Here is a 72,089-nt window from a genome sequence, read left to right on the forward strand (position 1 = left end):
TATCCATTAGTGGCACTAGATGTGGATCGAACACTATATTTGCTAGCGAGATATTCTTCACTTAATGTTTAGAATGACATTGCTAGTACTTTCACTATATATATAATGTCAATAGATCTGATTTAGATGTGCTATGGATAGGAAATTTGATAGACATTAGATTTCTATGAATAGTCAATTGATTTCATGATTTGTTTTTACCCTTTCAATTATAATAAGGGCCAAGCATGATTGGAAATTTTTTCTTAAAGTTAGGCTAGCCTTGTATGATGAGATGGAGGAGTGGATGCTTGATATGTGGCACACAAATGACAAAACTAGTTGTCTTGGCTACCACATTTGTAGCTACCATTCTATAATAACTTGCTATTCCTAAAAACCTCTTAATTAACTTGCTAATCAAAGAATAGAAATTAAACACTCACCTTGTCCCCTTCATTGGTCATTTAATAAAAACTCTCTATCTCATAATTGAATCTAAGTTTAAATTATTATAATTGCTAATACTTGTTGTGAGGCTATTATGTTTGTCACTGGAACTAGCCACAAGGATAGAGCTAGCAACAAGGATAGGACGCTGCCAAGGTGGCAACTAGATACATGATCGTATAGGCAGTTAGACAAGTGGTGACCAGAGCAAGCGGCAGGTTAAGGACAAGACCCGAGCTAATGGCCAAGAAATAAGAGCCCCAACAATTGCTAAAAAGAATAAGATACTGATGATGTTGGCACTGAGGCTAGAAATAAGAGCCCAATGATATAAGGTGCAACAACAACAAAGAATAGGTTGCTACTGATGCTGGTGCTGAGGCTAGGCCTAAGATGAGAACTAGTTGTGAGAGAGATAGTTAGTGAGTACTCCCATCACTTGTATTCATAGAGCATTGTTGCATGCACATGATACAACACATGTTAAAATGCAAATCGTGCTCTCCTAGTGCAATGCAGAATTAACAAATAGATCAAGGGGGATCAAACCATAGAAAAAGCTCCATTGCAGACATAGGAACACTCAAGTTAATGTATTTCAAATTTCCTTATCAACAATACAATAGATGCTTCTTATATAGAGAGAGCCTTTATGAGAGTCAACAAATGTGGTATCCTTTGATCCACATCTCTCACAACAACACAAAGCAACTATAGACACGCTTGGTAGACGCGCAAAATAGCAGGTGCATCTGTAGGCGTTGCTTGAGTAGAGGAATTACGGGCGCATCTAAAAGCGCGTCTAATAACTCGTCTATTTGCGTGTCTAAATTGAGAAAATACGGGCCCGTCTAACATTGCATTTATCAGCACGTCTATTTGTGAATGTATTAACACATCTATTTGCGCATCTAAATTGAAAAAGTATTGGCCCATCTGATGTAGCATTTATCAGCGCATCTATTTGCACGTGTATTAGCGCGTTTATTTGTGCATTTACAGTGGAAATCAGATGCGTATTTAGACGCGTATATAGACGCAAACCAGAGAATACAGAAAGTGAGATTTTAGTGTACATCATTGCTTTCCAAACATTGTCCATGATTACCAAAGCACATAATTTTAATAAAAACATCAATGCTTTTTTGCAAGCCTACATATACAAGAATTAAGTGAGGTGAGAAGAATGAGACAATATGTAAAATAGATTTGCCAATATCAATGATTGGCTACGGTTTAATCTCATCCTCAATGAGATCAACCCTTGTCAAACTATCTACTTCAAAATCCAAACAAGTGTTTAGATTTACAAATACATTCAACCCACTACTACTTGTGCTACTCATGTGCTCATCGAAATCAGCATCACCAATGGTAGGCTCGTCCTCATGGGTAATGGTCTCTATATCTGTATCTCCTATCTCATGATAATCCTCCTCTCTCGTATTACGGTCATCATCACGTCCATGGCCATGATCATCCTCCATATGCTCCATATTAGTAAATGTACTATACATCACTTTGGAACGTGGCATAATAGGTATGACATGCCACCATCGGGTATTATCCACCATTGGTTGATAGACAACCTAATTCAAACACAAATACAATCATGTTATTTTTCTTGCATCAAATATTTAAAAGCGAGTATTTTTATATGTGTACATAGTACCTGTTTACATTGTTGCGGTAGTACTAGTGTGTCCTTCCTACTTTGCCAAAACTTGGTGGAGTCAATAGTTACAAAGCCACTTGCATGGCGTTTGATTATTGCATTAGAGCCTCTTTTCACCACGTCCTTAAACCACTTTACGTCCAAAACATACACAAAGAAGCGTCGAAAGTCAAGCATAATAATATCTTGGATTATGCCACAATAATCATCCATGGCTCCATTGGCTCCCTCAAAGCTAGCAATGACGTCACAATCTTGTGTGTTTCTCTTATCATCAATCCGTTGTGATCGAAAATGCTTGCCCTCACACCATATAGCATTGAACATAGTATACTACACCAAGAAAAAATCAATTAAATAAGCAATCTAAATTATTGAGAGCTCCTAACTTATGCATAACATTCTATATACCAACCTTGCTCATGCATCCCCTAGCATACTCCCATTCTTCCATTGTGATATGCATCCCGTCGTCTTTCTCTGCTTTCTCCATTTCATCAAGTAGCCAATCCACATGAATATCCTTTGGAAGTGCTCTTAGATACTGAGGGTATGGCATACGAGATCCGTGGTATGTACGAAAGAGGGCCCTTTCTTCTTGTATTCTTGCCTTTGCATCCTCGTATCTTGTCACCCGTCTTTTTATCACATCACTATTAAGCACGCAAAAGAGGTTGATACTATTATGCAACTCTGTGTCTATTACTGTGTTGCGTCCTTTTCCTTGAGGCACAATAGAGGTCATCCTTAGGTCTTCATCATCTCTCCAAAGTCGTGGGAGAGAGCTATCCACATCAACAAGAAACTTAGAAATATATACAAGCGACTCTTGTACCAACCAACCCTCGGCCATGCTACCTTCGGGTCTTGCATTTTGTCTCACGAAGCCCTTCAAGGTCTTCATGAAGCACTCGAGGAAGAACAACCATCGTGCATGTATAGTACCGCATATACCAATCTCATCCACCAAATGCACTATAAGATGTAGTTGGCTTGTGAGAATAGAACGTGGAAATGTCTCCTCCACTAAGCAAACCACCTCCATTGACATAACTCGAGCATTCTCAAGCATGGTGGGATCTATTTCCTTTGAGCTCACATACCTAGAAATAAAAAAGTACAGCATATTAGCAATATGCATTCAAACTTCCATGGAGCATTGATACGCATCATATTTTGTATCAGGTAAAGTACCTCATAAGCTCGCCCATCTTGTAAATACAATCTTTCATGTCCTTCGATGCACTACGTGAAATGCTAGTAGGTAGTATGAACTGAATCCACGAGGAGGTGGTTGATTACCTTATGTAGTCCACGAAACAAAACACAATCGTTGACACATGCATGGATGCGCTTGTAATCTAATCCTCCAAGAGAGGTCACATGTTGCCTTGCCATATCTCTTGAGGTCGGTAATTTATTCTCCCTTGGAAGCATTTTACACAATAGCCTGCACGTGAAGACCATAAATGAGGAAAAGCATTCGAGTAATTGATCCACTAGCATAATTCACCATGTTTGCAAAATAGGCTTTAAAGCTTACTTGAGTAATGCATATAAACTTGCATTGCTCCATCCATAGATGGTTTGCAAGTTTAGTAACTCAAGGGAGGCACGTAGAACAGAGAATGTGCACCCCTCAAACAGTGGAGTCGATGCTGCAGTAAAATGATCATCCTACTCCATGCTATCATCCTCCCTTGATGGACATATAAATCCCGCACCATATCATCAGACACCTCCTCCTCCACGGCTTCATGAGGTAATGGTAGAGGGCTACTATCACCATCACTCCATGCATTCGTAACGGTCCCTCCTGAAGATCCCACCTCATATCGCTGATGCTTCGCCTCCTCACGGCAAGCATAGGGTAACATATGTGGGTGTGGCACTGCATCTTGTATCAAATTAAAATGGAATCATAACTCAAATATATGAACACCCATAGGTATCTCAATCAACCTTACCTTACAAACCCTTATCCTGTTTACAGTCGCATCCCATTCTCCATACTTTGAGATGTGATTGAGTGTAATCCTGCGTGCACGATACATGTTTCCTCGACATCGATCACACATACATTTGATTTTTTACTCCAACCACATTTTGCGATGGTGGATATGGAGGGATTCATCCTCACTGGAGCTACTTGTTGAAGATGAAGACATCCTACAAACAAACAACCCAAAAAAATTTGCTCTTCTTCAAATGTTTAATTTTAAACTCTGTGGCACGTCTAAAGGCGCGTCTAAAAGCGCGTCTGTTTGTTTTGTGCTGTGCGTCTAAAAGTGCATCTAAAACTGCGTCTACTTTGTGTCTTTACATGCATAAATAGACGCGCTTTTAGACGTGCCTATAGACGTGGATTTTAAACCTGATTTTAGCGTGCTCACTTCGCTTTTCTTAACATTACTTATACTTCGCACGGCTTGCTTGCTTCCTTATTAGCAGATCCACAGTTTCGATGCTTAAGAGGAAGGCACCCACACTTACTTCCAAGCTTACACTTAAGAGGAAGGCACCCACACTTACTTCCAAGCTTAAAGGAGAGGAGGGTGAACAAGGAGGAGAAGCAACTTTGAAAAAGGAGAAGAACCTTCCATACCTCTATCCAAGGTAAGTCTTTTTGCAGTTGATCTTTTTTGGAAATTTGCTCTCTTTGAATTTGTACTTTCTCGTATCCAAAAAACGCATGATCTGGGTATCAACGCATGATCTGGGTATCAGTGTCACGTTTGTGTGTTGGGCACAATGTCCTTTTCTACTTTTTAAAAAAGTCCGTCTATCGGAGCGCGTCTATAGGCGCATCCCAGAGCGTGTCTAAAACCGCATTTACAGGCCCGTCTATACGTGCGTCTAGTCTATTTACAGCACAGATAGTCGCGTCTATAGACGCGCCATTATACACGAAAATAGACACATTAATCAGACGCGTCTATAGATGTGCTCCGACAGTAATCCTTCCCCTTTCTTCTCAGCTCATCAGTAATAGATTTTTTTTCTTTTTTTCAGTTCATCATGTGGCTAGGAAGCGCTTCCAACTCACCTGATCCTCGGGAGTCTATTTTTAGGGACTTATATAACCTTTTAGGGCACCCTCCTAGTCCTGCGGAGTTATACGGGTATATGATGGGTACCTTAAACACCCCCAGGAGTCGGCACTACAGACTCCAAACCACCCCACACCAGCTCAGATCACCGCAGCGGAGTCAGCACAGCTCAGCCGGCTACACAGCGCATGCCCATCTCCCATGCCATCTTATGCCCCTTCCCCCATGCCGTCTTATGCCCCTTGTGCCATGCCGTCCTATGCCCCTTCCCCCATGTTGTCAAGAGGTCCTTCTGTCTCGTAGAGCCGTCGACGTACTCCTGTGCAGTTGAGACTTGGTTCTCTAGCTACGACTGGTCAGCGTAGTCCCGTGCAGTCTCCAGCTACGAGTGGCCAGCGTACGAGCTCGACACAACACAGTAGCATGCATAGTAGTAGGGAGAGCAGTGGGGGATGCATGGCACAGTGCTTTGGGAGGAGTGGCGGTGGGGACGATAATGATTCAGATGATTTAGACGTGCCTCCGGGTGATGGTACGATATTCTACGACATCACTCAGACAGAAGGCATCTTGATGGATGCGCGGGGGAATGACATCATGGCCTTCATGCGCTCTGTAATTGCTAACAATTACAGAGATTGCTTTATCCACTTCAAAGACCAGCCAAAGAGGTTGGCTGATGAGACCCTCGCTGCTGTTCGCTCTAGGTATCCTAACCCCCCCAATCGCCAATTCACAGATAAATGGGCCAAGTCAAAGATTGTTATGATACTTGGCAATAAAAGATCTTCGCTTAAGAGACCGGTACTAGTAGAGCTTGCCAGGCTCGAGGGAGGTCAACCACTAAGGGACCTGTCCCACACTGCTCACAAGCGTGAGTGGAAGAAAGCAATGAAGTCAGCGAGAGAGGACCCCAGTCTGCAGCACGTCGTGGAGGCACAAAGGATCCAGATGGAGGAATATGGAAGCGCGCATTTTGGAGCAGGGGGTGTTGAATCATGGGAGGCCTAATTTGTAAGTATCGATCTCAAATTATATTGCTTATGTAGTTTATTAGGAGATTGTTTCTTTGTACTAATCCCTCCGCAAATTGTGTCGTCTTGCAGCTTGAGATCGTGGGCAGATACCCTACTCCTGTGAAGACAGTCTACCACCGTCACCATCGTAGAGGAGATACATGGAGGCACTTCTATGATGACGGGTTGATTACTGAGGAGCAGTATATCCGGGCTACTGGAGCGGCCCTCGAGGTATTTGAAAGTAATTAAATAATGCCAATATTATAAGTAAAGATTTGATTTTTTATACATTGATATATGTTGTCCCTTGTTTACAGGCCCGTGTACAAGACGACGAGGAAGACGAGGAAGGAGGTGCAGAAGGGAGCATGGAAGGGAGCGTGGAAGGGAGTGAGGATTAGTCGTAGAAGTAGTGCTAGCTACTCTTTTTTGTACTTAAAGCCACTAGCTTGGCTTCGTGCCTCTTGTATATACATTTCTCTTATTTTTTGTACTTGAAGCCACATGATGTGGCTTAGATTCCTTATTTTTTGTACTTGAAGCCACATGACGTGGCTTAGCTTCGTGCTATATGTACATACAAGCACTTTTTGAGCTTTCAATTTTATTGGATTTTGGACTTGTAATGTTTTATTTGGAATTGTAATTAAAATACGGTTGGCTGTAAGAATTGAATTACACAATGTGGAAATGGGATTCTTGTAACTATATAGCATACACAACATACACAGCATTCTGTAAATTAAAAAAAAATATATAAAGCGCGTCTATAAGAGCGTCTATATACGCGTCTGTTTGTCGACAAGCATCTATTTTTGCATCTACAAACGCGTTTATAAGAGCGTCTATTTAAGCGTTTATATGCGCGTCTATACGCACGTGTGTATCTTATATAGACGCACTGTTAAACGCGGGTCTCCAGACGCGAAAATAGACGTGCAAATAGATGCGCCCGTAAGTTTTTTATTTAGTTCAGTAAACGCGTTTGTGTGCGCATCTATGGGTGCTTTGTCTTGTTGTGTCTCCTAGTGGTAACTCTTGATCCACATCATCTTCTCATGTAGTCCACGTTCTTGGGTGGCTACTTTGATTCACACAACACTATACCTTATCTCATACCTTTGCCTCTAATTATGTGCACATGGCACCATATCTCTCAAAACCTCTCCTTGGTGCCATGATGCATTGGCTACTACAAGGTGGTTAGATGTGAGTTTACAAAAGTCCAACACCTCCCCTTAGTGCATACTTGCTACTTAAGGTGGTCAAGTGTGGTATTACAACATGATCAATACCACCTATGGGTGCTTACATAGCTACTCTCAAGTGGTTAGGTCGATACCCGAAAACCAAGGCCTACTCATTTGGTGACCTTTAAAAAACATGGGCTAAAGGTGACAAGGCTTGCTTCTTAATAGGTTTTGTCATTGTTGTCATTTTTCTCTTTGCTTCATGAAGCTTGATGCATGATGTTTTTTTATTCATGTGCCATTAATTATTTATGTGTGGATGCCATGTTAGTTGCTATAGTCATCTCAAGAACTTGTGCTTTTTGCAATGCTTATGATAGCGATTTGTGCATTCATTATTTGCTTTGTCATTTTTTGCAAAGGTCTTACGAGGGTCTTACCAATCAATTTCTTTCAATATTGGAAGTGTCTAGTTGCATACAATGGTTTTGACTAGATGAGCTCTTAGAGCTAAAAAGAAGATCATTTTTCCTTTTTTGATGATGGGCAAATTCTTCCTGGATTAAAAGCTATGGCTTGTTGAAGTTTTGATCAAGAATAGGGGTCTAATTGATGATGTTGCAGTGGGAGGTCACATGTAGAATAGAAAAGTGTGCTTAGCAGGGGGTTGCTGTATGTTGACTATGCATGCTAAGGTGTTACTAATGACATGGTAATCTGAGGTGTAAATGCTCACATGGATTTGACACATGTCTGTTGACTGGACCATTGATTGTGCAATGATGTGGCACTTTGTATAAGTCTGCCATGTGGCAATATGGTGACTCTGGGTTCATCTTTCTCCTCCACTAACTCTATTTGCCACTCTAATCTAAAAAAAGGCAAATCACTGACCAAACCATGAGTCCCAACCCTAGCTTGAAAACCTATTTGCCACATGTACCTAGGGTTGAGTTTATGATGCTGTGGAGATGTGTAGAGGTGACAACGATGATGCATCTAGAGGTGATTTTGCATTGTTTAGTTGCTACTGGCTTCTATCTTTGCACTTGCCTAGTTTCTTACATGTGTCTACCATCGGGACTTTCATCTAGGGTATTGCTTAACTCTGTGATGCTATTATGCACTTGGTCGGCTGTTGAACTTTATGTGGAGTTGTTGCCAGTCATCGCTAAGGTCTGCCTGGAAATTTCTTGATGTTGATGAAGCCTTTTGTTGTAGCTATAGGTTTTCGATTGCTTGTTGCTTTGGGTTCTCTACTTGGAGCTACTTGCCTTTACATCACCTTGCCTTAGAACTATGTTACTGTTGTCATGCCTTTGGTCAACATAGATTGGTGCCAATCATAGGAGTCATAGTGTTTAAAGCTTGAGTGGCTTAGTTGCTTGAATGCATCTCCCTTGTCGTTGTTGGTTTTGTTGTTGGCTGGCCTAGTTGCATCTGCTATGTTCTCAATTAAGTCTGATTTGCTATTGGCTCTTGCTTATGAAGTCACCTCTATAGCTGTAGGTCACAATCTATGTGTGTTGAATCATATGTAGTCTGCAGTCGTCTAGTCGAACTTCTGCTTGCACGAGTCCGGCTTGAGAGGTGGAGTCCTTTGAGTTCGTCTTGTTGCTCAGCAAAATAAGGTAATGTAGGGGCTAGAAAAGTCTCTTAGTCATAGAATGGATTAGAATAGATTCTCTCTCTCCCTCAAAATGAAATGGATGATGAGTCTGCTACAATCTCTCTCTCTCTCTCTCTCTCTCTCTTTGATTGATTTGGAAGAAAAGAAATCTCATAAGAAGAATAACGTTCATGAAATTAAACTAAGAGGAATATCTCTCTCGCATAGAGAAAAGGATTATTGAGAGCCTAGAATTGCCCTCTAATTTTTGGCATCTTTATTGTATAATTTCTTATTTAATTTCATAAATCCATTTAAAAAACTACTACTTATAGTCCTTATCTTTCAAACACAAGAGAAACTTATTGTTGTTGTAAATCTATACAAGAATTTTAACACAATCAATTAATAGTCCAACACATACTATGTAGTGAATGTATGTATACATATTCTAACTTCTTTTTCTACTAGACTTTGATACTAGTTGAGAAAAGATCTTCATGGCAAGGGATTGTTCTTACAAGGCACCCTTGTGAAGGGCTGAAAGTGCAGTCCTAAACTCTGTGTTGGTGAAAGGTGCATCAAGCAAAACATGCATATCCGGTTTCACCAACAAAGGGATGCTCTGCCAAATAACCTGTCTAGCATCCTCTCTATTGAAGAGCGGCATAAAAATCTGAAGAAACACTATAATGTGTTGAACATAAAGATGAATATATACATGAAGCCTTTATAATTATAGGGTTAGGGATTGACCCTAACCCTATAATTTTTTGTTTGTTTGCACACAAACACTATAATGTATTGAACATAAAGATGAATATATACATGAATCCCTTATAGTTAGGGTTGGGGATTGACCGTATGCCCTTATGGGATGGTGCAATAACAATACTTTGGAGATCCTATTTGGAAAATGGGAAAGTATCTCCATGGATTTTAGCATTGAACTACCTAGGACATAGAGGGGGCATGAGTCTACGTGGGTTTCCATGGATCAATTTATCGTAGCGAATGAAGAGGTTAAACTCTTGAATTAGCAAATCTATTCATGAAGCATATTTATGGGATACCAATCGGTATTATTAGTGATCAAGATAGCAAATGTAATAGTCATGACTCATTTTTGGAGAGTTGTTTTTAGAAGGTTGGAAACTACTTTGAATATGAGCACTACAGATCATCCACAGAGTGATAGTCAAACTAAAAGGACCAATCATATCATGTCAGGGTTTACTTCAAGCATGTGAGTAAAATACAAACTAATTGGGAATCCTTTGTACCCATATTTGAATTTGCATATAATAGTGCTAAGCATTCAACAATAGGTTTTAGTCCATTGAACATTCATGATGATGTATAGATTTCAACATAGTTCTCCAATTGTGGCGGTGGGACTTAAAAAAGCTAAGGCTAATTTTTTTTGGAATATATGAATAAAATTCATAAGCTATCAAGGATAGCATTAGAAAGGCCAATATAGAGCAAGAATTTATGCAAGCCACATCATAGAAAGTTGGAATATTAAAAAAAAATAAAGTATATCTTAAGGTGACAAAATCTTCATGAACTCTAAAAATGGTAAAGGCCCACAGCCATCTTTTAGGTATTGTGGACTATTCCTAATACTTAAGAGAATTAAAGAGGAATTGGAGAACATTCTTAAAGTCCTAGTTGAACTCATTGAATCTACATCTTTACCACATAAACTTAGAAAAAAGATAGACAAGAAAAAAGAGCAAGACATATGATATATCAAGAATGTTTAGTTAAGTGGAATGATATAACTAATGAGCATTCAACATGGGAAAGGGTAAGCAATCTCCAAAAGATGTTTCACAATTTTGGTTTCAAGGACATAAACATTTATTAAGGGGAAGGGAATGCTATGTCAACTATAATACTAATACACAAATATTGGGGGAAACCAAGAGGGCTTGACAATGCTTATAGAATAAAGGCTAAGACCTAGAGGTATTGGTATGCCTAGGCACTATTGAAAGGGCACATATGTAGGACATGAGAGGGATAATGTGAAAAGGTCCTTTGTAGAACATATGGCACCATGGGATGAAGGCAAGAGTAAGCCAATTGGCAAGCACTAGGCAAGTTGTAGAGAGAGATCTATTAAAGAAAATTCTTATACGAGGAAAGTTGATGAGTTCACATGCACTGAAGAACATTGCTCTCTGAAACCCATGACCTTGGTGGTATTACTCTATGTAGCTATTTCTTTCTAACGCATTATCCTTACAGGGTATGATGAGTTTATGAACTCCCTTGATTTGTGAAACATAAACAAGGTAAGAGAGTTATCATCTAGCTAACCACAAAGCCTTGGATCCTTTTTCATGATCTCTCCTTCATCCATCAGGATCTTTTCTTGAAACCTCCTTACTTGAGCTCCCTCTAGAATCCTCCCCCTTTCCCATTGCTCACAATTGGACTCTTCCCATGGTGCGACATTTTCTACAAAGGACCTTACCTCTGTAGCCCTCTCAAAGTTCTTCTAATACACTTTAATTAGTGCTAGACATAAATATACCCCTAGATCTTAGCCCTCAATTCTATAAGGACTATCAAGTCCTCTAGTTTCTCACCTCACCATAACCAAGCCATAAGCTTATGCAATTATGGCTGATGTAACATTCCCTTCCCCTTAAGAATGGTTTGCATCCTCAAAAATAAAAATGAGAAACCTCCATGTTGAACTCTGTTTTGGTCTATCCTTCCACTTAATTCCTCTCCCTTTCTTGATGATAGACAAAAGTCCACCAGCTTCTCCTCTATTCCATTTGAGGATATGCCTACAAAGCATAGTACTTAGACATTCTTGATATGTTGTATGTCTTGTTCTTTTTTATTTGTCTATCTATAATTATTTCTTTTCATGTGGTAAAGATGTAGACTCAATAAGTTCAACTAGGGTTTCATTTTCAATGGGATGTCATCATCTTATAACTTCCTTTTTACCCTATTTACATGAAAAAGTAGATGTACCATTTCTACTATTTAAAAGAATTAGAGAATCTGCAACAAGTTAGCCTTACTAAAAGGATGTAGAGTAGGAGACAGTTTGGACATTTACCCATCTTAGTGGTTTTTGAAGATTCTAGCACTCTATGATAGATTTTCTCATTTTCATCAAACTTTAACTTTCTATGATGTGGGTTTGTATAACTTATTACTCTATCTTGAGTGTTTCTAATATTGTCTTTAGCTAATTCAAGCATTTGATTCATATTTGCAAGAAATTCCTTGGTTTTTTGAATCTTATCTTTTTTTTTAGTCCGATTGCAATTGAGGCTTTAGGTTTAAATCCATAGATCATCATTAATGGACTAAAATATGTAGTTGAATTCTTAGCACTACTCTATGCAAATCCTAATGTGGACAAATACTATTTCCAATTAGTTTTCCTTTTACTTACATATGCTTGAAGCATATTCTCAATGACTTGATTGACCCTTTTAGTTTGACCATCTCTGTGGTGGATGATCCACAGTGCTCACATTAAAAGTAGTTTCCAACCGCATAGATCACACCCCCTGAAAATGGCTATTAAAATTTTTGTTTGAATCACTAACAATATCGACTAGTAGCTCATACAATCTATAAATATGCTCCATAAACAGCTTGCATAACTTGGGAGTGTAAACCTCTTTATCACTTGTAATAAAATGAACCATCTTATTAACCAATGTGGGGGTTAAAGGCCACTGTACCTTAACCCCGATTATGTATAATAATCAAACACATATACATATGGATGACATAGAAGATTAGGGTGTTTTGCACTCACCAAAAACTTGTGTGAGTCTCTCTTCTGGCTCTCCCTTTCTCTCACCTTCTTTCATTCTGCTTCCGTTGTTGAGATCTCTCAACAAGTATCAGAGCATGGGTGTGAGCCTGGAGCTCAAACTTAGCTACTACAACTCTATGGGAGGAAGAAGAAACTTTGTTGGGTGTCTTTACCTGCATCCTTATGTGCCGAGACCTTGTAGAAACCTTTGGAAAGTTCTCAATGGTTTTTGCAAGCCATCAGGTGGTTTTGGAGGCTAAAAGACAGTCTATTTTAGACCTAAGAGTATTGTGATAAAGATATATTTCTCTAGATTCTGAATCTTGCCTTGAAATTTGAAGCAAAGTTGTAGAAGACTTTGAGTACTTCAGTTTTCGTTTTTACAGCTCTGTCATCCAAGTTTTCAGTCAAAAGTTACAGCTCCTACAAAAAGTGACGAAATTTAATTTCCTGCGTGGATTTCGTGTGTTGGATCTCCATATCCAGGCCACCATTTGCAGTTCAAACACTCCCAGTGGATTTAGAGAAGTCCAAAACTTCTACCTGTGAAGCTACTTTCAATTCCGTGAAGTTCTGAAGCTGTAGTGAAGGTATGTCTACTCCAATGTCTTCATTCCGTGATTTCTTGTATGAGTGGAAACTCAACATTTGGGCCTTCATTTGCAGAGTTGTATGTACCATTGGATCCGGGACTGCTTGAAACATATGTTTACAAAGTTGCTTGCCATTCTGTGAAGAATCGAGAGAGTTGTGATTCTCTGTGTTTTTCCATCGTCTCTTTGAAGGAAATTTCTCAAAGTTTCCAAGACCTTCTCATTGATTGCCATGTGGCATTTTGGCTAAGGTTAAGTATCCTAAGGTTCATTTTTACAAGTAAATGCAAGGGTTGGCTGGCTCTTACTCCATCCTTGGATGAGATTTTGGAGTTGTGGCAAAAGAGAGATATTTACAGATTGTCTTGCTGAGTTCGATTATTTAGTGATGCCCATGTTTTAAGACATCCCAGGTTTTATTTTCACTAGCGTTCATTACCGTGGGGCTGTGATTTCTTGGATATACCTTATGTAGATCACTCTGGTTGCAGTCTAAGCCATGTGCGCTCATTTGTGGTTTGCATTGGGTTGCAGTGGATGCTTTACAGGCCATTTGGATGCATTGCGATCCTTGTTGGATGTGCTTATAGGCCCAAATCGCCTTGTGGGATGCTTTATTGATGGAACTTTAGCACACAGATGCTATTTTATGCTGAGGGATAGTTTTGACATATTGCAGTGGATGCACAGGTTGTGCTATGATCTCTTGGATGAGAAATTATTGATGCTTATGCCCATGGACGATGTTTATGCTTGAGGCATTTGACTCTTATTGGCATTATATTTGCCATTGTTTTATAATTGTGGGTTGACATTTTCTTTCGGGCCAGATTTGCTCATATGGATGCATAGTAAATGCACATGAGTCAGATGCATTTTGATGCTTTGAGCCTTGAGTTTTGGTAACACTATCCTTCATTAAGGCAGACATATTGGGTGCACCTAGTATTTGGTGTGATTTCTCTCTTGCGAGTACTAGCATTTGGGATTTTGTTTCATTTGCATCATGGCATCCTCTTCCATGTCTAAAAAGGAGATTTTCAGCATTAAAAAGTTTGATGGGACAAACTTTTCTTTGTGAAAAAAAGAACAAATAAGAGATGTGCTTATTCAAAAGAAGCAGATTAAACCCTTGGCAGGAATTGAAGCTAAGCCTGTAGATATGTTTGAGGATGATTGGAATGAGTTGGAGGCATTAGCAAAGTCTACTATTAGACTTCATCTTGCAAAGTCAATTTATTTCATAGTAGTAAATGAGCAGAATACGGAAGATTTGTGGAAGAAATTATGTGCCACTTATGAGAAGGAAACTGCCTCTAATTATGTTTACCTCATGAAGAGGTTGTTTGAGCTACAAATGAAGGAAGGCATCTCCATTGCTTCTCACTTAAATGAATTCAATATTATTTTCAGCCAGCTTCAAGCTCAAAAGATGAAATTTGATGCAGAGACTAAGGCAATATTTCTCTTATGCTCATTGCCATCCTCATGGGATACCTTCCATATAGCTATCAGTAACTCTACACTTGGTGGAGTATTGAAGTTTGATGATGTTGTAGGTAGCTTGTTGGTCGAGGAGATTAGACGAAAGTCTACGGATGGCAACAAGCAGGATGCAACCTTAAATGTGCAAAGGAGAAAATCACAATTTAGGGGGAAGTCTCAAGAACGAGGGAAGTCTCGTAGCAAATCTAGGGCACTGAACATTGAGTGTTACCATTGTGGTAGGAAGGGCCACATGAAAAAGGATTGCTACAAGCTGAAAAGAGAACAAAAGGATAAGAAAAAGAATGCAAATTGGGGTGTAAATAAGAAGGAAGAGAGTCCAAGGGAGGACAAAGGAAATATAAAGATCAAGGAGATTAATGCAGTCACTAATGATAGTGACAATGACATTCTCTTCATGTCTAGTCTACTTGCAAACTTGCTTACCATTTCAGATGATGCATATTCCCAGGATTGGATTTTGGATTCTGGTGCTTCATTCCATGTTACTCCCCATAGGGAATGGTTCTCCACTTATGACAATGGAAAGACAGGTTGTGTGCATCTTGGAAATAACTATGCATGTGACAATGGAAGCAGGTAACAAAGTTTTCTTTTGCGAATGGATCTACATTTGTTTTGAAAAATGTGAGATGTGTTCCTAAGTTGACTAAGAGTCTTATTTCAGTGGGTCAGGTAGATGATGCTAGTTTTCAGACCATTTTTTGCTTTTAGAGTTGGAAAATTCAGAAGGGCTCCATGGTTTTGGCCAAGGGTGCCAAGTGTGGGACTTTGTATCCCTTACATGTATCAAGGGTGTTTGATCATGTTGCTGCAATAACTGAGTAGCCAAGTACTTCTTTGTGGCATTGTCGGTTGGGGCACATGAGCCAGAATGAAATGAAACTCTTAATGCCATTTGGGTTATGTACCGCATTTGAGGTTTTTTTGTTTTGAATTTTATGAGCACTGTCTCTATGGGAAGCAGACTAAATCAGCCCATAAAAGAAGGGGAAAGATAGAGCTTGAAAGGCTTGATTTTGTGCATTCAGTCGTATGTGGTCCCATGCCTACACGGTCATTAGGCGGGGCTAAATACTATGCGACATTCATTGATAATGCAATTAGGAAAGTGTGGGCTTATGCTATAGCTCATAAGAGCGGTGTTCCAGGTATTTTAAAAATGGTTTGCTTTGGTTTAAAATCAGTCAGGTAGAATGCTTAAATGCCTACGAACTGATAATGGTGGTGAGTATATCTCTCATGACTTTCAGCATTTCTATGATACACGTGGGATCAAGATGGAGATCACATCCCCTCGTACTCTAGAGCAGAATCCAGTTGTGGAACAAATGAACCGCACCATTCAAAAAAGGTTGCAATGTATGCTTTCCAATGCAAGTCTTTTTAGTGGTTTTTGGGCTGAGGCAATGAAGACTGCAGTGCATGTGATCAATAGATCACCTAGCAAGAGTTTGGATGGTGGTATTCTTGAAGAGGCATAGAGTGGCAAGAAGCCCTCTTACTCTTATTTGCATATATTTGGGTGTGAGGCATATGCACATGTGCCAAAAGAGCTTCGAAAGAAGCTAGATCCTAAGTCTAGGAAATGGATCGTTCTGGGTTATGATGAAAGTGGAGAGATGGCTATCATCTCTGGGATCCAGAAGCAAAGAAAATCATACAAAGCCATGATGTGGACTTCAGTGAGAAGAAGATGCATAAGATACCCATGAGGGATGTGGAAATAAGGAGAATCATTTCCAGGATGTGAATCCACCCGCATATGTTGATACACAGCAAGCTGTCCATGCATCGAATGTGCAGGATATGGTGCCACTAGGTACTCCCACAGGTACACAATCAAGGGTAGATGATGGATCATCTATTGGTGGGTATGATTGAGAGTGCTCTCAACGGAAGCAAGAACGGAAGAGGGAGAGAGAAACAGAGAGCCACACAAGTTTTGGTGGGTGCATAACACCCTAATCTTCTTTTTCATTCATTTATATATGTGTTTGAGTATTATACATAACCCGAGTAAAGGCACAGTGACCTTTAACCCCCACAACCTCCCACTTAAAGGACAATGTGTCTTTAAGGGAGAACAACCAGTGAGCATACTATCCAATGCCCATCAATACACGACAATACTCAAACCGCTGACTAGGTAGACTCTTCGTCAACATATCTGCAGGGTTATCATCTGTATGAACCTTGACAAGCTCTATGCACTTGTCCTCAAGTACCTCCTTGATGAAATGGTACTTGACCTCAATGTGTTTGGTCTTTGCATGAAAGACCAGATTTCGTGCTAGCTGAATAGCACTCATGGAATCACTATGCAATGTCAGTACACCTGTATGAATCCCCAAATCTCCCACTAGCCGATCAAGCCATATAGCCTCCTTGCAACCCTCTGTGGCTGCAACAACATACTCAGCCTCTGTGGTAGACAAAGCAATGCACTTCTGTGCATGAGACATCCACAACACTACACCACCTGCGAAGGTGAACACATAACCAGAAGTGAATCTCGTACTATCCACATGCCATGCATAGTCTGAATCTATGTACCCAAGTACACGAATGTCTCCTCTACCAAAGCAGATGCACATCTCCTTGGTACCCTTCATGTACCTCATGATGCACTTAACTGCCTCCCAATGCCTGTGTCTTGGATTAGCCCATATACCGGCTAACAACTCCCACTGCAAATGCAATGTCTGGTCTAGTAGCTATCATAGCATACATAAGACTCCCAACTGCTGATGCATAAGGAACCTTGGCCATCATGGCCCTTTCCTCATATGATTTGGGACTATATGTATGACTCAGTTTCACATATGGAGGCAATGGAGTACTCACTGCCTTCCCCCCTTCCATATTGAAACGCTGCAATACTTTTGTAACATACTCTTTTTGTGAAAGCCAAAGGAGTTTCCTACTCCGATCACGCGTGATGCGTATACCAAGAATATGACCTGCAAATCCCAAATCCTTCATATCAAAGGCCTCATGCAACTTGGCCTTAATGCATCTAGCTCATAAGTATTCTTGCTAGCCAATAGCATATCATCCACATATAGTGCCAAGATTATCAAGCTATTATCCTTAGCCCTTTCAGTGTAGAGGTAGTGATCAATTTCACTCCTTCTAAAACCCTGGGACCGAATGAAAGCATCAAACTTCTGATACCATTCTCTAGGCGCTTGCTTAAGACCATAGAGACTCTTCTTCAGCTTCTTTGCCGTTTTCTTCAAAGCCTTCCGGCTGCACCATGTAAATTTCCTCATGCAAATCCCCATGCAAGAAAGCTGTCTTGACATCCATCTGCATAAGCTCCATATCCTCTGATGCCACTAGTCTAAGCATGCATCTAAGTGTGGTCATTTTCACAACCGGAGAGAATATCTCATCACAGTCCACACCCTTCTCTTACTTGAACCCTTTAGCGACCAAACGGGCATTGTACCTAGGCACATATCACCTGTGACCTTCATTTTGTAGACCCATTTACATGGCAATGCTTTCTTTCCATGTGGCAAAGAAACCAAGTCCTAAGTCTTATTCTTCATAAGTGAACTCATCTCTAATTGCATAGCATACTCCCACTTGCGTTGATCCTCGCGCATCATAGCCTCTCTGTAGCAAGAAGGCTTCTCGCAATCAGTAAGCATCACATAGTCTACCCCTGGAACAAACCTATCAGGCAGTCTGGACACTCTAGATGATCTTCTCAAGGGCATTTCAGCTTGCTGTCCCACCTGTATATCAGCCACATTTGGCTCATCATTTCCACAAATAGATGATCCATCATCTACCCTTGATTGTATACTGGTGGGAGTACTTGGTGGTACCATTTCTTGCACATTTGGTGCATGGACAGCTTGCTGTCTATCAACATATGCAGGTGGATTCACATCCTGGAAAGTGATTCTCCTCATTTTCACATCCCTCATGGGTGCCTTATGCATCTTCTTCTCACTGAAGACTACATCATGGCTGCGTATGATCTTCTTTGCTTCTGGATCTCAGAGACGATAGCCCATCTCTCCACTTTCACCATAACCTAGAAAGATGCATTTCTTAGACTTAGGATCTAGCTTCCTTCGAAGCTCTTTTGGCACATGTGCATATGCCTCACAGCCAAATATATGCGAATGAGAGTAAGAGGGCTTCTTGCCACTCCATGCCTCTTCAGAAATACCACCATCCAAACTCTTACTAGGTGATCTATTGATCATATGCACTGCAGTCTTCATTGCCTCAGCCCAAAAACCACAAGAAAGACTTGCATTGGAAAGCATGCATTGCAACCTTTCTTGAATGGTACGGTTCATCTTTTCTGCAACTGGATTTTGCTCTGGAGTACGAGGGGATGTGAGCTCCCTCTTATTCCCACGTGTATCACAGAAATGCTGAAAGTCATGAGAGAGATACTCTCCACCATTGTCAGTCTGTAGGCATATAAGCGTTCTACCTGACTGATTCTCAACCAAGGCCAGCCATTTCTGAAATACCTGGAACACATCACTCTTCCGAGCTATAGCATAAGCCCACACTTTCCTAGTTGCATCATCAATAAATGTCACATAGTATTCAGCCCCGCCTAATGATCGTGTAGGCATGGGACCACATACGTCTGAATGCACCAAATCAAGCTTTTCAAACTCTTTCTTTCCCCTTCTTTTATGGGCTGATTTAGTCTGCTTCCCATAGAGATAGTGCTCACAAAATTCAAAATCAGAAAAACTCAAATGTGGTACATTACCCAAACGGCATAAGAGTTTCATTCCATTCTGGCTCATGGGCCCCAACCTGCAATGCCACAAAGAAGTGCTTGGCTGCTCGGTTATTGCAACAACATGATCAAATACCCCTGATACATGTAAGGGATACAAATTCCCACACTTGACACCCCTGGCCAAAAGCATAGAGCCCTTCTGAATTTTCCAACTCTGAAAGCCAAAAGTGGTGTGAAAACTAGCATCATCTAGCTGACCCACTGAAATAAGACTCTTGGTCAACTTAGGCACATGTCTCACATGTTTCAAAATAAATGCAGACGCATTTGCAAAAGAAAACTTTATGTCACCTACTCCCACTATGTCACATGCATAGTCATTTCCAAGATGCACACAACCTATCTTTCCATTATCATAAGTGGAGAACCATTCCCTATGGGGAGTAACAAGGAATGAAGCACTAGAATCCAAAATCCAATCCTAGGAATATGCATTATCTGAAGTGGTAAGCAACTCTGCAGATAAACTAGACATGAAGAGAACGTCATTGTCACTATCATGTCTGACTGCATTGATCTCCTCGATCTTCACTTTTCCTTTGTCCTCCCTTGGACTCTCTTCCTTTTGATTTGCACCCCAATTTGCATTTTTTTTCTTATCCTTTTGCTCTCTTTTCAGCTTGTAGCAATCCTTTTTCATTTGGCCCTTCATGCCACAGTGGTAACACTCAATGTTCTGTGCCCTGGATTTGTTACGAGACTTCCCTCTTTCTTGGGACTTCCCCCTAAACTGTGATCTACCCCTTTGCACATTTAAGGTTGCATCCTGCTTATTGCCATCCATAGACTTCCGTCTAATCTCCTCGTCCAACAAGCTACCCACAACATCATCAAATTTCAGTACTCCACCAGGTGCAGAGTTACTACTTCTATGTTGCTCATCATTCGCACTCCAGTGGAGTTTACAAACAGCTCTATTTCCAAAAACGTTTTTCAGTCCATGTGTTGGACCCAGTGGTTGAGACCACGGTTTCCAAAATCGTCTATCCCATTGCGTTCCGAACACCCAAAAACCCCTATCTGTCAGTTCTTACGCGATTTGGTCGAGGATTTTCAGAGTTATAGATCTCTGTGTATTCGATTTCGTCTCTCTGTTATGCATTTTTCATTCTAAGGTTTGGAAACCTTAGATTTATGCCACATGGCAGTGGATAAGTGTTGACTCCCATTTCTCACTCATCGGTTGGGATTTTGGAGTTCCAACAGAAGAGAGATATTTGCAGATTTTCTTGTTGAGTCCGATTATGCAATGGCGCCCATGTTTTGAGGCATCTCAGGAAGCGGTCATTACTGTGGGACTATGATTTCTTGAGCATACCTTATGTAGATCACTCTGGTTGCAGTTTGAGCAGTGTGCGCTCATTCATGGTGTGCATTGGGTTGCAGTGGATGATTTATAGGCCATTTGGATGCATTGTGGTCCTTATTGGATGCGCTGATAGGCCTAAATTGCCTTGTGGGATGCTATTTTTATGGACACTTTGCACATGGATGCTATTTTATGCTGAGGGACAGCTTTGACACATTGCAGGTGATGCACGGATAGTGCTATGCTCTCTTGGATGAGATATTATTAATGCATATGCCAGTGGATGGTGTTTATGCTTGAGTCATTTGGCACTTATTGGCATTTTGGATTGCCATTGCAGTTGGCATTTTTTTTTGGGCCAGATTTGCTCATATGGATGCATAGTATATGCACATGAGTTAGATGCTTTGAGACATGACTTTTGGTGATATTTCACTCTATTGTGGCATACACATTTGGGTGCACCTAGTATTTGGTGTGATTCTCTCTTGTAGGCACTAGTATTTGGATTTTTGCTTCATTTGCATCATGGCATCCTCTTCCATGTCTGAAAAGGAGTTTTTTAGCATTAAAAAGTTTGATGGGACAAACTTTTCTTTGTGGAAAGAACAAATAAGGGATGTGCTTATTCAAAAGAAGCAGATTAAACCCTTGGCAGGGATTGAAGCTAAGCCTGCAAATATGTCTGAGGATGATTGGAATGAGTTGGATGCATTAGCAAAATCTACTATTAGACTTTATCTTGCAGAGACAGTTTATTTCATAGTAGTAAATGAGCAGACTACGGAAGATTTGTGGAAGAAACTGTGTGCCACTTATGAAAAGGAAACTGCCATTAATAAAGTTTACCTCATGAAGAGGTTGTTTGAGCTGCAGATGAAGGAAGGGGTCTCCATTGCTTCTCACTTGAATGAATTCAATATTATTTTCAGCCAGCTTCAGGCTCAGAAGATGAATTTTGATGCGGAGATAAAAGGCAATATTTCTCTTATGTTCATTGCCATCCTCATGGGATATCGTCTGTTGCCGCTTTCTTTTTTCTTAGTGAAAAGACTTGCACAAAAAAATCTTGAGGTTGTTTATTTTAAATCAACTATCACATCTATTCAATGCAAATATGAAGTAAAACAGGAAAGATATGTGATGCAGCCGACCTATTCTCCGAAAATAGATGTTAAAAATGTTATAAACATTGACTCATTGTATCAAAATATCATTTGGTATTTCAATTTCATTGTACGGTTTGTTGAATGCTTATGTAATGTTTTCATGGGATCTTGCAAAAAAACAAAAAAAATTACATATATGATTTGGAACATATACTTTTTAAAATTAGTTTTGGCGTTTGTATACATCATTTCTTAAAGATTGTTTGTTCCTTATTATGTTAGACATTGTCTTAAAGAGAGAGAAATTGATTTTTGATTTAGTACTATATATATATAATTTCCAATATTTGTTATGCTCTTGATTGATATGCATGTTTTTCCTAAAAGATAAAATTTAAATATAAATATATTATCGTGAGGGGATGTTTCATTTAAAATAAAAACCATATACTTTTTAAAAATTGTACTTGTAGCAAGTAATCAACTAATTTTCAAACAAGGCAGAGATGAGATAAATGCATACAATCGATCTAAAGATTTGAAAAGTTGTGCTCCCACCACACAATGTAGCCGTTGCAATAGCAATCACTGCTTCTATAAAAAAAATTTGTAAGGGGGGAAAATGTATTGACAATGAATTTAACTCAATGAAATTGTGCACCTCATAGATTTGTTTTTGAAGGAAAAGGACATTGTAAGTATGGTAGTTACAAAGTGATAAATCCAAAGTATTCCACTTACTTAAAAGAAGAATTCATGGAAGGTATGGTTAACACACAGTAACATTTCTCATACCAATAAATGCATACATTCACCAATTTGTGAACTTCTTACAAATTGGAAAGTTTTGTAAAATAGAGGGGGCTAGTGTTGTACCAAGGGCTAATATGGAAGGTAGGACATCTAAGTTCTCCTTGCTTCTAGATGCAACGACTTGCATTATTAGAGATGAACCATTTGAGGGAAACCTTCACTTACTATACTACTTATTGAGTCCATATGTACCTTGGGAATCTGAAACGGTCAAATTCCACAAATATACAGTTGCAAATGTTATGGGAACAATTACAATTGTGATAATCAAAGTTGCAATTGAAGAGGGATTGGGAGACTAGATCATTGTTGTAGATGAATCTCGTGATAAAGATAGAGCAACAGTAAGCTGCCTTCATAGAACTTTGTAGTGGGACCCAGTGATGACTCACGTGTTGTGGGGTAGTTGAAGATATGATGATGGAGTCTCCGCTCCTGATTCCTCCTTGTGCGAGCAAAGCATAGCATGTGCCATCTGCAAGTGTCACTCAAGCGGCCTTTGGATTGTTGCAATGTGGTTTCACGCAAGGAAGAGGGAAGAGGAAGAGGGGAGAGGGAGAGGGAGAAGGAGAGAGAAGGGAGGAGGAGAAAGGGAAGAAGGAGAAGGAAGTAAAGGAGGATAGAGTGACAACCACAAAGGCACTACAATGGAAAGCAGATAACACTCAAAGCACTCTCTTGGAAGAGAAGAAGAAGCTTGTATTCGAACTTATGCAAACAACAATGAAGACCAAAGTCAACATTTGGTCTTTTATACATGTCACCTTTTGAAGGGAGAACTAACCCTAATCTCTTTATACCACTCTACCTTCTCATTCTTTTACCATTCTCTTGGGCCCATCTAGCTCCAAGTCACAATTCTGGCTCTACGGACTTGCCATTGTCCATCAAATCACATCACTTAACTAGTGGTGGCATATTGTTAACCAATCTGTAAACACCCATTTTATTTACTTCTTTCTATCAAATAAAATTTAATTAATTGCTATTGTTGAAATTAAATTTTTTCGATGTTGCAGCTATCATTTGTGAATGAGAGAAAAGCCACTCCCTCTCAACTCGTACAAGAATTCAATGAAGAAGGAGTGGTTATGTACATCCTCAAGAATGCATCCTTCTTGAAGGCAAAAGGAAGCATTTGTGTCTTTGACTTTACAATACTTTCAAATATTCCCGACGGACCCACAAAGGATGATTTGAAGAGTTTCTTTGTGAGGCAAGTATTGTGCTTGGGTTATGGAACGAAGGTAAGGACTTCCAAACATTCAAGTGATTTAATCATGTTATTGCCAATGTGAACAAATGTTTTTTGTTGGCACAGGTGTTTGGTATTCTACGCTTTACAAATGTAAATGCCGACTTGATCAATCACGGTTGTGAGGCTTGCGGAGGTGTTCAAGTGAGTAGGAATCTGCTCCGTCCCTATTGCTATTCATGCTAGAGTCCACAAACCATTGAGCTAGTTCCTTCTCTTACAGGTATCATTGTTCAACGTGGAGGTGAACAAGTGCATTTCCATATTAGAGGGCCATATGTTGACATTGTTCTTGGCTTGACTTATCCCTTCCTACAACTTTACGAGGAAGACGTGATGATGGCTAGGAGTAAACTCAAGACTACTAAACCTAGTGGAATCTTCACTATTAATAGCTCTGGCTATGTTATTGCATTTGATGCAAATGCAAATAGAATTTGATCTACATTTTCACATGCAAGTCCTTCAAACTTTTACTTGAAATTTCATTGGAAATTGAAACTATACTTTCGTAAACAAGATGGACATTACTAAACTTCTTACCATAATAATAATTTCTTGGTTTCTCATCCACTGAATACAAATGTTCTCATATGCCTCTTGCATTTCTTTCCAAGTCTTGCAAATGAATAACTACTTAAGACTCTCTTTAGCAACATTTCAAAAGAATGGGAAACAATAAATACGCCATGGCATATGTTCACTTCCATTCATGGAAATTATACCTTTACAATTGAAAATTTTGAGAAGTGGTCTTGTAACTCAGCTTTATCTCGTGCATAAGTTGTGGACATTCTTCAATGATGTCACTTTATATTTGAATCATCTTTTGCTCTACTAAAATACCATAGGCAACAAAAAACAAGATAATCCTTGCACTTTGGTAATAAATGAAGCATCTAATGGTTGCATAATTGAGCCATTGATACATCTAGAAGCCAAATGTACTTACAACAAATGGTCTTCACAAGAGGACTTGCTTCTTAAAAACCTTATTGCACAAAACCCTATGCTCTCAACTAAAGAGATAGTTACTTTGCTCTCAACCAACTCTTTACAATGCAAACACAACAATAATACAATTATCAACATAATTCATAAGTTCCATGCAATTGTCTTACAACCACAAACTTTTCCTTTCAAAACAACTCAAACAATAGAAACATCTACAATTCAACAAGAAGTCATTGGACAAAAGAGAAAAAGAAAACATGTTTCATATGAGCAACAGTATTTCAAGAAGATATTGGATACTCCAACTTTCCCATGCAGATGCTTGAAATTTTGAACTAAAATGATTAAGGAAATTCTAATATGTTTTCAAGCAAATGAAATAGATGTGTCAAGCAATCAATCATGTATCAGGTGGTCCTATGCACTATGCTACAAAGACCTTAAGAATCAAAAATTCCACCACTCTCTTTAAAGAACATGCAAATGTTTCCAAAAACAAAATTCACAAATAATATAAATGATATTGAGGCACGCTTAGTTTCAATTAGAATGCCATTTGCTCAAATTCGACAACTATCATATGAAGGTCAATATGGATTACATGGAAGTGTTGTCAATGTTTTTTCTGACATTGATAGAGCATAAAGAGTATTGCCAAGATTTCTAACTACTTATGATACCATTGCTGTAGTACTGAAGCAAACTTTTGTTCAAACATAATTACATGAGCGGTGTCGTACGACCAACATTTACTATGCTTGCATTAAAAGAATTATTGTCAAGTCCTTTCTACAAACAAAACAATGTTCGTATAAATGATCTTTGGGAAAAACATGTACAACTCATTCAAGCTACTGAGCACATAAGTGAAAAACAAGAACAACACCTTGATGAAACAATGGAAGAACAATACCTGAACGAAACAATGGAAGAACAACTTCTCACGGATACTTTAGTCCACGGCATTTATACAAGCCAACAAGTTGTTGACTTTGAAGGACCAATTATTGAAATTGCACCTTCAGAAGGGTTTTGACCCTTAAGCATCTTCAAAGACAAATATTGTGAAGAATGATCATTTCCTAAGCTATTCTTTGGAAACCCACGACAGTATAACATTCCTAAGCATATCTCCTACCAAGACATCGCAAGGTGGGAGCTCATAAATGTAGACCGTCGATTTGCTTTTTCTATAGAAAACCTCTTCTTTAAAAAATTGAAAATTTTAGTGAAACAAGTTCTATCATCATCTTGGGTTCGCATGCAAAAAGCACAAACAAAAGGAATAGCACTACAAGCAAAGGATGCTCTCTTAGATACAAACATTGAGAAAATACTTCATTCAAACATAGGATACCGTGACTTCTTACACCTAAGAACATCCGCAGACTACAAGCACTTCCTTTAAAAAAACCTTTTCGCAATGCTTAGACAATTAGGCCCCCTAATCTTCTTTGTGACACTATCAGCAGCGAAGAAACTATGGAAACCATTAATCGAAGCCATCCAAAAAATATCGTTAGCAACTACACAATTTTTGCAAACACAACAAAAAAAAGGAAAAAATGGAAAATCATAATATTCAACAATTACAACCAAGTTAAAAACCCAAAAGATGACTATAGAGAACTATGTCTTCTATTCCTTCCATACCACCACATTGAACCAACTCTTGAAAACATTACCTCCACATGGCATGATATGTACAATGACAACAAACATATAATAGATCCAAACAAAATACAATTCAACAAACTCATTCCAAAAGTACCATCAAATTCAACAACAACAACAACTACTACTACTACTACTACATCATCCACTGATGTTGAAAGAAGCAAAAAACATTGGAACTGACGATATTGGAATGGACATGCCAAAAACTCCAACCTCTAAAAAGTATGTCAACAACAATTACTTAAAGTACAAAATTCAATCAAACAATGATTACGAAAGCGTTAGAACACTCAACAATGAACAACGTCTTATTGAGGAGGATGCAATGCTAAAAAAAAGATAATCTCCTTCTAAATCATTGGATTTATTCGTAACAGGAAACGCAGGAACACGAAAAAGCATGCATAATTTTCACGCCCTTCACGGTGGCTAGGAGCTTTCCTGGGGATACTGGGTTGTGGGCGTAAGTACAAGAGTACCAACTTATCAAAAACACAAAATGCCGGCGACATTACCAGGGAATGGCTACGCTCTGGAACAAGAGTAAACCCTAAAACCAAAATACAATATCATCAAACCTCGCTCTGCACCTCAGCTTCTCGTTACCACATTCTTTAACAGCCGCAGAATGCTCGGCTTCCGTTCCTGCTATGCCTCCAGTAACCTTAGCGTTTCACCCATCCCTTAGCGCAAATATCTGGCCTTGTATGATTCTTGCTGCTGCTAAGCTGAAATCTTCTCGCAGCTTTGGTAAGATTTTCAGCTTGTGTCGTACTGTCGTGCTCTCCCGTTGTGCCCGATTTTGGGTCTTAGAGCATTTCTATTTGCGTTCTTTTTCGTCCCAGTAACCACAGGCTCATCATAATGAACAAAGCTTCTTGAATCTGCTAAGAAGAGACCAGGATCAAAGTTATTTTGAGAAAAAAAGGGTCCTCTAAATTCTGATAGTCTGCCATTGTAACGCCTGGATTGTAAAGGAGCAGCACTTTTCTGATGCGTCTCCTCTAGGGGTGCCTTAGACATGTAGTGCCTTCTTAGAAAAAAGCTTTCACTACCAATCTCTGGTATTGTGCCATGAGGTGAAGCCCAGGTGTGACATAGCTTCCTAAGGTGCTGCTTGCAAAATGCCTGTGGCACAATGCAGGGTAGAGACGAAAGCCTTGGAATGCCTGCACTTGAACTGTATGGCGAAGGTGTGCATATCATGGATTGAGTTCTGACTGGTCCAGAACTGGTTATTGTGCTAGTTTCAGGTATTAAGCATCGTTCCCTAAATTCTGTAGGAGTTTCTAGCTGCAAATGACTTTTAGCTCCCTCAAGAATTCCTTTCCTTCGAATCAGTGAGTCTGTGTGATTATCTTCCATCTGTTGCCCAAGTCTTCCTCTTTCTGAGACCCTGTCTAAAGTACTGCGCGCTCTTTCCCAACCTGTTGGAGTCTCCACACTCGAGTGTGGGCTTGCCATGTCTAATATAATCCTTTTACCAATATCATTCATAATGTCATCTGCACTGCAGCCTAAGTGATTACTGGTTGAAACACTGTGCTGCTGGGACAAAGCAGCCACCTTTGCAGTCTCTTGAGCTTTCTTTCTCATGTCCTGGAGTTTCTTCAGTTTCTTTCTCTCTGCTGCTTCCTTTTCTATTTCTTCACGCTTTCTTGTTTCTTGAGCTTTCAGAATTGCACTTTTCACCTTCATGTCAAATGACTGTTTAAAGGCTTCCTCTGATCCAGTCAAAAAAATATTGTACATTGTTTGCAAGTTCTCATCATCCGCAGGATAAATACGGTCAAAATTTCCAAGGTTCTTGCGTTCAAATTCATCAGTCTCCAGAGTTTTGTTGTAGCCTTCCTGATAATTGTGTGGCCTGGGAGACAAGTTCTCTATCTCCTCTTTGCTGCTTTGACAGCGACCATAAAGGCGCATTTTAGAGCCTTTCTTGTCTTGTAATCTATACCTTGAAACTCCCGAAGGATCAATATTGAGTAACCTGAGTGTGTCGTTGAGTAAAGATTCTTTGACTTTGAAATCTAATGGAGTGTCAATTGCAAAAGAAGGTGAATGATTAACCTGCACATTCAGAGGAATATTTTATTTAACGGAATCCAGTATGGTGTTAGTGACGCAGTTTCTTTATGTATATATCTATAAGAATCTTATGCATTAATCTGACGTTTTTGCTAAAAGCAATAGGAAAAGCCATCAAATTCCAGAATATGGACAGGTATGTGTATCCCTTTTCAGCCATGCAATGGGTTGGTAGCTCACAAACAATGCCAGTCTCTCTGGTTTAATCTGTCTGAATCATAAGCAAGAAAGTTTGATAGGGAAAAGTATAATAGACCTCCAAAAGCCATGGCCTGCATTTGTCATCAAGAAGCACATCCATGCCGAGTAATTCGAAGCATGACCTTCCATTGTCATCCTCGTGGAGACAGTTTCTGTAGTTGTGAATAAGGAGCGGAACAATGGATATGATGGTCATAACAACCATTTTTCGTATCTGCCTTTTAAGCTTCCCTGTATCATGACCTCGGGCTGCCAATGCTTTGAACAATGAAGTCAAGGTCCATTTGCTTCCTTTGTCTGTTTCTGTTAAACTTGAATTGAACTCAAAATTTGCATTGTTTTTGTTCACTGCATAATTAGTCAAGTGCATGCAGCTAAGCTTCAGGTTTCCTTTGTCAGGTTTCATGTACTTCTCTGTACAAAACCGAGCAATTCCTTCCCTATGCATCCAACCATTGAAAGTGAGGGCCACGATTTGATGTACTGGCATTGATTTGAAGAAAACAATGGTTCACCTAGTTTATTTTCAATAAGATCCAACATCCTCACTGTAAAGGCTCACAAAATATACACAGATGATGCCTAAACATTATATGTTTTTTGTGGAACTGGGGACAATGAACTTTGATTTTTTTGACCTAGAGCACTACAAGCTCTATAAGCGTTTTTGAATTTTTAGCGTTAAAAGCTAAAGTCTCTGTATAGGTAAATAACTTTATGCAAAATTTCTGTTTAAGAATGTCAAACTTTGTCTAAAGAGAAGGCTATATAACTATATCGGTTTGCTGCACACCACATGTACACTTTTTTGGCCTTAAAAGTTTCACAATTAAATGCAAAAATTATGCAATGTAAACTGAAAGGATATCTAATCAAAGCGATAAGGGCCCAAAAGACTTGGTCTACTATGCTGCATTTTAGAGAGTTGTGGGTGGGCTGAATTTTGTGTTACCACTTTGATTGCTTAGGAGAGTCTTGAGGTTTGATTTGAGGTGGTTTTTCAAACGGCTTAGTCATCTCTAGTATGACTTGCACCACTTTCCATGTGGTGTGGGCCTTTCTGTGGCCTTTTGCCTTACAGTGTGAGTCCACCATCTGCATGGCCTTAGACCTTTGTATGGTCTAGCGAATACTGAACAACGTTCAATCAGTCACAGCTTGATGACAGGATGCTGGAAGCTAGTGCATGAGGTGGACTTTAGCTTGAGTGATCTGACTGTAGCAGTTACTGGATTACCCTTCGCCTGATCATAGATAATCAGCATGTTAAACAAGACAGAAACTTAGTACGAAGACTTTGTATAAATGGATGCTCAAGTATGTGTGGGTGTGTGGATTTGTATGTGTGAGAGCATATTTTTATACTATGGTCTACACCCACTGTTGGGCGCTGATGACGTCAGTGGGGATGTCATAGTAGCTAGTCCCTGCTATGCATGATGGAGTTTATGGTTTTCAACCTTGTGAGTGACTATCATGAGATTGAAACTGCACTATGTTGTGTTTTTAGAGGATGAGTTTGGGAATGTTCCTAGATTCATCTAGGTATATGCTTCTGCCGTATTAGCGGACATGCAAATTTCACCTTGTGAAGTTTTCGTCCAAGTTGCGGCCTGCTGGTATTGTGATAATTCTTTCTATCTTAAATGGTGCGTTGCCCTATCAACTAGATTTAGATTTAGATGCTCGTTGGGGAGAGACTAAAATGAAAATGTTTAGACTTCACAAGCAGTTGTAGCTTGAATGAAGAGATTTTGGACTACCTTTTGATTAGCCTTCTCCTTTAGTGCTAGCCTTCATCATGGCTGAGTCTGCCCTTCACCTCCGGAGTGCCGACAGAAACTTAGTACGAAGACTTTGTATAAATGGATGCTCAAGTATGTGTGGGTGTGTGGATTTGTATGTGTGAGAGCATATTTTTATACTATGGTCTACACCCACTGTTGGGCGCTGATGACGTCAGTGGGGATGTCATAGTAGCTAGTCCCTGCTATGCATGATGGAGTTTATGGTTTTCAACCTTGTGAGTGACTATCATGAGATTGAAACTGCACTATGTTGTGTTTTTAGAGGATGAGTTTGGGAATGTTCCTAGATTCATCTAGATATATGCTTCTGCCGTATTAGCGGACATGCAAATTTCACCTTGTGAAGTTTTCGTCCAAGTTGCGGCCTGCTGGTATTGTGATAATTCTTTCTATCTTAAATGGTGCGTTGCCCTATCAGCTAGATTTAGATTTAGATGCTCGTTGGGGAAAGACTAAAATGAAAATGTTTAGACTTCACAAGCAGTTGTAGCTTGAATGAAGAGATTTTGGACTACCTTTTGATTAGCCTTCTCCTTTAGTGCTAGCCTTCATCATGGCTGAGTCTGCCCTTCACCTTCGGAGTGCCGACAGAAACTTAGTACGAAGACTTTGTATAAATGGATGCTCAAGTATGTGTGGGTGTGTGGATTTGTATGTGTGAGAGCATATTTTTATACTATGGTCTACACCCACTGTTGGGCGCTGATGACGTCAGTGGGGATGTCATAGTAGCTAGTCCTCCCTGCTATGCATGATGGAGTTTATGGTTTTCAACCTTGTGAGTGACTATCATGAGATTGAAACTGCACTATGTTGTGTTTTTAGAGGATGAGTTTGGGAATGTTCCTGGATTCATCTAGGTATATGCTTCTGCCGTATTAGCGGACATGCAAATTTCACCTTGTGAAGTTTTCGTCCAAGTTGCGGCCTGCTGGTATTGTGATAATTCTTTCTATCTTAAATGGTGCGTTGCCCTATCAGCTAGATTTAGATTTAGATGCTCGTTGGGGAGAGACTAAAATGAAAATGTTTAGACTTCACAAGCAGTTGTAGCTTGAATGAAGAGATTTTGGACTACCTTTTGATTAGCCTTCTCCTTTAGTGCTAGCCTTCATCATGGCTGAGTCTGCCCTTCACCTTCGGAGTGCCGACAGAAACTTAGTACGAAGACTTTGTATAAATGGATGCTCAAGTATGTGTGGGTGTGTGGATTTGTATGTGTGAGAGCATATTTTTATACTATGGTCTACACCCACTGTTGGGCGCTGATGACGTCAGTGGGGATGTCATAGTAGCTAGTCCCTGCTATGCATGATGGAGTTTATGGTTTTCAACCTTGTGAGTGACTATCATGAGATTGAAACTGCACTATGTTGTGTTTTTAGAGGATGAGTTTGGGAATGTTCCTGGATTCATCTAGGTATATGTTAAACAAGAGAGATACACTTCACACATCCATAGGGATGTACTATATACCCATACTTTATTCTGTCACTGACACCTTCAGTTGGCCCTGGGGGGTGAGAACTGGTGTGTTTGTTGGAAAAGTAGAGTCAACTCCCCAGATTAAGTCCCCAAATGAGGATAGCATAGGGGAGTGAATCTATAGGAGCGATGAGGGAATGAAAGAGGCAGGCTGCCGCATGGGCAGCGCATAATCCTTCTCGTATCCACCCATCAAGGAAGATTTGTTTTGCTTTGGACAGGTGTAGAGCTTGCCATCCTTTGGGGTACACATGAGCCTTGGCATAGGGGTAGAGAGCAGCCAATCCATGGCCTCATTGGAGGAGCATTTGGTGATGCAGTAGACCTTGTATATAGGTAGGCAGGTGCCTGGCGCAAGGGTCTCTTTTAGGCCCCAAGTCTGGTATGGTTGGCCAGATTAGGTTGGCTAGAGAGGACCAGACCTGGTGGGGTTAACACCCACAGATCAGGTCGGCCTGATGCATAGATCCATTCAGTATATGAGAAAGCCTGGTCAACCAGACCCCTTTACAACCCCTTTTGGGGGGGGGGGGGCGGGCGGGGTGCGGCACTTGAAGATGGCATTTTGGCATTGCAGAGTGGATCCATAGGCACCAGCAGAGCGCAATTCTAGTGAACCTTAGCTTGGTGTAGAGCTCAATCAAGGATCAGAACACCTGCAACGTGAGGAGCTTAAGGATTTTGGGGTTCCTCCCTAAGCCACTGACGACCTCGATTGAGAGGCATGCAGTAGAAAGACAGATCATGAGATCGGGCAACGCTTGGAGGCCTGAGATCTAGCACTAGTGGAGCAGCACACTGCTATCCACATCGTGTAGGTTGTGAGTGCCTTTTGTATACCTATTTGTGGACATATCTATTCAGGTATTGGTCGCAATATCTCTCATCTATTCCCACATCTATGCGTGGAGATATTTATGCTTTAACATGGTAGAGCCAAGGAAGTGAAAAGGTTGTTTCAGAGAAGACCCAAAGATCGGCATAGGATTGGGATCCAAAGATTTACTCCGACATCTGGAAGACAAATGCCTGAATGACTCAAGCTCCAGACAGTGTGCTTCAAACAAGGGTAGCAAAGTGATCTATTGGCCAGCTTTAGTTTCTTCAGGATCGTATGGCTTCAAGGATGCCAACCCAACTTTGGGGGGATAAGAAAATTGGATGCAACAAATTACCTAATTTGGAAGGTGAAGACTAGGAGCTACATGGTAGCTAGGAAGGTTTGGAGGGTAGTCACAGGAGTAGAGCTGAAGCCTAGGATTAGAGGTATTCTGCTAGGAAAGTAGTGAGGGACTCTATGGGGACGGTAGCGACATCAGCTGACCCATCTAAGGTGGAAGAATGGGAGGTGTTATCTATGATTATCAGTTGGAGTGATTCCACACATATAATTGGCGAACCATCCTGAACGACTTGTACAAGACAAACACTCGCTCAACCTTGTCTCTAAAAATCAATTGTTTACAATGAAGATGGACAAAGAAGTGAGCATTTAATAAAGGCAAAGTTTATGAGGGATCAGCTAGCAGCTGTTGGTCAAAAGGCCAATGCAATCAACTAGCATCATTAGTCCTCAATATGCTTCCCCAGAGCTTCACAAAGGTTTGGAGATGGAGATGGAGAGAGCACAAAGACGTGGAGCTGATGAGAATTGAGGTTACGAGAATGAGATACAAGAGGGCCTACTCACACAGGAGAACAATGGTTTGTAAACATTGTGATGAGACGACGCTTGAGTGTATTACTTTGTGTAGTGCACTGATTAACTATTGCTTGCCTCATGACCATGACAATATAATTCACATGGGTATGCATGACCACCTTGTGGAAATGGGAACCTCAAGATTGAAAAGCAAACAAGTAGAGGACATAGTCTTCGTGCATGCTAAACTAGCTTTATATGCTTCTTGTAAGAACATTGAGGTGTCATTGACAAGAGACATATTGATGGACTTGATGCTTGTTGATGAGGGTGCTGTGCATGATGAACTGAATGAGTCAAGGTTTAATGAATGCTTGAAACCCTTCCTCTGATGTGCCACCATAGCCTTCTTCAAAGATATGTCAAGTGTGTAAGAAAGGATTCTTCCATGGGTGACGGTGGCCTAGACACAATTCTATAATTGAAGCAAAGATGTACTCATCCTTTCTAGCAAAGCATATTGTTTCGTGGCCAGCTTCACGATAAGAGTCAACCTCATGATAAAACACTAAAACCCTAAGGTGAGCCTCAAGCACTAACTATGGTTAGGGGAAGAATCGTAGAAGGAAAAAATGCCCATGACCCTCCTAGTTAACTAATACATTGGCCACTTCCTTAAATATTACAATATTTTCAACACTCCCCTTGCAGTGACAATGTCTTGGTGTACAAGGAGTGATCTCAATTACCAAATGGAAGGAAGCCTAAAGTTTGTGAAAATCTTCAAACTTTTCTTTGGATAGGGCCGTAGTGAAAAGATCTGCAACGTTTTGATGTGTAGAACAATAAATCAATCTAATCTCTCTTGCATGTCACCTCTCTTTGACATAAGGGTAATGGATTTCAATGTGTTTTGTGCACATAGGATTCCGTGCCACCGCAATAGCACTCTGATTGTTATAGAGTATAGGAGTAGATGGTTGTACACCACCATGAAGATCTGCAATCGATCTCTTGTGCCATACACATTGAACTATAGTGGCGAAGGCCGCCTTGTACTCAACTTCACAAGATGATGTTGCCACGGATTGTTTCTTACTCAATTAGAAAATGCGTGGTGGATGTCTGATGTCATAATCACCAACCCAATCTGAATCACTGGAAGCATGCAAGTCAGAGTCACAGGGACCCCCTGGCATAGAACAGACCAAGAGACCAAGTACCCTGCAAATATCTGAAAACACACTTTACATCACACCAATCTGTGTCTTTAGGCTGTGCATATCTCAAAACACACTTCACAGCACACCAATGCTGTGTCTTTGGGATACCTGCTTAACTCAGGATACAGTGTACTGAATATTTGGACGGGTATTTCAGCAAAAAAATCCATTCCTCCAACTCTTTTGTGAATTAAACTCCTTCGAAAGGATGACCTTATCTTTAATATCTTTGCCCTGATGTCAGTCTCCCGTTGACTCTGAGGATCTCACAGTTTGTACATATTTTTGGAGAGTTAGAGCTGACCTAAGTTCAGAAGGAAGCTTTTTACACTAATTAAACCTCTGACATAGAGCCTTAGTTTCGGAAATGTTACTTTTGGGAGCTGTAGCCTGTGGATGGACATTTTCTTTGTGATCTGGATCCTCAAAACAAGGGTGAACCTTCTTGGCGGATGCCATGAAACCCTCAGGTTCAGTTCTATGCATTGTTTCCTCATCTGAAACAAAATTCTCTTCAAAAGTATGCTTAAGGGATTTCTTGCCTTCATGTAATTGACTATTCTTAAGATAATCAAACCCTTTATAATCAAAGGTGACAAGAGGTTTAGCAACCTTAGATCTATTCTCTGATTATTAAGCTTGATTTTGTCAGTCAAAAACTTTGAGCATATGATCAAAACAATTCCTAATTGATTGCTTTTGACATGACTTGTTCAGATCTTGACTGATAGCTTCAATAATAATAGAATTATTACCCTCAGGCACTCCCCTTTGATTAGAACCTCCGGCCTGCTCCTTTGCCAGTGATCCCAAACCCAAGACAGTAATTCCCCCAGCCCGGGATAGTCTCCTCAAACAAATTATAGAATTTGTTTGAATTATCCCCTGTTTCTTGGACTGGTTTTCCAATTTCAGTTAGGCATTATGTCTTTTGAAATACCTCTTTTTGAAAGAGGATGAATCTCAGTGTAATCACCCAATCAAGCTCACTACTGAAGTGTGGAAATGGATTTTGAGACATTACCCTCAAAACCTTAATATTGGAATTTCCCAAAATTTTCCCTTTTGCTGATTTCTAGCTCCTAACTTGAATCAATCCAGAAACTAAACAATGAACATGATTTAATAGAGCGTGAGATGAGATCATAATAGGTAATCTGTGCAATTTTAGTAAATTTGCTAGTATCACACTGAAGTGGAAGAAGCACTTGGCAGAAAGGGGTTTTTGTATAGAAATCAGGTCAAATCTGATCTGATTGAAATGAAACTTGGTACATTCCTTGGATATGCTTAAGCCACATGCTTTCTCAAATCTGGTCAGAATTTGATATGATACGCCTTTTGATGGATAGCTTTCACATATAATTCTTGGTGTTAGGTCACATGTACCAAAAGCATATCCAGAAACAGATTTGTAGCAATTACTAGTGTTCTGGATGCAGTAGATCACCCCAAATTACTATTGTTCCGGATGCAGGAGATCATCCGAATTACTAGTATTCTAGATGCAGGACATCACCCCGAGTGCAACAACGTAAGAAAATCTCAATTTGACAACTTTGATATTTCGTCAAGATTTCAGTGCTGATAGGGGTCTCATGATTGGATCAACTTCTGTTGTACTTTGAACCTCGGTCACAGAATCCCACCAAGAGTCACACTGGGTCACACCTTGTTCACACCTGGGCCACACCTAGGTCACACCTTGTTCACATTATGGTCACATCATGGTCACTTAGACCTTGGTCACACCTGGTCGCACCGTCTTCACATCTTGGTCACTCTGGAGCGACCAATACATGACTTGGACATGACTGGAGCAGTACGTGACTTGGACATGACTGGAATAGTACATGACTTGGTATGACGGGAGCAGCACATTACTGGAAGAATACCAAGCGCCTCGACCGACCTTGGTCAATTCCCGCGTGCCCTTGTTGTACTTCTATCACAGAGGAGAAGTTAGTTCTTGCTTATTGACTTCTCTTTTGGCTGCCCTGATCTCCCACGAGCTTCGTGTGATCTTGAGTTTCAGTTTTGTTGCAAGATTTTGCACCATGAAGCATTCCTTTGCTGGCTGACTTTGTTTTGCGTCGCGTGTGCAATTTTTCTAGGCAATTTCGGATACCGGAAGTTGTGTAGCTGCGTCGGACAACTCGAAAAAGTTTTGATCAGTCGTACTTGAACTTACCCCCCTTTCAGAGTTGTTCTTGCTATTAGAATTTCATTCTGAGCAACAAATCAGAAGATACCAGCAATATCATTTACGTTTTTCTGTTTTTTACTGATTTCCGTACAGTTCGCCTCTCCATTTGACTTGCGTGCTTGCACATTGCTTCTCTAGATCACCACTTGCATCTCCAGCTCCGGATTCAACTTGGTGGATCGACTTTTGCTCCTACTCCATCTCGAGATCCTTTCTTCAGCTCATTTTCAACCTCTCCCAATTGGTTTTTGCAGACAGCATTGTGCATGTGTCTTGCAGATTGCATAACATAGGTATAAGTGCATTTGAGACAATTTTTTGGCTACACATTGAGTGCAAATCATTGCTCAGGTGTTGTGCATATTTGAAGCCAAGTGTTGGCTGTAAGATGATGCACTTTTGGATGCCTATTGAGCAAGAGTTTGCTATTGCATTGTGAGCCATTGAGGCAAAATTCCTATTGGATCAACAGTTCCATAACTATAATGATCAGGTTTCATAACTACAGGCTGAACTAGAGGACCACATCAAGGATGCAAGGAGGTGCACCAACTCAAGCGTTGACCTTCAAGCACAGTTCTTACCCTCCTTGTTCCCAGTCAAAGAAGAACCTACATTCTAAAGGGGCACCCTGTTCCTTTGTCACAATGCTAAGTGAAGGTTACCAGGTCAACATCAGCAGATTTTGTTGGTTTTTTGCTCTGATAAGGGAAAATTCTAGTCTTTGAATGTACAACACTGCTCCTTTGAGAGGACTTTTTGTCTTTCGAAGACCTGATGTGTACAAATTATATGATGATCATAATATAAACAAACCTTTTTTTCTGTCCCAAAAAAAAAAAACTATTGATGAGGATATAGAAGACAAGAAATTGGTCTCTATCACCCTCATATGATACGTTTGTTACTTCCTTGACTATTATGCTCGTGGCTACTCCATTCAGTTTTGAGGAGTTAGTTGGCTTGCTCTTATAGGAAGAAATGCGGACTTCCAATTCAGCCTGCTCGAGTGAGCAAGCACTTGCCACTCATGGAAAGGGTAAATTTCAGAAAAAGACCAGCCATGCTTATCAGCCCAAGAAGGAGGGGAATGCAAACACAAATATAGGGAATGCAGATAAAGGTGCAAAGGTGAAGAAAGGCAAATGCAAGTATTGCAAGAAGCCTGGTCATTACATTGTAGAGTGCTAGAAAAGAATTGCCAATGAGGAAAAGAGGCAAGGCACAAGTAGTAATTATGTGGCACCAGCTGATAATGTGAATGCTTCACCATCTCATGCAAACTTTGCACAAGAGGGAAAGGATTATGTGTTTATTGCATTTCAGGACAGCTTTGGTGCCAGGGGGGATTAGTTGCACATGATGCTTCTCTTGCTTCATCTGGGCATTCTTCATTTGCTGCCATATATACTTGGTATCTAGATAGTGGTGCATCGAAGCACATGACTTACTACAGGAAAGAGTGGTTTGTAAAAATCAAATCTGTTCATGGCAGACAGGTTACTTGTGCTAATGATGCAACTTAGGACATCACAGGAGTGGGAGATGTTCCCATCCTTCTGGATTTAGGAAAGAAAAGTATATCCATGATGTCTGGTATGTTCTTGACATGAGAAAAAATCTTGTTTCAGTTTCATCCATGGCCCATGATCAGAACATGCTTGTGGAATTCCAGGATGATCAATGTAGGATCAAGGATCCAAAGAAAGGGTATGAGATTGTGGCTACAGGTTCTTATGAGGCCAACATGGGTCTTTACAAGCTTGATGCTCAGTCCTATAATCAACATGCTATGTTTGTCTTTCTGCTACTCAAGGTGATTTATGGCATGCCAGGTTTGGTCATGCACATCATAGAGCTTTGGCATATTTGCATAATCATAATATGGTTGAAGGATTGCCAAAATTACAGCAGCCCACTCAAGAGTATGTGAAGCTTGTGCTCTTGGAAAGTTACATCGCCTACTATTCCAAAAGGATGGTCCAGGTTCAATAAGAGCACAAAGGGTCTTGTAGATTGTGCATAGTGATGTTTGTGGACCAATGGATGTCGCAACCCATAGAGGGTATCTGTATTTTGTCACATTCATTGATGATTATTCAAGGTTCACTTGGCTCTTTCTCATGAAAAGCAAATCTGAAGTGTTCAATTGATTTAAGAAGTTCAAAGCATTGGCTAAGAACCAAACTCAATTCTAACAATGGGGGAGAGTATACTTCACATGCTTTTGAAGGGTACTTGAAAGAGCATCGGATAAAACATCACAAAACAGTGCCATACATGCCTCAGCATAATCTGATTGCAGAGAGGAAGAACATGACTCTCAAGGAGATGACACGGTGTATGCTGAAATTTAAGAGAATGTCAAAAGCATTTTGGGATAAGCAATTATTACAGCCACATATATTCAGAATCGCTGTCCTACACAAGCATTGGTTGATAGGACGCCTTTTGAGGCATTTTATGGGTACAAGCCCAAGGTGAATCACTTCATAGTGTTTGGGTCTGTTGCATATGCTTTGGTACCGGCTGAAAATCAATCCAAGCTTGATGATAAAAGCAATAAATGCATCTTTGTGGAGTATAGCACTGAAAGTTGAGGCTTTAGGCTTTATGATCCAGCCATAAGGAAAGTAATCATAAGCAGGGATGTTTTGTTTGTAGAGCATGATAGCATGCAGCCCATCAATGAGGAGTTGCCTCCATATGATGATAAATCTCTGGACATCATTTAGTTTGAGGATGATGCTAATTTGGGTTCTCTAGTTGATGTTCCCTCTACCTCTCAAACTCCAGCAAGGTTGCCACATGTTGAGGGTTATTTTCCCTCAAATGTTTCAGATTTGCAGCCAACTAATGGGGAGGGACAGCCCAATATTTGGAGCATTATCAGTGCCATGCAAAGGATGTTTCTCAAACTGCACTTCCAGATGCTATTCCCAATGAGACAGCTGAGAATTCAGTTCCTAGATGCGCTAGGTTGATGCTTGCATATGCTAATGATCAGCCTATATTGGGGAGAACCAGGGCCAGCACTCATAATGCTAACAACCAGGTGAATTTTGCTCTCAACGCTTTGAGGATGCTCAGGGCAATCTGGCGTGGCAGAAAGCCATGGAATCTGAGATTAGATCCATTCAAAAGAATGCTACTTTGGTTGATGCGCCCATTGGCAAGAATGTGGTTGGCACAAAATGGATCTACAAAATAAAGTATCACGCTGATGGTACAGTTGAGAAGTACAAAAACTGTTTAGTTGCCAAGGGGTATGCACAAGAAGAGGGGATAGATTATGAGGAGACTTTTGCTCCAATGGCCAAGATGACTACCATTCGCACTATCATCTCTCTTGCTACGTTTTATGGTTAGTCTATGTACCAAATGGATGTCAAGACCACCTTCCTCAATGGGGATCTCAAGGAGGAGGTCTATGTGCATCAGCCCCAGGGTTTTGTTGTTCAGGGACAAGAGCACAAGGTATGCAAGATCAGGAAAGCCTTGTATGGGCTGAAGCAAGCGCCTCGTGCATGGTCTCATAAGATACATCAGTTCTTGCTGTCCCAGGGCTTTGTGAACACTCACACAGAGCCAAATTTATCATGTACTTCCTTTTAGTCTACTTCACTGTACAAAGAGCATAGGGTGTGGTATGTAGATAATGGAGTTTTGGAGATGTCAGGCCATGAGCCAGTTTTATTTCAGTTTTGGAGATGTAAAGCCATGAGCCAATTTTATTTCAGTTTTGGATATGTAAGGCCATGAGCCATTTTTATTTCAGTTTTAGGGATGTAAGACTCAAAGCCATTTTTATCTGAACAATCTGTACTTGTAGTTTTATAACACAGAACCTCAGTCATTCACCGGTATGGTGAATGATAGTGGCGGGGGAACTGTTGTACTTTGGACCTCGGTTACGGATTCCCACCAAGAGTCACACCAGGGTCACACCTTGTTCACACCTGGGTCACACCTTGTTTACATCATGGTCACTTGAGTAGTGTGCCAAGGATGGTTAGACCTTGGTCACACCTAGTTGCACGGTGTTCACATCTTGGTCACTCTGGAGCAACCAGTACATGACTTGGATATGACTGGAGCAGTACATGACTTGGACATGACTAGAGCAGTATATGACTGGAGGAGTATCAACCGACCTTGGTCAAAGCTGATCAGAGTGAAGTACTAGCGCATTGGGTTGTAGGATTAAGAGTGCATAGGTGGTACACATGTTGGTGCACATGGGAAGCAATTTAGTAGTTAAGAGGTACAGGTGGTGCACCAACCCTCGCTACCAACTAGTGTCAGGTGCACATGGAATAGATAGGAGTACACATGGAGTACTTGACTCCCTGACTCAGAAGAGGTTGGAGAGTTGCAGAAGCCATCAAGGACGAAGCAGCGGACAAACTACGGAACGGCTAAGGATACAGGAAGACAACCAATAGAAAGGAGGGAAGGGGATTTCCAGCGAGGAGGAGCAAATGAGGGGAAGGTGAAGAGGGCTAAAAGGGGGGGTGCATTCCAGCATAGGCGTGGAGGGCGTGAGTGAGATAAAGAGGCTAGAGTCAAGAGCTCGCCTAGTGTGTATCTTCTCCGGGTGTATCAGTCATTTGGTGTAGCTCTGACAAGTGCATGATTAATTCCTTCTAATGAACTATGCTTCTTCCCATCTCTACTCGCTCCTCTAAAATCTCTTCCTGTTGTGTTCTCCTCCCCTCCTCTCCCTTCACTTGGTATAACAGACCCTGTGTCATGTGGTTGGAGTTCTGTTCCATTCATGTCGAGGGTTGGCTCTTGTGATTTCGTGCTGCTTTAGTCTTCCTCCTGCTCACATCACTCTTGCACTTGTACCCCTCACACATCATTGACACCATCGATCAGCACTCGCCCCATGCACCATCTGTGACACCCATGGCACGTCCTGCTTGCTTCTCGCACCAGTGGCCCTAGGCCTCTGGTAATACTTCTGGAAGTGGTAGGACACCCCCCCCCTCTCAAACAACTTCCCAAGACAGAAATTTGTGTATAGGTGGGCCATAGACTTAAGATGACATGATCCAAATTTCAATTGAAAATGATAAGAACTTCATACAATAATCCATGATTTATTTGCTTTGATACCAAATGAAACAGAGGCAGTCTTGACTCAGCTCAGTGAAGAAAGTATAGCAGGAGGTTAAGCTAGGCAGCCCTAGAAATAGAGTAGAAATAACCAACGGAAACCAATGAGTGCAAAACAGTCAACAACATGTACCTTTTGACTGGGGAAAGAATGATGGTCTGGTTTCACAACAGTTGCTGCACATTGACAGGATAGAAAACTCCTTATTGAGTTTAGCTTGAGAAAAAGGCTCAGTTGTACGAAATAACAAATGTTGGACAACCAGGCTCTTTAGAGTTTTAAGGCTGGCTGTAGAATTACAACTATGTATATGGGATTATGCCATTACAATGGGTGACACATGGCAGCTTGCTATTAAACACATATCCCAATGTGCCGCATGGCATACACAAGAAAGCTTGAACAAAAAGACCTAAATAACTCCACGAAAAAGACACCAGATTGTAACAAATGAGTAGCTACTCATCAAGCCCTATCAAAAGGACACTAGCCATTAAAAACTAAGTGACTAGTCTTTGTGTGTGTGTGTGTGAGAGAGAGAGAGAGGGAGGGAGAGAGAGAGAAAGAGAGTAAATTACCTATAAAGAAAAAGCCTCAGGGGATCACATGAGAGGATCAGGGCATAAATCCGTAAATCAAATTTGTATCCATTAAGAAGCATTGGATTTGTCAAATATTTTTGTGCAAGCATATTTGCTCCAGCCATCCCTCCAACAGCTTGTTTTAAATCTGCCACGCTCTGTACCAGCACAACACCTCGACCCTGCCAATATGTCAAAAGCAACAATGTAATGCCATAAATCACTAAGTATGATCGAAGGAGCATGTAAGGTTGGGCACAAGGTTTCATTATATGCCTGTTTATTGGGCCTGTATTCTAAAACAACAGTTCCTAGAAAACTTATTCAAGTAAAGCCCTTATACCGCTGCCTAATTAGACTATTGAAGTGATATATATCAGGACAGAAGCACCCCTATCAGAACAATCTTCAAAAAGCATGTTGTCAAAAAACAAACAAGTAATAAATTTGGAAACTCTTCAGGTTAGCAGTTATAGATTGTTCTTCCGTTCAAATGAATCTTCACAAGAAAATAACTTTGTTTTGTTTTTAATTCCAAACGTTATATGTTATTATACATGCTGGAAAACCTTACAAAGGACGGTGTTATCTCAAAGGGGCTTATCCTTAAGGACGTATTTTCATAAAATCCAATGCTAAAGAGTCCCAATCTTAAAAGTAGTAGAAGTAAAGAAGCTTCATAACAGTTGTGCTGAGCCACAGTCTCTGAGACTTTCAGTTTTGAAAGAGGAAATCTCTCGAACTAGGTGACTGAGAGGCAAACGATCTTTTGTTTTGCAGAAAGCGCAAGGGGTACTAAGGTTCTACAATTGTATGTGATCTCAAATCCAATTCAGCAAGTCATTGCACCAATATAAAATATCTAGCAGCCTTGCAGACCTGTTCAGGACAGGCTACATGGTCTTGATAATTATCTGAATATGGGCCGCTCGGTGTTTGATACATTGGGATTTGTAAATTACATATTTTTGGGGGAATATTGTTGGGCATATTTGGGAGCAATATGTAACAATGATGCAAGTAGTTGCCACAAGATCACTCATCCCCATATGTGTACTTATTATATAGAGCAGATACACGACTAGAATTTGATTTGCAAAGGCAGTGAAGGTCTACCCGCAGCACAGCTGAAAAATCATGAATTTTCTGTGAAAGATGACCCCGTACATAGGTTTAGTAGCCCTGACGCTTATCTCAAGAACATAAAAGGACGAATAAGACTATTATGGGGCCTTAGAAGTTACAACTACACGTCTTTGGAGAAACACCTAGCCAGCTATGCATCCAACCAGGGACACAGTGGTAAAACAGAGAACAGACTGATAGTTGCTGCCTACAATGTCATATTCAGATATAGGCTGTTCGTCAAGTTGACGAATAACAAGTCCTCTATTTACATACTATGACCACATAAGACTTTCTTTTATTGTACCTCTTCGGTTCTAGCGTTAGGACACGTGCTTAAAAGGAAAGCCTGTTTCATGCGAAAATATGAAGAAAGTTCATACATTAAGTTTACCTGGCATCCATTGTCTGGTTTGAGAATATAAGTCCGTAGCCTCTCAGAATTTAGACGCATGATGAGATCTTGAATATGGTTAGGAAGGATAAAGGCACGAGGGAAGAATTTATACTCTGCAGGAAACAGCCTGGGCACGACATTCGTCGAGTTACATGAAGTTTAAAGTTTGCTGTTTCGTGCAGATATACATTCATCCATAAATTGATTAAGCAACCTAAGACAAGTCGCATTATGAATGATAACTGGAATATAATAAGACTCAAGGCAGTGAACGAGATCAAACCTCCTCATGTTTGAGAGGTGGCGGGCAAGAGACTTTTTTCGGCAGATTTGCAGCATACCAAGAAAATGATTAACTTTCTGTCCCCGCCTTAAACTCAGAAGCCTCTCTGGACCTATCGATGTGTCTGCTAACACGCAAAACTACAGGTCACATATTGCTTGAATAGTCGGCCAGATCAAAATTTTAAATCACCGAAACGTGTTTCCAATGCCCTAGTCCTGCCGTTTGGTGTAAAATGATACAACCGAATACCGTGAAGCGTCCAAGCCTATGCTTTTTCTTGTGTGCTCCATTCGGAGTAAAAGTATTTTGAACCTGTCCAGAAAAGGTGCCAAGGCTTATCGTTGACACCCTCTTGCCACCCTAGTTTCTGTATGACAATCCGAAGAACTTCGTACTTGCAGCAGGACAAATCCACCCTTATTTCGTCCGACCACTTCTTCTTTTTCCTTTTCTTTGTTCCAGACCCTTCGTCTTCTGCTTTCCCCTTGCCTTCCATGGGCGCTCCTCGTGACAACAACTGCTGGCGTCCCTCCTGGAAGGGACGTACAAAAATCGAAACAAGCGAACATGAAATGTAAGGACAGGACGCGCTCAGATCCGCGGGGTGGCTTTGTCTCTATCTGTTCGGGCGGGGCGGCGGGTGAGGGGAGAGATCCTGGGAGCCTAAAACAAGAGGGGCGGGAGAATCGAGAGAAAGCCCGTGATGGAAGCCTACCTGAGGGAGGATGGGATTGTGGGAGGAAGAAATGGAAAGGGGGGGTGAGGGAAGAAGTGGGGGGAGGGAAGAGGTGAGGGATTGCTGGGTGCGGGGCATCAATGGCGATGAGCAATGGGTACTTCGCGTTCACATGACTTGGAAATGCCTGACCGTTGGCCGTTGGCCGTTGGCCACCTTTTCCCAACCTCAAACGCTACTCCTAAACCTCATTTTTATATTTCACACACACTCCTTCGTTCCATGAGCCTTTGTGACCATTGGTTCCCATCACTATTTCCCACTCGCTTCGTGTATCACTCCGCTAACCTCCTTCGGCTCCCCCCTCGGTACGTGACGCTCTGCATGTGACGTGCTGCCCGTGCGGGGTCAGAGAGAAACATAATGCCAGTATCTTGTGACCCTGCTCTCGAGGTGCTATGAGAACAATCAAGTGCATTGAGCAATAGCAACCCTCAGGAATGAGTGCATTGTCATTAAGATCAACAGTTCATGCTAACAAGCAACAAGCTTTGCTTGGTTCGGCATATTATCATAAAAGGTATATCCAAGGGTTTGAAGACAATTTGGATTATTTTAAGAGGTACTCTAATCTTTGACCAAATGTATGACACACACTCAAAAAGGTGCCAAAGTTAAGAGGCCAGGTGAGAGAAACACTTGCAATGAGGTGGAAGCCAATCGAAAATCATAACTCTGGTCTTGCCAAGGTTGACCGTCAAATCTCTCTCCTTACAAAACATCTCGAGGGCACAGCCTCTAGACTAAATTCTAGCAACTAGGGTGGGTAGGCAACCTAAGGACAGAAACAAAGGAAGACAAAAGAATGAACGAGGGATGGCGTTTTGTAATTGTCATAAAGTCTTAACAAAAGAGTAGATTATAGCAAGCTAGAGAGAAGGAGGCTTATGCTTGGAAAACAACAGTGTGCGCCTGTCGTGAGCACCTCAAGACATAAAAATTAAATGAATCTAGATTGTGCAAAGATATGTTGGAAAAGGAAAGAGGACAAGGTTTTGGGCATTTCTTAAGAACAAGTTAGGAAATATAATTGTATAATAATACATAGTATAATAATTATAACCACACATAATGTGGGTGGGGAGGCAACATGCTTCCTTTCCCAAAGAATTATAATCCGACGGAAAGGGCCCTTCCGTGGGCATTGTATTTGAGACATTGTGTATATTAGCGTGTATTAGGGTCTTGAAGAGGTCTTGAGTGAAAAATAGTGGATGGATAAGATTTTGAGATATTACGTGATGTCAATAGGCAACCGTTCTCGTATTTGTATGAGAAGGCATATGTGCTAAAATCCAATGCATATTTGTCATTTTTTTAGTTCCCTATACCTGAGAAGTCTCAAGTTTGGAGCGAACGCAAGAGTTGTCAAGTTTGTTGCTGCAATGTTTTCCCTTATACACTCGAAGAAAACTCAAGATAGAAACTAAATGCTGTAAGAATTTAGATTGCGTAAATGTATCTTGGGAAGAGAAAGAGAACAAAGTTTCTTAATTATAATATATTTAACGTATTATATAACCACACATAATGTGGGTGGGGGAGGTGGCACGCTTCCTTTCCAAAGAATTAATAATCCAAGGGAATGCGCTCTTCCCTAGGTATCATCTTTTTTAGAGTCGCGTACATTATAGTCTTGAAAAAGTCTTCAATGGAAAATAGTGGATGCATAAGACAGTGACATGTTATGTGGATGTCAATTACCAATCCTTCTTGTACTTGTATTGCAACTGAAGAAATGAATATCATGTGTACACCAACCAGATAGATTTCTTTCACTTTTTGTAAACATTGGAATACATAGATGTGAATTCAAACATAACAATGGGTGACAAGTTTATCTGGCATGCAATCTTGCACAATACTTTTTATAAAGTAACAAATATGATTTTATGAATGTAAATTAATTTTTTGCAATCAAAATAGTCCAAAATATCAAATCTAGAAACAAAGATCCATGGCCAACCAACAGGGGAGAACTTAGGGTTGGGTGTTGTGTTGTTGCTTATGTCAAGAATTATATGGGTTGCAGTTTGATATCATTGCACTAGATATACAACTCAAATGGGGTTGGATGGGATGGTAAATTGCAATGGGCTAATGTTGATGAGAGAAACCAAAGGACAGTGGGTGACCTTTATGATAAGCCTCTTAGACACAAACATACACTGAACACAAAGAAAGTGCCAGCAACTCATATATTTCATCAATACATCTTGCAGCAACAATCATGACTTCAAGAACCCACACTTTTAATTTTTCCTTCTGCAAACAAGAACAACAATCAAAGGAGGATCTCATATACAATAAAGACTCCGATATGCCACAAAGTAGGAGCACCACCCTTCTTCCAATCCCGAGACACTCACAAACTTCCTCTTTTGGGCAAAAAAAAGAGTTTGATTATATTATGATCATAAGCTTTGTACACATAAGTTCCTTAATACAAAAGACCCTTCTCTAGAGTGGAATAACCAGCATGTAAATAAAGTAATTCCTGCTCAGAGAAAAAAAGCCAAAAATTGCTTCCCCTAGTGACATGACAGCCTCGAGATAACTCCTGGGTAGAAGGGAAAAATGTACAGTTAGCTTGCAGGTTCATCTTTGACAAGGAATAAGGAAGGTAAGAGCTATGCTTGCAGGTCCATGCTGGAGTTGGTACATCTCCCAACATCTCTTATGTGAGCCTCCAATTCAGCCTATAATTGAGAGATCTGTTCATTAAAGTTATGCATTTCCTGATCCATCAAAAATTTGGCCTAGAACACTGAAGGTAGTACTTAGTTAGTAAGAACATTTCTTCCATACCAATTCAAAAAAAACTGATCAGCATGCATGACCTCATCATTAAACTGATAAGCATTCCTGGCAATCCATATAAACCATAGTGCATGTGCTTTGATGTAGACCCATGTGGCATAAGGCAGCTTGAGTTCAACTCCCAGAAGAATTGATTTCCAGTTGATTGCTTCCCCTATCATTAGCTGAATCACCTTCTAGAATTTGCTTGCCTTGGGGCAGGAAATAAATAGATGGAAAATATCTTCTTTGAGTCCCAAACAAGATTTACATGTGCCATCTCCCTTGCCAATCCTCAAGCTTCTGCAACTAGTCCAGACTGCTTTATGTAGAATTAGCCATAGAAGAGTGGACATTTTCTCTGGTATCTTTTTCTCCCAGATTAGTGAAAACCTGATATCTCATTTCCTTTTAGTATCAGCTAGCTTCCATCTAGCATTGAGGGTGGAAACCACCTCTTCAATGCCCTTAGAATGAGTAGGTATGGGTAGAAAAGATGAGCTGCCAACCCAGCTAAACTCTCTAGTGAAGTTTAAGACCCTGCCCCCTTTCCAAGTAATGTCTCCCTCCCACAGTTGTAATCTATTCATGATCATCTCTTGATCTGCATTACTGAGTCTGAATTCCCTTCTGATCTCCAGCCATGTCTTCCATTTGAAATTGGCTTTGTCCCACAAATCTTCCCAAGTGATTAGACCTTTTTTTGAAAGTTGCCATGCTTTTAGAAAATCCTCATCACTTAGTTGCTGTTTGGTTTAAAAAACAAAAACCCAAATTGAGTCCAGAGTCATGAAACTCCCTTTAGTAGAGAGGACTATGTGGCTCTTGATCTGTTCAAAGGCCCCCCATACGATTTTCCTGAGTTGACTCCCCTTAGTCATACATGCATTGTTGGTGGCCAAGCGGAAAGTGACCTTGTCCTTCACTAGTTGACCCTTAGAAATCTTCACCTCCTCTTCCCCCTTGTTTGAGTCACCTCCTCTTCCCCCTTGTTTGAGACATTCCCAATTTTTGCTTCTGCACTCCTCTTGAGTTTGACTTTTTACAGTCCACTTGGACTTAGAGGCTTGATTAGCCTGTTGTTGGGTTTGTTCCTAAGGTTGCTTAGGCCTGTTTCTTTTCAAGGGACAGATTTTTACTATATGGGTAGACAAACCACACAGAAAATAGGAATTAGGTAGGTTCTCATAAACCAAAGGCTGTTCCATGAAAATACTCCCATTCCTATTGACAATTACCAAGGCATCTGGGAGTTCTTCAACAACATCTAGCGTGACACATACTTGAGGATGTCTTTACATCCATGACCTACCCTAAGCTTCTACAAAGGTTAGGAGCTTGATTTAATAGAGAAAAAGGGAGTTCAAGAAGTTCAACCCACACTGGAACAAAAGTAGATCTAGGCTTGTCTGGGTTGAAATCCTAGGTCCAAAATTCCAAGTAGAGAGGTTGATGTCTAATAGTCCAGAGGGCATGGTGTAAGGCTTTCCAAGCCATGTCTTCAGTCTCAAATAACAAGAAAAAGAAGCCTCTTCTCAAAAACCTCACACTAGTGACCACTAGACCTTTTCTAATCCAGTTATTCCCTAGCCACAACCCTCAAGAAAAGCAGTAGGAGGTCTAGGTCCAAGGAGATGACCAATTAAAGCATGGGATGAAAGCCAATGTATGGACTGCTCTAATCTATCCTCATCCAAAAAAGCAGCCACTTTACCTTTAGCAAATGATTTCTCCTCACCTTCATATTGATGAACCTCTTGCTAATGTGGTCATGAATCTTCTGGTGCATTGTCTTGAGCTTGGCTTCTATTGCTTGCTAGTTTTGACCCTCCATCGCGCCATCACTGGTGATACCTATAATGGAGACTGTTCTACTCTTTGGGTAGAGATATGTTCTGTGCCTAGGTGTCGAGTTGGTGTCGAGCACTCTTGGAGGGTTGGTTGCACATTCATTTCTTCCTAGCTCGGTATCCCCCCCTTCCTCAAAGAGCTTGAGTTAGTGGAGCCTGTCTTTCAACCATTGGCTGGGACATCTGCAAGCTTTTCTAATGCGCCCTGGGGATCTCCATTTGTGGCTTGTTGGTGGGAGAAGTTAAGTCTCTCATCCGTTTCTCCTTTTCCACCATTGGTTGGCAGTGCCAAAAGGACGATGCGTGAATGGGCGGTGAACAATACTCCTATGGAGTTGCATTTGAGTAGAGTCTCACTCTATTGGAAATGAAGGTCACTTCAGATTACCTCCCTTGAGCCTTCTCTCCTTCCCTTGTTCTTTTCTTCCTTTCAAAGTCTTCAAAGTGCTTCTTACTTGGTCGCTCATTGTGTGCACATGGTCCACCCGTTTCCCGAGTCACAAAGGGCATTATTTCCTCTCTCTTAGACGAACTCTATGGGCTTTGGATCATTGATAAAGTCTAAGCATGGAGGGAGTATTCTCACAAGTCGGCACCAGTAGGAGTGTGTGGTTTTCATGACTGTTTGACCCCCTGTAAGTTTTTTGCTCATAACGTTTTGCTCGGTGATCCGATTTTGACGAAAGTTATATCAATACGAAGTGCTTTTTAAAGAGCATTGTATTGTGTAATTATATCTTATGTTTGATAGAAACCCAAAAGGTTATGAGTCTCTATGTTAGACAGTCTATGTTTATGATAGTTTTTACCCCCCCCCCCAGTAAACTACCCATATCTTTCCGACAGCTTCTCAATTTCTTACAAAGCTTATATAAGAGCAAAGCCCATTTTAAGCTGCATCTCTATACATGTTTCAATCTTTGATATCATGTATCTGTTATGGAAGTTATGGACCTCTGTGTCTCATGACAGTTTGTAGAGTGTTTTGAGCTAATTGTAAAGGTATCTATGAAGGAGGTGCAATGTTTCCCCAGAACCTACCCATCTCACCTAATCAACCCCTTCAAACTCCTTGATATATATCAGTTCATGTCATGCTGAGCCACAAGATCTTCTTTCAACAACGTATCGCTCCTCTTTGGCATAGACCAGCTTGCTGAGATTATGGCCACCGCTGATCCCTTCCTTCTCCCTATGCTTGAGTACAACATCACTTGGGATGTTACCATCTTCATTGTCATCTAAAGGAGGAAAGTATGGTGTGGTCTCTTGGCATAAAAGCTTTTGTTAATGTCCCTTCCCTAGTGATAAATATCTATGTCACCTAATTTGAAAGCAGTAGGAAGTGAAGAGGTGCGTGAAGTTTATTACCCCCAACTTCATGTCACATCTTTTGGTGGAGACACCGGGTACATTTGGTATTGGATTCATCCCACCTTACTAAACTATCTTGGGTGTAATGGATTGCATGTTGTGCCTAGTATAGGCATGTTGTTTTTGATGTGATAAAGAGGATGCTTGGAAGAACTCCATTAGAAGAGACTACCGCCCATTTAAGAGAACTAAAAGATTGTGAAGGTGATGCCCAAGCTATTCGCATGGTCATCATGATCATATCCTTTATGTTTACACTCTTGAATATGTTGGTGAATTGGCAACACCATCAAGCACAATGATAGATTGGGGATTGATTCATGCACTCACGGCTTGGTGTGAAGAAGAGTTGAGTCTTTGGGTGGTTTTTAACTATAATAGTGGAGTGGTGATTCTCAATGCTTTCAACTTCTTTTGCTATGCAAATGATGAAGAGTAAAATATCTTGAAGTTGTTATGTGCACTCCAATTGTGAGAAGGGTGATTATTGAATGCTTGTATAAATAATGTTTTCACGGTACTAGTTGGTCACTTATTTTTGAAAATTTGGTTGAGGATCACATTGTGGAGGGTTTTCAACAAGTGGTTATGCGTAATAAGTTGGTCTTGGTATACTAAGGCTCTGTGGGATCTTGTTTGGATCTTGCTTGGGATGTTATTTGGACCTTGGTGTTTCCTTTTTGTGTTTCATCTGGTGAAGATTCAAAAGTTTTGAGGGACACAAGGGGAAGACCCGGAGTCTTATCTTTGGGATTTTGTTTGAGGATGCCGGCTTTCTAGATGGTCCATGAAGGATCGGGCAGAGATTTTTCCTGATTTTCTTGAGGGTGTAGCCTTGAGTTGGCATGAGGCCTTGTCGGACTCTACCAAGGAGGACTGGGACCAAGTCGTGTGGCTGCAATGAAGCATACATTTGGGGCCGTGGAGTCGCCAAATGCTTTGATGTTGCAATCGGACCGATTCTATCAAGGAGAGGGTGAGATGGTCTCTGCGTTGGCAATATAATATGAAACTTTATGGACAAAGTATGAAAGGGAAGCTTTGCGAGTTGTGGCATCTACATCATCGGCCCTCAAAGTCTCTCAAGGATGGAGCACTTAAAGATGAGAAAATTTGTGATGGCTTTGGAGCCTCATCTTTGCTCAAAAGTAATGAGTAAAGATCCAACAACATACGTGGAGGCACTTCGCATTACGACCAAGAAAGAAACTTCTCTACAGATCGAATCCTCTTTTGTGTCTTCAACTTCTAAGGTGGAGGTAATGGGCACTCCTCAAATACCAAAGTCCTCTGAGTTACATCATAATATCTCCCAATTGATGGCAGAGTTAATGCACGACAACCTAGAGCACCAATGAGTGAGGATAGGCCTCGAGATAAGAGTGGGGTCACTTGCTATGAATGTAATGAAAAAGGTTACTATCACCCTGAGTGTCCTAAATTGAGGAAGAAAGAAGAAAAATAAGTATCCTCATTAGAATCTTCTTCAGAGGATGAGGAAAGAAAGGTAGGGGCGTGGTAAAGCAAAAGAAGAAGAAGAAAGCAGGGAAGAAGTAGATGAGGAACATTAGGAAGAGGAAAACCGTAGTAAGAAAAAGAAGGCATCTAGAAGGAGAATTAGCCAATCAGACTTTCCTTTAGGACAAGGCATTGGGAGCTATGACTTGTTGTCTAACCTTAAAGAAAAGGAAGCTCATATCACCTTTAGTCAGTTACTTGCTTTGTCTCCAAAACTATGGAAAGAATGGGGAAAGTTGGCAAGCACAAGGGTGTCAAAGAAGAAAAAGAAGAAAGGTGCCAACCGTGTTGTCCAAAAGGTAGATATAGATGTTGGGGGTGATGTGCCTATGGTTTCTGTGATCATTGATGGTTAAGTGATCTCTAATGCTTACATTGACGGCGGTGCATCGATTAATGTCATGAGTGAGAAGACCATGATATATGCTGATTGAAAACACTCTAGTACTACCTCTCCTTATCGCATCAAATTGGCTGACAACACTAAGAGTAAAGACCTTGGGAGTTGTGAAGAATCTAGAAGTGGATGTATGTGGAATTTTTGTGCCAACTTCTTTTTAGGTGATCCCTACCAAGCCAAATGCACGTGCCTATCCATTGATTTTGGGAAGGCCTTGGCTATGCAAGGTGAAGGTTGTTCAAAAGTGAGATACTGGAGAATTGATTTTGTAGGGAAATGATAAGAAGGTGTGCTACAACATTAGAAGCCACAAAAAGGAAGTTGTCAAGGAGGAGTCTTCAACATCAAAGAGTTAGAGCTCTGACTTAACCGATGAAGAAGAAGAGATAGGGTGTGGCTCCGAGGAGTCCGGCTTAGAGGGTGAGGTGGAAGGAGTGGCCTTTGGTCTTTGTCTTGGTGTTGATTGGGATGAGTCATGAGGGAACAAGGTGGTGGTGCAAGAAGATCCTGTAGAGACACTTCATGTGGAGGATGTGGAGCACACTAAATGGCGCTAATGCAATGAAGAGCTTCTTGATGATTCTCTATCAAGTAGTGAGAAGCTCTAGTACTTGGATATGCTAGATGATTTCCCATATCTCTTTGCAACAAGCTATTCATAGGTTCAACTGGTCTCTCTTGTGGAGCACAAGATTGATTTGAAGCAAGAAAGCAAGCCAATTGTGCAACGCTTAAGGTGATTGGGGGTGATCCAAGCTGAGGTACTAAAGAAAGAGGTAAAACAACTACTTGAGGCTGGATTCGAGGCTGGATTCATCTTTCCTGTTGATTCATAATGGATATCTCTTGTAGTTATCACACTAAAGAAAGGAAATAAGTGGCGGGTTTGTGTGGACTTTGTCCTTTGAATGCATGCACTAAGAGGGATCATTTTCCTTTGCCATTTCAAGATGAAATACTAGGCATCAGATGTATTCTGTATGTGATGGGTATCCTAGGTACTTTCAAATTCGCATTCTGGAGGAAGATCAAAAGAAGACATCATTTATCACACCTTGGGGAGTTTTTGCTTATAGAGTGATAACTTTTGGGTTGACCAATGCACCAGCTACATTTCAAAGGTTCATGGGTCAAGTGCTTGAGCCTTACTCGGGAAAGTTCATAAGGGTGTTTTTGGATAATTTTTGCATTTATTCTCAACACATAGATCATATGGAGAAGTTAAAGATGGCCTTAGCTAGGATTGATAAAGCAAAAGGGTGTCTAAATCCTAGCAAGTGTCATTTGGCTCAAGCAAAAGTAGTCTTGTTGGGGCATATTGTGTCTGAAGAAGGTTTACAAATGGATCCTGACATACCTCAAACAACCTTGTAGTAGTGATCCTTCCCATGCATGACTCGATCCGCATGTTGGTCCCCAGGGAGGAAGATGCCAAAACCTATGCTTTGATGCTAGATGAGATCTCACCTCATAGTGAGCGGAAGCCACCCATCCCCATCACGGACTTGACTATCTAGCACCCACACACCATATCGCTCTATCATGTCCTAGCTCATGCGCCACCTGATATGTCTCCCTACCCAAGCCCACCACATTCCACTTATTTACCACATGGAATGCGTAGGTGACCTACAAGGGGCTATGGATTGAGCACTTTACACAGGGCAAGAGGTCTTGGCCCCACCAATCTTAGCATGGACATTTGACCATGCTTTATGCCATGGCTTCCCCCTTGCTTGGAGTACTATGACTATAGTACTGATACACAAAGCATGGGACCCCATGAATATCTCTAGTACATAACTATAAATCTTGGCCAATGTGCACAATCATGAGAGTGAGAGAGATTGATACTACACAAAGGTACGGGGACAATGTTAGGGGTCAACTAGGCACCTATAGCTAGCTCTAGTCCTAAATAGTACCTAGAGGGGTTAATTGTCATGGTCAACATCCTAAAATAGTTATTTAGTTATATATGCATCCAACTACTAGACTCGTTCTTGTGAGTGTTGTGAATCGGACAGAACTCAGAAATGAATCCGATTACAATGATGCTATGTCTATCAGTTTCACTGTGATCTTTTACTATAATCTGATAATGATAAATGAATGGAGAATAATTTCTACTATGTATCTGCTATTTGCAATGCATTACCAAATTGTGATCAATTCTGACTTATATCTGATTGGGTTTCGATTCTGTGTTAAGGCTCTTGATGGAAGTATTTGCTTAAGGTCTGATGTAGAAGTGCTCTAGGTAAAACCATCCTGAACACATTTGACGATCATGTAATGGGTTCGAATTCAAAAAATCCTATCAGACGGAAGGAATCAAGGAAGCTTGAGACTACGTGTTGGAAGGTGCTAGCAAAATGGAGGAAAGTGGCGGCAATTTGAGGAAGAAAGAGAGCAAGACTAAGCAGACACAGACTTGCATCCCACAAGGGAATGGGCACGCAGAAATTGTGAATCAAGTATTAGTGAAGATCTTGATGCAATTTTCAAAGGAGAATGATAATGGAAGAAAGATGGCTAGGTGCGAATAAAGAAGGAATAAAGGAGAATGATAATGGAAGAAAGATGGCTAGGTGCGAATAAATCATCTCCTTTTAGGCTTCCATCCTAAAAGGAGATGATTTAAAGACACGTAATCTACAAGCAAGTAATGTGAAAGATAGTACACAAAGAAGATTAGAAGTTTAGACTAGATTCCAACTGAGGGTGATCATTATCATGGAGGATCAGGTGGCAAATAGCAGACACAGGAGAATAGGAGACTCCTACTCGAAGAGGTCCCAGAGAGAGGGGTTCAAACAAGCCTTTATATCCAAGGCCCCCAATGGGGCACATTTGATTATGGGATTAGTACCACACAATTGTCCACATGCTAATGCATGTGAGTCTTCCTTGAATTAACCACGCTCCACTCAAAAATGAGGGGTGAAGGCCACCACCTCCGACAACCCCCTGTGCACAAACTTTAGTACAAAAAAATGTCACCACTTCCAAAAAAATGTCACCACTTCCAAACGTGACCATGACCAAACCACAAACAGCTCTCATGAAATGCCACGTGGGTAGCACATTAGCCAAAGTCCATAGAGAGCTGCCAAGTGTGAGCAGTCACTCAAGAAAAGCTGCCACTGTCAAGTTGCACTTCATCCACTATAGATCGTGACGTATTTGCAGCTATCACACTTAATGTCCGCCACAGGTCACGATGTCTGTGCAACACACAATCTACAAAAGCCACATTGCTACCACAATCACGCACACACCAACCATGATGTGCAGTCTTGCCCTGATACCACTGTAGGACTGCCACATGGTAGCCCTGGGCGACACCAAGTATGGGGGGTCCCAACAACCCCTAGCTCCTAGCCACATTAAGCCTCTCTCTCTCTCTCTCCCCTAAAAGGTCCCAAGAGGGATTAAAGAGAGGGGTTCAAACAAACCTTTATATCTAAGGACCCCAAGGGGCACATTTGATTATGGGATTAGTCCCACACAATTTTCCACGTGCTAACACACGCAAGCCCTCCTTCAATTAACCATGCTTCGCTTAGTCCAAGCAAGCGATGAAGGTCACCATCCCTCCACTCTCTCTCCCCTTACCTCCCTTTCCCCTCTTCCTCCCTCCACTCCTCCACCCCTCACCTCCAACCCATTCTCTTCCTCCATTCTACCACCCTCACCTTCATTAACCCATTCTCTTCCTCCCAAACATGACCCCAGCACTAATGATACCTCTGACCTACAAGCAAACACAAGAACACACCAAACATGAGGAATCTAAACAGGCTGCTCACCACCCAACCATGACACCTATGGGATACGATCCCAAATCAAGAGATGTCCCTCCAAGCCACGAGCTAAGCTACTAGGATGAACTCCCAACTAGATCATGACGAGCCTCATGTCCCATACCACCAGGTGGTGCCTAGAGGCCTTGGATCTGCTGCTGTTGTTGCTGGGCCTTGGGCTATGTTAAGATGCAAGCGCGCATTCATGACTCAATCCAAGATCAGACCTAGCACTAGGGAACGGGACTTTCTCCCATTGGCTCTTTGAAAATTGAACCTCTAGGCCCCTTACATAGACTCGGATCCAATGCACCAAAAATAGCGGAGACCTCTATCTGGTTCGTATCCTTTCCACTCAACCCCCGAGAATCAAGCCTGCCTAGCCCTAAGCCTCCCCAGGCTACCTGAGCTAGTCTTGTGTACCCCAGTACACGCCAAATACTAATCCGTGCATATGACATACTTCCTCTCCTCTAAGAACTCAGTCCTGAGTTCGTAAGAAAACTCAAGAATGTTCTATGGAGGTTAGGTAAAGTCTCCCATGTTGCATCCTCCTCAACATGATCCTTCCACTTGATCTTGTATTCCGTGATAATTCTATTCCAAAACTGTCTTTTACGAAATTCAAAAATACTTTGAGGTTCGTGTGGAATAAAAGTCAAATTTGTAACTTCTATTATTTCTTGAGAAGAAACAAGTTGATCATCGGTACCTAGTAAACTCTTTCAGTATACTGACATGAAAGACCGGATATACTTTAACATCAGGAGGCAATTCTAGTTTATATGCAATTGGTCCAATTCTTTTAATAATCTTGAACAAATTGCACTATCTGGAGGATAATTTCAGAACCAAACCAGTACTTAGGCTCTTGGATTCCTTGGGAATACGTAAATAAACTAGTACTCACTGGGTGAATGATGTCTATTAGCATAAAATCTATCTGATCTTGGGCACTTCTAATAGACTCCTTGGCAACCTGCAACATTTCTTGCAGGTCCTGTAAGAATGTCCTTGTAGCATCATTTTGAATTCCCTTGAACCCAACCATAACTGATGACTTAGGTTGAAACTTGTACATAAGCATGAAAGGGCCGTAGCCAGTACTTGAATGCTTTGCACTCTTGTGAGCAAATTCGATCATGGGAAGATAATCTTCCCATGAAGACCATCTCTTAGAAACATATGCCCAAATCATATTTTCAACCAATTGGTTAACCTTCTCTATACTGTCACCATTAGATTGTGCATGATCTGAGGAACACATACTTAGAGTAGTTTCCAACTTCTCAAAAACAAGTTTCCAAAAGTTACTTGTAAACTTAGAGTCCCTGTCACTGACTATGTCCGAAGGCAACAAACCATATAGCTTAAACAATTGGTCCACAAACTCGTGAGCTAACTAAATAGCCAATATGGTCAATCTAGTAGGTAAGAATCTAGCCATCTTTGTCAGGCGGTCAACTATGACCCAAATGGAGTCATGAACCTTATGCGTTCTAGGCAATCTTGTAATAAAGTCCATGGAAATACTTTCCTCTTTATTATCAGGGATTTGCAATAATTGTAATAAACCCGTGCTTTTAAGGCATTCTGTCGTAGTAACCTAACAAACACGACAACCTACCACATAGATTTCAATAAATGCACACATCTTAGGCCAATAAAAGGTATGTTTCACAAGAGACAAAGTCCAATGTATACATGGATGTCCAGCACTAGGAGCATCATGACACTCCCAGAGAATCTTGGATCGAAGATTTGAAATATTTGGCACACATATCTTTCCATTCCGCAACAACAAGCCATTCCTAATCATCCACTGACCTCCCACCGCCTGTACTGTAGGTGGCACAATCCCTGAGTCCTGGTCAAATGGAGCTCCCATCCTGGACCTTCTACCACAACAAGAACTGAAATGACTATCAGTTTTTGGCAAAGCACTCTCAAGGATTGAAATAGGTCTGAGGATATTTTCATAAATGACAACATTTAAAACTTGACTCGACTTAAGGCATCTGCCACACTATTCATCGAACCCTTTCGATAACATATTTCAAAATCAAAATATTGTGCCCATCTAGCCTTCCTTCCCCTCAATTCTGACCCAACCGTCACACACATACTTGATTGACTGATGATCTGTCAATGCAAGAAACTTGGAACCATACAAGTAGTGTCTCCAAACCTTTAGAGCATACACAACTGCATACAGTTGTGGGCCAATGATATTGGATGTCATTTAGCCTTTTACTATAGGTATGCCCTCTTGGAATAAAGTTGCCCCAATCACAAAATCACTCGCATTGGCCTCAAGAACATAAGGCCAGGTAGGATTGAGTAATGCAAGAACACGAGCTTCCTTGATAGTTTGCTTCAAGGTCTCAAAAGCCTTGTTCAATGCATCATTCCAAGAGATTGGCTAGGTAGACCTATGTCCACAACCTTTCAATATGTTGGTCAAGGGTGCCGTGACGTGTGAATAATCACGCATAGAATTTAGTAGAAAGACTGTAAATCCTAGGAAAGAACGAAGTTGTTTCACTATCTGAGGGATGGGAAATTCCAAAACTTTCTGGATACGATCTAGATCAATGTTGATACCTTTAGAAGAAAGAGGGTATTTGTTCTTAATTGCCACTTTATTCAATTGTTTATAATCTACACACATTCTCCACGAACCATCTTTCTTCTTTCTTAAGAGGAAAGTGCATCCCAGGGTGATTTACTTGGGTGAATATAACCCATATTCAAATAGTCTTGTAGCTATGAAGCTAACTCATCCTCCTCCTATAAGGTGCAATACTAATAGGTTGAGCCCCAGGTACTAAATCTATGTGATGATCTATTGCCCATTTTGGAGGTAAACCTTTTAGTAGTTGTGTAGGGAATACATCCATGAAATCATCTAACAACATTCTCAATTCACAGTGTTCAAACACACTTAAATCATTTTTGTTATTAACAGAGACAACACATGAAGAAAGCGGAATCAAAACACACTGATACACATCATAATGAGAAGTGTTTTTTATATTCCAAAGCTACATCGCAGATACAATAGGTCCCTAAGAAGAGGGAATATTCACATTGAATACAAAATTGAGTGTCCTTGTCGAAAAAAGAGAGTGTATGATCTTTTCATCCAATCCAAATATCATGGGTTTTAAACCACTCTATTCCGATTAAGAAGTCCACATGTTCCAAGTGCATAACATAGCATGTAAGAGTAGCCGTGTAGTCTTGAATCCAGATAGAAAGTTTGTCGACCTTACGATCCCCAAAATGCTTCCCAACTGCACCTCATAGGTGTGATTGCTAGGTGTCATGGGATAGCCCCATCCTCTACACAAGTTTGTAGTTCACAAAATTGTGAGAGCTACACGGGTCAAAGAGAATGTGAACTCTTTGGTCCCTTACTTCTCCATGAGCTCGAAAAAGGTCATGGGGGCCAAATAACGAAATATTAAAAGTGAAATTACAAGAACGTGGGTAGGTAATGACATTTACAGAAATACCTACTATCACCGATGCTTGATTAGCTCCCTTAGCTTTGGTTCCTTGCATGGAGATTTGGTCTGGGCGCTTGCATCTAGTTCTTGCGCTTAGGACAATCATTCCGAGTGTGGCCTCGCTCCTCACAAATAAAACGTCGTCTTTCTTTCTTGAGCTTAAGGGTGCGTAGGAAGTGGGCTCGACCGTTCTTCATGTGAGTCGAATGCTTCTTGGAAGCTTCTTCTCATAAGGATAAGGGTGAAACTAGAAGTGTACACTTGTGCAACCAAGTGTCAACCACCCCCTTGGTCCTAGATTTCTGATCTTCATGATAGGCATCCGATGTAATATTCGGACCCAACCCTGAAGCCAAAGCATCCACATGTGTGACCACTTGAACAATGCTAGTCAAAAGCATGATAGAAGCCTAAATCCCTTGGAGTTGTTGGGTCAACCCCGTTTGATTTGCATTAACCAGCTCAAACTTTGCGTCGAGAGTGGTGGTGAATTCACTGAAGGTATTCTTCGTAATCAAATCATCGTAGAGACCCTAGTCATCCCCTCCATGGTAATCCATGTCATGATCACCCTTAGCGAGCCTAAGTTCTACCGAATCAGCCATGAAGAAATTAGGGTAAAGGAAGCGATGAAGGCCAAGTTGGAGGAAATAGCAACTTGAGGAAAGAGAAGATAGTAGTGGAGACGGAGTCTAGGAGTAGATAGTGAGCGAAAGAATTGCCAGGAGGAGAAAACGGCAAGGCAAGGGGGTGACGAGTTGACGAACTGGAAGAAGAGGGGGGCAGCTATTCCAAACTGACAACTGCAGTAAACCGGATCCGACAGAGATGGTGGCTAAGGAGGTGGCTTCGAGCGAGAGATGGACACCAAGATAAAGGCGCCATGAGCCCTAGCTTTTAGAAAGCCTTGCTCTCCCAAAAAGCACACCCCTAACTTTGGTAGGGATGATGCTTTTTAAAGCTTTCCCAGCCCCAAATACTGCCCAGCCCAGAGTCCCAAGCAGACTGGTGTCAGCTCCTGCTGTGCACATCTTCTTGCCCTCACCCTCAGCGCCAGCTCCCTTGTGCTCATCCCCAAGGATGCACGTGGCCTTCCATCCTATCAGCCCATCGCTTCCCTCTGTCAGCTCATTCCTACTTCAATCCTTGCGCCATCCTCTCGACCTACGATTCCCTCCAATCCACTTTCCTACTAGGCGATCCTTCTCTCCCTAAACTTTCAACCACTCTTCCAATCTACCCTGCTTCCCTCAAATTCATCAAAGCTCTCTCTCGCCTCTCTTCTATCCCAATCCAAGCAACCAACCCTAACTGACGATTCAACATGCCCTTGCAGGGTATCACTAGGAATTTTGAGTTTGAGTCATACCTGGAGGAAATCACGTCCAATCTCTCTCGCAACAGAGATTCATACCTCAAGCGTTGGCTCTGATACCAACTGACATGACCCCAACACTCCTGAAACATCTGACTTGCAAGCAAAGACAAGAACACACCAAACGTGAGGAATTGAAGCAGGCTTCCCACCACCCAACCATGACACCTATGGGATACAATCCCGAATCAAGAGATGTCCCCTCCGAGCCAAGAGCTGAGCTACTAGCACAAACTCCCAACCGACCAGCCTGGTGTCCCATACCACTAAGTGGTGAATAGAGGCCTTGGATCTCCTGTTGGGCCTTGGGCTATGCTAAGATGCAGGCGTGCATCCATGACCCAATCTAGGATCAAACCTCCATGCACATGACACTCTCATTCTATTCCTCCACTCTACCACCCCTCACCTTCATCAACGCGTTTCCTCTATTCTGCCATCCCTGCCCTCCCTCCACCCATTCCCTCCCTTCGTTGGTCACCCCTTAGCTCTCTCTACAAATGCCCCCTCCCTCCACTCTACCACCCCTTATCTCCCTCAATCTATTTTTTCCCTCCATTTTGCCACCCCCTTTATAGCCACTCCCTCCCTCCACTTTGCCACCCCCCACGTCCTTCAATTCTCTCCCTCCGACATGGTCGTCCCTCAGTTCCCTCACCCCTCTCCTCCCCCATCGCACCCAACCCCTCCCATAGCATTCACCCTTCTCCTCACATAGTCCCCCCTCTCCCAACCACTCTACCTCCCTTGCCACAACGCTCACCCTCCCCTCATCACACCCCACTATTCCCACATCACTCACCCTTCCTTTCAGGTAGTCCCCCCCTTCATGCCAAACAACAGAGAAAAGGTAGTCCCCCCCTTCATGCCAAACAACCTCATAATCAACCTCTCGCACCCTCTCATACACCCCCCCTCCAGTTATAGCACCCATCTTGTAAGCCCTCTCCAACGATGCCACCCCTTTCCCCTTGGCATCCAACGCATCTCTACCCCTTCACAACCCAATTAACCCATGACCCCTCTGCCATTGTGTGCCTCTCCTCCTCTCCATGTGATCTTTCCTCCACTTAATATGTGGTCCTCCATGTCGATGTCCCTCTTAAAGTCACATGGCCACCTCTCCAATTAACATGTGGCCCCCTCTCCTCTTAGTACTTTTCTTCATTTAAAAAAGGAAGAGGAAGAAGTAAGACTGCTCAGATCCACGTGTTGAGTAGTATCCTTGAGTCCTGTCAAAAGAGAAATGTTTAGATTCTTAAGGTCTTCAACATCATGAAAGGTAATCGAGGGTGTTTAAATTCAAATGCACTTCATCAACAATGCTATATAGGACACTTCAAACTTAAAAAATTAACAACTTTATATAGGAAAATCATATGTGAGAGCTGTCAAAAGGAGAAGTGTGCAGTTATTCAAGCTCTTCAACTTATGAGAGCTAATTCTATGATTGGGCATTATTTGGGGCTAGCCAACTGAAAAATAGCTACTTAGTAGCACCATACAAGCTTTCAAGCTTGATAACTTTGAAAGGAAACATCAGATTTTGATGTCACAAAAGAGAAAAGTAGGTGTTGTGCTTATACTTTGAATTTATAATTATTTGATAATATTGACACTCAATCTAGAAACTTTTTCATGGTGTTCAATGACACGACTCTGGATTTTCTTCGCCAACTTGGCCCAAAACTCCCCACCAAGTAGAAGGAGACATATTTCTAGAGCTACTAAACTAATCAATAGTAGGGAGTTTTTAGTAATCTTCAACAACTTGACAATGGATGGGATGCATGCAAGTAAATGAGAGAGAATTTGGACTTTTTTGTTCAACTTTTGTCTTCCTATATTTTGTTGATATGCAACTTGATTCCACTAGGAAAGTTGGTGCTTAATGATCACTACCAGGGTCGACTGGCAAACTTGTTGGGATTAGATTGGTATAATGAAGGTTTCATCCATGGCTCCTTTTTTTGGGCTTTCCCTCCCAATGAATCTTCTATACCACATCATGAATGGCAATTCTCACACCGATTACGCATTAAGACTAGCCGGGCTAATGCCAATAACTAGAGACGGTTGCATATGCACCCTATGTGATTTAAGGAGATTGAGTCAGAGGAGCACTCTAAACCTTCATGTCTTTAGCCTTTTATTTTTACCCATACTTCACTATGCAGACGCCAAACGAAATTCAAAATCAGAAAGAAACACTACTTACTAAAGCAAGGTTAGGTTACCTCTATCCTTTTATTTTAAGGGTACCTCTATCCTCTGGGGTCCATAAAAATTCGATCAAAATCTAAAACAACCATCATCAATCGCCAGATAAGGAAGACCTTCATTTCAGCATGCTTAGGAGTGTTCTGAGACTGGCCAATATCATTTAGATTGTAGGCCCGGTGTTATACTCTAAACAGATACTCTCAGCTGACTGTCGCAGGATCACTTCCCTCAATTCTGCCATGCCCCATTTGCCAGGCCTACGGGACCCTTAGGATTTGCCTTGCCAAACTTGTTTGCCATGGCCCAGCCAAGCACAGCAGAATCCATTTCAGACCACAGAGGATTGGGTAGAAATGCAGTTTTGTCACCAATATTCCCTGCAAGAACTCTTCCAATCAGAAAGAAACACAAGCACTATTATGTTCTTATCAGTACCTATCTCCTGTCGGCTCAAGTCAAAATTACATAAGACTGGGAAACAGTAAACCAGCTGCTAAAGATTAGGCCACATCTTGATTCTAGGAGCAATAACAATCTCACTTGATCCTCTATTTCTTACACCAGCTGCCAGCCTTTTGCCCAGGTCCTCTAGGACAAGGAAGATGTTCCTTTCATCATGCTTGTGAGTGTTCCGAGATTGGCCAACATCCTTCACATTGTAGGACTAGCCTTAAGATATTATCAGCTCACTCTTGCAAGATCACTTCCCTGGATTCTGCCCACCCCATTTGCCATGCTCACTGGACCCTTACGATTTGCCTTGCCATATTTTTTTTGCAATGGCCCAGCACAAAAACAGCAGAATCCATTTCAGACCAGACCCCAGAGGGAATGGCTACAGATGCGGTTTTGTCACAGATATTCCCTCAAAACTCTTCCAACCTTGTCGTCTGGGAATGTGGGTTGCATCTTGGCATATGAAATCTTATATATTGATAGATGACATCTGACACAAATCCGAAGACCCTTTCAGTTGCGTGTGGGTGTCCCCTTGGAAGTACTAATATGGGCTCAAGTGATAGACAGCTTCTCAGTGTGCCCTCAACTTGCATCGTGTTTTTCATCATACCATAGTCCTATGACACCAGCTCACATGCTTTCTGTGTTTTGGAGGAATGACCTTTCTGCTTTGCTCCCCACCGTGTGCACTGCTCTGCTAAGGTCAGTCCAGCAGCCCTGGCTGGCTTTTCTCATAATCTGGACCTTATCATGGTCCCCCCGCATGTTCGCATCAGCATATATGTTTTCCATCAAGACATATGCTGTGAGAAGCTTTTCATCTAATCTCACTGCATTTTCAAAGGCATGTCTTCCAACCTCTACGTCCTTCCACTTCTGACAAGCAGCCAACATTGTCAACCAGACGATTAGATTGGGTAGGTAAGGCATCCTTTCCACCATTGCAACCGCCTCACTCGCTTGACCTGCACGGCCTAGAAGATCAACCATGCAAGTATAATGTTCAATAGTAGGGATAATGCCGTACCATTGGCTCATAGCCTCAAAGTACTCCTGGCCCTTGTCCACTAGACCCACATGACTGCATACGGTGAGAACATTAAGAAATGTGACCGCATCTGGCTGTATGCCTTCCTGCCTCATTCTCTCAAACAAATGAAACACTAATTCACTTTCTCCCTGGCGGGCATAACCTGCAATAAATGCACTCCATGGTACGGCACCTTTTGTCGGCAATCCATCAAACAACTGTCGGGCATCAGCCATGCTCCCACATTTAGCATACATGTCAATAAGACTAGTTGCCACAATTGGAATACTCTCAAAACCGACCATGCTAATTTGAGAATGGAGTTGCTTTCCAGTTTCCAGAGCTGCTGTGTTGCCACATGCTTTCAGGATGGCAACAAAGGTTATACTACTTGGTGACACACCTTGTTCTTGCAATTGCACAAAAAGTCTAAAAGATTCCTTGGTTTCTTCTTGTTCAGCATACCCCAAGATCATGGTAGTCCATGTAACCACATCACGATGAGACAATTCGCTAAAGACAGAATGTGCATCCTCCATGCACCCACATTTTGAATACATATTCAGCAAGGTGTTTCCCACAAATACATCTGAATCAAAGCCACTCTTTACCACCTGGGAGTGAATGGCCCTACCTTTCCTCAGGCATCCCATTTTTGTGAATTTACCATCAACTTGCTCCCCCTCTTCCCGTGCTGCCAGGCTACTGCAAGCCTTCAATGAACCAACAAAGATTCGTCGATCTGTTGTGACACCTTCCTGGTGCATCCGTGCATACAATTCCAAAGCCAGCACATTGTCTTGTTGCTCAGCATACCCCAGGATCATAGTGGTCCACGTAACCACATCACGATGAGGTATATTGTCAAAAACACGCTGTGCATCCTCCAAGCTCCCACATTTGACATACATATTCACCAAGGTCGCTCCCACAAATACATCATAGTCAAAGCCTCTCTTTACTACTTGGAAATGGATGGCTCTACCTTTTGCTAGGCACCCTATTTTTGCCAATTTCATGTTAACTTGCTTTCTGTCGCCCGCTGCGAGGCTACTGCAAGCCTTCAATGCACCAACAAAGGTTCGAGCACTCGGTTGGATACCTTGTTGGTGCATCTGTGCATACATCGTCAACGCCCATGCACCCTCTTCCTGCTTGGCATATCCGAGGATCATAATGTTCCAAGACACCCTATCATGTTTTTGCATGTTGTCAAACACATGGCGAGCATCCACCATGCTCCCACTCCGCACATACATATGCATCAAGTTGTTTGCTTTAAAGACTGAAAGCTCATTTAGACCATGAGTCTCCTTAACCTCCTTCAGCTGAAGCAAACTCTCATGGACTGCGATTCCAGCTCTGCCAGCACCAAAGGAATGACTGCAGAGGGACAGCCTAAACTGTGGGCCCATAACCAACAAAGACGCAAGCAGATAGCTACATTACATAAAGACAGGACCCTGTCACAGAGCAGCAAAAATTTAAGCAAATCGCTAGGCGTAAGTGTCTACCCAGCATTAAAAGATGCCGCAATCTCTCCCTCCAATCACTGCGATTGAGTGCATGACCCCTAACGCTAGACCTATGTTGTTCTGATGAGGCTATCTGAGTTACTTTAAAGTTTAGTGAAATTAAACGCACATACGGATTTGTTTTCATAATTAAGCTTGCTCTTACGAGTTGAAATATATTGCTCACCTGTGACCTGATAATCCAAGCTTCTGGCACCGATACTCTTATTAGTTGAATAATAAGACAGTGCAAATATTACATCCACTGGCTGGCCTAGTGCCCAAACATGCTTTTGCTCCAATTTGTCGTACATGCTCATATACCTTTACAGTATCGATTGGCGCAAGAGGGAGGATCCCACGTGAGTGGGCCCTTAACCCAACATCCCGGGAAGTAGCAAATGCAAAACTCCGGTATGCCTTTTCCATAGATCCTTGCAAGCACAAGTGCGCGTAGGCCATATACGCGGGCGGTACTCGTACAGTCTTGGGTATGAGAAGAAGTACACAAAGTGCAGAAAAATAGCTCCTCTTGCAGAGAGATGGAGGGTGCAAGGTGACGTGCCATCTCCACTTCTGTCGCGACCAAGATATGTCGAACGCGTGACTTGGGTTACTACCGTATGAAGGGAGTACGTACTAGATCGTGCTTAGAAAACACGCGAATTTGTGCTCAGTCATCGTGTTCAATCTCATCCATTTAATTTGGCTATAGCTGTAGGGAGGCTGAAATCCACTATTGCTAGTCGATTTCTCGTGGCCTCCAATTTGAAATGCTTTGGAAGGCGTCATGCAATGGCCAAAGCAAGATGGTTCATTGTTATCGCATTGCCAGGGACAGTTTCGAGAAGTGTGTCCTCCAATTTGCTTGACATTCGAATTGGTGTTGTGCTTGATGTCATTGACTGCATTGCCAACAGTCTCCTCTCTGCGGTGCTATCATGGTGTCAAGGTTTCCACAAACGGTTCTTGAGGTGAAATATAACTGGAACCAGAGCAAGTGCTGAATTTTAAAGAACTCTAGCCAAGTCAATAACAATCAACACCTTGCCATACCATATACCACTTTCCTATTTCCTAAAATGGCTCTACTAATTCTAAAAATTCCCTAGCATCAGATTTGCATCAAACTTTTTGCATTGGGTTTGTAATTTTCCGTTTCAATTGTCTTGGCATTCCGAATTTGGATTTGATTAACAAAAGTTAGAAAATTTGCATGATTCATTTAAAAAATTCATTGGTGATTTAATTAAAACATTAACCTAAGCTAAATCCCCTAATGTAAATTAATCTAAATTAAGCTAGCCTCCAACTTGCCCTTGCCCCTGCCCCTCCCCCTCCCCCACCCTTTCCCCTCCGCCTTGCCGCGCCGCCACCACCCTCCCCTCGTCTCAAGCAGCTCTCTCTCCTTCCCTCTCTAGCCTCTCCCCCTCCTCGTTTCTCTGTTTTCTCTTCTGCCCCCCTTGCTGGCAGCGCCCCCGCCCCTACTATCCCACCTATTGGCACACACGCCTTGAGCTACTCATTGTCCCTCGAGCTCAGACAAGGTACTCAATAGTTTCGGCCTTCTAAGGAAAGGTTTTGGAGGCACCGATGTCACCGTGACTCTTCTTTCCTCCATCCATCCTTCGCGACCTTCCCCTCCATTCATCCTTCGCGACCTGGTGTCTCCGTTCCTGGAGTGGGAGAGCCTAATCGATGTGCCTTGCCTTGCAGCTTGTTGAAGGCACTGGATCTAATCGCATCAAGCACCCAAAAGGGGCCGGCGAAGGAGGCATGGTGGCATCAAGCAGGGGAGATGCAATGGCGAGCATGGAGGGGAAGGCAATGTGACGTTGCGAGAGCATGCAGAGAAGAGGCGCAGCGCAACTATGCAGAGCTCCCTTTATACTATTTCCATGGCAGTTCACAAAGAATTCCAAAAGAGCCACTCCAAGGACACATGGCTCCTATAGCCTCCCCCCCATTTCCCCTTCACCCCATCCCCATGGTCTAATACCATTTTTCACCAACAAGGGGCCCGTATACAATGAACCTGCAACAATTTCATTTTCACTTGTGAAAAGTATTTCTATAATTTTGTAAAATCTATTAAATTTTAGGTAATTTAGTTATCTTTTAGCTTTAAAAATATGCAACTCCTTAGAAAAACCTTCAAAAGTTTGAATATGCTCTAGTGAAGAATATGTTCCCTTATCGATTTCAATATGCTCCCTCCCTTGGTGATCCCTTGGCTTAGGGAGGAAGCCATTATCTTCCGGAAGGTATTTGGATTTCTCCAATTGTCTGATCTGTCCAATTTCAAAAGAGGGAAAGTGGCCCCACAATTTTAATCTACTAGATTAACTAGCCCATAGTTAAACTAACCAGTCCACAATTAAATTCAACTAGCACAAAATACAAAATCACCGTCCAGAATTACAATTTTTACCCAAGGTTAATCATTTAATCCCTCCCTTGGGCCCTCTACATGGGGGAATGAACCATAGTCCGAGTTTCCAGTTGAAAAGTGCCTAGACTACAGCTCACAGCCTCCAACCACACGCCAAATTCTGAGCACTTTCCTTCCCAAAAAGTCCTCCCTCGGCCCATTCCCCTATGCATCTTCACCCTCTGTTCTAATAAAAAACATCATGTCTTTCTACGAGATAGACAAAAGACTCTTCTTTTGAATTAAGGCAAGGGTTTGCTACTTATGAGCATGGCTTTTCTAAAAAATTCTAAACACCACCTAGTATCGTCTCATCACCGCCCCTTGGAGACTCTTAGAATCAATTGTTTGTCTTGAATAATGAGAGGAACATCCTAGGGAAGATTTAGCTTCTACTCTTAAGTGTGGAATTTATGAAAGTAGATTCCCAACAAACCCTAGAGAACATTCAAGACAAGTTATGGAAAATAGCATTTAGAAGCCTAAGTATTGGTGTACATATAGTTTTGAGTTCTGTAAGTTTTCTAAGTGAACTAGAATGGCCATCAAATGAGCTGCTATCGACCTCCTTCATGGCACAATGAATATTCCTCAATTCCTAGTTTTGCTCAATGTAACCTAGTTTTGCTCAATATAATGTCTAGTTTACTACAAGCCACAAGGTGTCACTCTTTCAAAACACGATGGATACTCCTTTGTTACCTAGTGTTGCTCAGTGTAATATCTAGTATTCTGCAAGACATAAGGGGTCATTCTTTCAAAACACATATTGCCTATGTGAGCAAGCTTGTATTTGAAATACCCCTATATTTTAAATTCTATGTTTAAATTAACCATATACTTATATATGTTTGAATGTTGAGTTAAAACCTTTCCTATGTATATTTCATAAACTAATTGCATGAGATAAACATATCATATGAGTTATGTTATGAACCTATATCAAAAAAATATTGCAAAGTGATTCAAAGGACATGCTAGACGCAGTGTGTTTGATTATTATAGTTGATATCATGGGTGATTATTATTATAGGTTGTATCATGTGTGATTGTTAATTGAATTTGTAACTCATTATATTGATGATTTGTTGATTGAATTTGTAATTCATTGATTATTTATTAAATTTGCAATTAGTGTTAGTATCATGTGTGATTGCTAATTGAATTTGTAATTCATTGATTGAAGTTTTGAGTAGAGTAATGTTGATTGACATGTCACATGGAGTATATGACCATGGTCCAAGTTTTGAATTTTAATTGTTATTCTATGTTGTGGGCAATATTTTATTGAGAGGGATTAAGTGCCTATGGTAATTTGGGCTCAATAAGTTATGCATTCATGGAAGAAGAAATAGTTTGGTTTATTCTATTTTTAGCTCAAGTCACTAAATGAAATACTCTAGATTGAGGAGCATGGGCACCCATCTAGACGGGGAGATTGCACCCAATTTGAGAAACTTTGTATTGTGTATAAGAAAACAATACAACGTCTATGCTCAACAAATAACAGGATCTCGTATGCAAGAGAGAAAAGCAGATAGTATGGAGAATAAAAAATTTGATTACTATAAAACCTCTCATGCCATAGCTTAGTGTTGCTCACATCGGCTCGAGCACTGAAAGCTGAGAGTTCCTAGATGTTGTTGCGATGTGTACCTTTACCAACAACCTTCCCTTGAAGATCCAAAATCTGTGCACCATTCTTATCGAAGTGAACTTTGAGGTCCCGATCCGTGATCGCAGAAACAGACAACAAGTTCCTCTTGATATCTGGCACATAAAGAACATTGGACAACTGTTTTACAACTCCATCTGACTTGAGAGCAATCATACCTTTTTCTTTTGCTGGACATTTTGCATCATTGCCGACTCCTACCAGGATGTCATTCCCTACCGGATGTAGAGAGGTATACCAATCCTTCCAACTGGTAATGTGGCACGATGCACCACTGTCAATAATCCAAGGTTCATTCGCAGGTACATGAACTGCCTCCGTGCAAATCTCCTCAATTGCTACGAATAGCTCTATTGGTACTGCCTGCATGCTATTGCTGGACTCTTTCTTTACTCCGTTCTTCTCATCTGCAATCTTCTTTCAGTACTCATTCTGCTTGTGCCCTAC

The 72,089-nt window shown here is 41.3% G+C and overlaps 2 protein-coding genes across 3 annotated transcripts; both read right to left on the minus strand.

Annotated features, from left to right (window-relative positions):
• Positions 1–27,535: 27,535 nt before the first annotated feature.
• On the minus strand, positions 27,536–45,436 carry LOC147904398 (uncharacterized). Its single transcript, XM_087391375.1, has 6 exons — positions 45,253–45,436; positions 44,938–45,061; positions 44,652–44,781; positions 43,130–43,314; positions 29,121–29,505; positions 27,536–28,846 (listed from the first exon to the last, which is right to left on the minus strand). The coding sequence occupies exons 1-6, from the start codon at positions 45,434–45,436 to the stop codon at positions 27,536–27,538; spliced, it is 2,319 nt and encodes a 772-aa protein (XP_087247501.1).
• Positions 45,437–64,609: 19,173 nt separating this feature from the next.
• LOC147904399 (pentatricopeptide repeat-containing protein At1g06140, mitochondrial-like) lies at positions 64,610–68,131 on the minus strand. Of its 2 annotated transcripts, none has more exons than XM_087394754.1 (2): positions 67,724–68,131; positions 64,610–67,462 (listed from the first exon to the last, which is right to left on the minus strand). In XM_087394754.1, exon 2 carries the CDS (start codon positions 67,435–67,437, stop codon positions 65,623–65,625), a length of 1,815 nt encoding a protein of 604 aa, XP_087250880.1. In that variant the 5' UTR covers positions 67,438–67,462; positions 67,724–68,131; the 3' UTR covers positions 64,610–65,622. The 2 variants fall into 2 exon arrangements, 1 of the variants encoding a protein (XP_087250880.1); XR_015543230.1 differs by having other exon boundaries at positions 67,429–67,485.
• Positions 68,132–72,089: the final 3,958 nt, after the last annotated feature.

This window comes from Dipteris shenzhenensis, chromosome 2 (genome assembly GCF_047967505.1).
Source record: "Dipteris shenzhenensis isolate YYH24624 ecotype China chromosome 2, Dip_SZ_1.0, whole genome shotgun sequence".
NCBI lineage: Eukaryota > Viridiplantae > Streptophyta > Polypodiopsida > Gleicheniales > Dipteridaceae > Dipteris > Dipteris shenzhenensis.

Excerpts from the sequence above, each read along its gene's own strand:
- LOC147904399 (XM_087394754.1), bottom strand. The coding sequence starts at position 67,437 with ATGGGCCCACAGTTTAGGCTGTCCCTCTGCAGTCATTCCTTTGGTGCT.
- LOC147904398 (XM_087391375.1), bottom strand. The coding sequence starts at position 45,436 with ATGGAAGGCAAGGGGAAAGCAGAAGACGAAGGGTCTGGAACAAAGAAA. Across the intron at positions 29,506-43,129 it reads CTGAGGCTTTTTCTTTATAG|GGAAGGAATTGCTCGGTTTT; the intron begins GTAATTTACTCT and ends TTGGATGCATAG. Across the intron at positions 28,847-29,120 it reads GCAGGCCATGGCTTTTGGAG|GTTAATCATTCACCTTCTTT; the intron begins GTCTATTATACT and ends CTGAATGTGCAG.